The sequence below is a fragment of the Malus domestica genome, chromosome 05 (assembly GCF_042453785.1).
Source record: "Malus domestica chromosome 05, GDT2T_hap1".
Taxonomy (NCBI): domain Eukaryota; kingdom Viridiplantae; phylum Streptophyta; class Magnoliopsida; order Rosales; family Rosaceae; genus Malus; species Malus domestica.
The window spans coordinates 10,568,609-10,640,697 of NC_091665.1; the positions used below are offsets into that span (position 1 = coordinate 10,568,609).

Genomic DNA, 72,089 nt, shown 5'->3' on the forward strand with positions numbered 1-72,089 from the left:
AATAATAGGAGTACAATGATAACTCTCTCTATTATCTCCTCTCCTCTTTCTCTTGTTTCTCTCTTCCTCTCTTCCTTCCTATCTCTCCCATGAGTCTCTCACTTCTCTCTTAGTTTTGTTGTGTTCCATAAGACTTGCTTTTATAGAAGCAAGTCACAAGCAACATAGTGAAAAGCAAATTAGTGGCCAGCCATCTAGTCACCTTTACAACAAAAACCTAGCTTTCCAAAAATGAAACGTTTTAGGCTTTAGCCAAGGTTTTCTCTAATAGGTTGGAATTGGGTAACAAGTCAACTTGCGGGTCACTAACCAGACCTTGCCGTAAATTTTGATTCCTACCACCAACAACAATGAGGCTGTTGGCTTTGGATTCATATCATCGATCCCAGTTGATTCCCTTCACCCTATTACCACTGTAGATGACATAATTTAGCTCGTAAGCACTGGACACCCTAAAACATTATGTTACGTAATCGTCATTTCAGGCAAAGCACGTGGTGGCACACCACTTGTGTTGTGTAATCCTCGTCCCCGTGAGAAAAACCCATCTTTCATATCAATCATCGGACCTTTAACAATGGTGCGATAAGCCTCAGAAGTTTTGGGCACCGAGGCTTTGCCAGCCACTTCTTAAGGTCAGCACATGTATAATTTTTCTTCTCCATGTTGAGATGTGCCCATATGTAAAATTTGATAGGATTTGGAGTTGGACAGAAAACTGAGTTTTCGTTCATAAAAAAATCACCGCACGAGACGATGCGTGGGAAAAGTTCAAATGATATGGATTTTAGATAGGGAGATATTGTCGATGCCTTGAGCCCATATCCAATATCGGTTTATTGAAACTCAATGCGATGGTTCAATTATTTAAATTTTGAGTTAATTGTACCGTCATTCGATTTTAGTAATTAACGACAATCCGAATGTTGGATTTTTGTGAAATTGGAATAGGCTATTCTTGAGGCTTGATGGAGCTTAGCTAGCTCATCACCCTGATGTGTCTTTCTTAGTTGACGTTTGTCTCCTTTACATACAAGTAGCATTGTGCCTTATTTTGCGTGTCAATCTTGATAAGATTCAAGTGGAGTTTCATGTACAATATTAGGTTCTATCAGAGCATTGTCGGCTCATCACGAACACGTGATGTCTTAGTGACGTGCACATCATTTTGCATGACGATTCAATTGTTGATTCTGGAAGTGCATAAGACTCAAGGTGTGTGATTTTAATATTATGTGATAAACTATTTTGCATATTAAAATTCTTGTGTTATATACTTTGTGGATGTAGCATGGATTTATAATTGTTTTGTTACACAATCATCGATCTACTTTGTGAAATGTATATTTATATGCATGTTTGAAAGACTTGTGAACTGAGAAGGCTAGTAGAGGACTAGTATCCTAAAATACTTTCTCTTTGATTTCATGTGTGGATCTTAAATCTCTAGGGACTTACCTTTCTTTTTTATTCATTGAGTGCGTCTGGCATCTTGCTAATACTCTATGTATGAATGCCATTAAGTGCGTTAGGATCCCAACATTCTATTCGGTTCCATTGAGTGTGTCTAGAACCGTTCATCACATGGTTCTATAGAGTGCATCTGGAAGCCTATTTCTTATCTTGTGTGCCCTTTCTATCCAACTCCATGAGTACGTCTAGAATGTGGAACGTTGTGCTTTGTTATACAAAGGATTTGTGAAATATACGAGATAGGAAATAGAATTTGTGAGTGAGGTTACCTTTTATATACAAAGGATTTGTGAAATATTTTACACCTGGATTGACTTTTTAATCACATATGTCGTTTTACTGTCACTCAAATAAGCCTTGCAGCTTATTCGGATTTTTGCTTTGCCTGGTGCACCGTTCCTACGATGTATGTAGGATTGTTTTCTTACACAGTACTAGTAGTGGTTAATGAAGAGGATTTCAAGAGGTGTAGTTGGTGTATGCAGTGCACTAGATAGTGGGGTTTGTTACCCTTCTTTTAATTCCGTTTCCACTAAATATTTGGTGTATATTATGTATGCGTCCCAGTTCACTCTATATGTTATTGTACCACTACTTTCTGCTGCCACATGTCGATCCTGAAAGTATCTTCGGGTGTGACACCCAAGCTATCACCATCCCTGCTTCTATGGAGCTTGAACTCTGGGGAAGCATGCAAGCTTTCGCGGCTATGGAGCTTTGCATGGAGAGAAAGGGTATGGAAGGGAGGAGAATCTAATGAAATCTTTGGGAGAGGGTGGATTGTTCATAGCGTTCAACATGTATATTTTCTATTATAAAATCCACCAAAATCTACAATTTCATAATATCCTATCAAATTGTAACTTTCTACTACACCTAGATTTGATACACTTACTTAAGCCCCATTAAAATTCTAATTGCCTACTCTAGAATTTTAAAATCCTAATCGCAAATATTTTTGTAAAGAGGTTTGTTTTTTTTTATGCCAACAATTGATTATGACAAAAATCGTTTACATCTGTGATTAAATTACGTTTGCGAGACGTACAATAATAAATTTGCGCACATCAACGATGGATGATGAATTGTTTACATAATGTTCTTCTAATTTTTTTTTTGTTTGAGTACTTATTTTGAATTTAACCAAACTATATGGATACAACTAAATTGCAATTTTTTTGTTTTGACAAATGATAGAATAACTTCCTTTCTCTCTCCGTGAGAGACCTTCCCTCTGTGTGAGGTTTATTCTCACCGATCTGTGTGAGTATTTCTCCATCGCGTTCAATTCCGGCGCCGCCGGTCCTAGCTACGGCTGGGATCGGTGGGTTTTCTTTTGTTTCTTTCTCCTTCTCTTTCTCCTCTTCCTTTCGCCGTTTTCTTCCCTGGGTTTATTGGCCGATTTGCCTTCTTCTCTCCCCTTTACTGTCTCTCCTCTGACTTCCTCCAACTTCCAAGCTTCAGTCTCCCTTTGTAGCACTTTGTTGCGATGTTTTGAGTTGGTGTGCTTTGATCTGGTGCTTGCTGATGTGAAAATTACTTGACACACAAATTAAACCCTATTGATGACAATTGTAGTAATGATGTAAGTAGGGATCGTTCTAGACCGGGGATTAACTAGGGATGCTAATCAACAAATATAAGACTCAAAAACACTAAACTAGACTCTATAAACTCAAAACTAACTTAAAACACTCAAAACAACAAATAACAATAAAAAAGATTCAATTCTAGACCTAACAAGTGATTTGGACGAAAATATAACTTTAAAAGACTCAAAAGATTTAAAGGAAACAAGTTTTGACTCTAAAAGCAAGACTTAAAAGCAAGGGGTTTTGTTTTGACGAAAATTGAACTTTAAAACTTTAAACTTTGAAAATAAACTTAAAACAAAACAGATTGTGATGAAATAGAATGATGAGAAACTAGTTAGAGGGTTCCTTATCCACACATGAACATATGCATATAATTTGATTCCCAGTTATGACTTCAACAAACGATGAATGACAATGTTCCAAGTTAATTAGGTCCGCTTAAATTAACTCTTAGATTTCCCTAGATTCATTGGATTGAATGGAATACGCATTACAACCAAATTATTCCTTATCAAAGTCCCTAACTATGGAATACGCATGATAGAGACATTCAACAAAGATCATTAAGTTCAACGGAAATCATAAACATTGACTAGGCATTCATAACTATGGAATACGCATGTTAATCTAGCCTAGGGTTTACTTAAACACAATCGTGAATAGCGATCTTTACTACTCATGAATATAAGTTCATAACGATTAGGTGAAATTCCCTTATATCCTAGCATCAAGTTTAGGCATGCAAATTAAGTGTCGACCCTCAACCCACATACATAAACAAGTTCTTAATCAAAACAGAAAAGTAAACCACATCTAAAGTTCATGAATTCATAACTGGAGTAAAACAAATCATAACCAACATATGTCCATGGCTTCAAATTTGCCTCTAACTAAAAAGAAATTAGTTCCACATGTTTAACATAATTGAACAGCAAGTTAAATTAAACATGAACATAGAATTAAAAGAAGAAAGAATTCCAAACACTCTAATAGTTGCAGATTGCATAAGCACGGCACTACTCCTCCTCTCCTTCAATGGTGGCGGCACAAGGTGGTTATGGTGGTTGAATGGTTGGTTATATGGAGGAATGGATGGGGAAGGTTTAGATATGTAGGGAGAGGCAAGGGAAGGCTTGGAGAATGGTTAATTTCTGGATGATTTGAATGAGGTTGCTGCCATGGTATTTATAGGAAAAGGATGGACTTGTTTAACACAAAATTCTGGTGGAATTGAGTAGGTGAGCAAGGCAAAGAGTGGGAATTGTTGGTGGGTTAGGTATTGAGTCATCCATGAATACATGTCATGGTGAGTTAAGCATTGCATCATCCACTCACATGTCATGGTGATTTAAGCATTGCATCATCACTCAAATTTCTGGTGAAAGTGAATCAATGCCCACGGCATTGAAGAATTTCTTGGTTTTGAGTGAAGTTTTGGTCAATCCTTCTAGAAATTTATCCCTTCTTGCAACTTGTATTTGTTTCACCAGATTTTTAGCATGTTCATAGTCTCTTTTGTCTTCAAATTCGTCCATCCTCATGCCTCCATGCTTGCACAATCCAATCTTGGCCCAAAAATGCTCTAGAATGTTCCAAATTGCTTCTTTTTGCATACTTTGACACTAAAACCTGAAATTGCACGAAAATAACTTTAAACACTATAATTATCATAGTTTAGCTAATTAAAAGCAAGAAAACAAGCTAACTAAGTCGTATAAATATGCTCCTATCAATTTCCCCCACACTTAGCTTTTGCTAGTCCTCAAGCAAAATAAAACAAACAAAACATAACCTAACCTTCCAACATTTGCTACAGGGATTTCCAACGATACATAACATGCCAAAGATCATTATTCCCACAGATTTTAGTCATCCCTACTCTTGAGCATATACTTAATCATAGTTACCATTCACTAGCTCACATTTAATCGTTTAAAACAACATTATGGACGTAGTAACATGCCTTAGAGAATCCACTCAATTCCTTACTGGATACACTCTTATTTTCACACAGATTTTCTAACTACACTCCCTATACTAAGTATATGTGAGAAGATTGATGTAAACATGGAAACGAACACTCACACATGTTATAAAAGAAGCACTTTTCTGGAATGATTAAGCATTTATAGATATGATCTCATGAATGGAACGCTACTACTTAGATGCGAGAACCTGGGACACCATATGCTCAAACCAATCCCAAACTCCACATATTCAAATACATAACACTCAAGATAGAAGTTAAGGATTGTAACGGGGCTAAGGGGTATTGGCTAACAAAGAAAGGTTAAGGATAAACAAAAGTTCTTAAAGCGATAGCAAACAAGTAATGAATTTGACACTTAGAATTCACTTTTGTGTGCAGAAAATCACTTAGACACACAAGGGGGTGAAATACACAATATTTAGGGTCTAATTTAACTTTTTGGACCCTTTCTTCAACAACCAACACTTGTGAGTTCTTTCTTATTTTGACCTCTTTGCCATAATTTTTTTTTTTTTCGTACCCAATTCTTGCTTTTGGCACAAATTCCCACACATAAATTCTTTCCCCCACACTTGTTTTTCTGCACAAGAATAATCAAAAGGAATTCATTCTAAGTCATGTTCACTATGCTTTAAGAACAAAGGCATGGATGGTCCTATTCTAGGCTAGGTAAGGATAACGTGGGTTAACAAAGAACAAAGGCTAAACAAGGCTCAACGGGGCTTAAACCTACAAAACAAATGAACATGGGGTGCGGCTATTTGGTTCTTGGTTTACTAACAACTTCATCTTGTTATGTGTTATGCGAATCAATTTTATGCTTTGAATGAAACGGGCATGAGTTCTAGTATTTGGAACTAAATGATGAAACGCCTTCTAAGTAGTAACCAAGCAAAGAATAATGAGATCATGCAACGACTTTAGAAGACAACAAATGCACAGATTATTAACTCTCCAAAGAACGTTAAAAGCTCAAGTCTCTCAGGGTTGTAGCGTTAGTTTGAGTTTCTTCCTTCAAGCATGTTACAAAAACTAATTTTTCTTTTGATTACATGTGAATTCATGAATCACAACTAAGCATAAACCAAAGAGCATATCAAACTTTCATCCATGATTGTAACTTACTTCAACAGTTATGCAATTAAAAACCAAATCCTCATCATTGTGTTGGAAGGTACCCTAAAACACAAAAATGACTCAAAAACGACTCTTTTTGGTATTTTTCAAACTTTTTCGAATTTTTCTAGGGTTTTCTGTTATATAACACTAAAACACATTAAAACACTAAAAACACTTTAAAACAGTGAGAAACAACATGTGAAGTGATAGGTGATAAAATCCCACGAATTTCATGCAAAAATAGCTTGTTTACCCCCCCCCACACTTAAACCAAACATTGTCCTCAATGTTTTAAACATAGATTAACACAAAAACAATCAACTAACACAACTAGCAAACATAACACAAATGGCAAAGTAATAGCAATAAAGAGATAGGTTAGGGACGCAAATCTGGGTTTGGAGTGAAAGTTCCTTCTTCTCGTGTTTCAACACATGGGTTGCCTCCCAAGAAGCGCTTGCTTTAACGTCTTTCAGCCGGACGGTACCTCCGTTTAAGCTTGACTAGGTTCCACGGCATGGAGGGGTACCTCCTCCACGACATGCTCCTCAAACATCTCGTAATAGGGCTTCAATCGATGCCCATTCACTTTGAATTCTTGCTGCGTCCTTGAACTTTTGATTTGCACTGCACCATGAGGGAAAACATTAGTGACAATAAAAGGACCAACCCATTTGGAACGCAACTTACCCGGAAACAACCGAAGGCGAGAATTGAACAACAACACTTTCTGCCCAATAGAGAACGTCTTGGCACGAATAATCTTGTCATGGAATGCCTTCGTTTTCTCCTTGTAAATCCGGGCATTCTCATATGCTTCATTTCAGATTTCATCAAGTTCACACAATTGAAGCTTTCTATGTAAACATGCGGCATTAAGGTCCAAATTGAACGTTTTGACGGCCCAATGTGCATGATGCTCTAACTCGACAGGAAGATGGCATGGCTTCCCATAGATGAGTCGAAAAGGTGACATCCCAATGGGGGTTTTGTAGGCAGTGCGATACGCCCACAATGCATCGTTTAAGCGCAAATTCCAATCCTTCCTTGTAGGCCCCACGGTCTTCTCAAGAATCTGCTTGATTTCCCTATTTGAAACCTCGGCTTGCCCGCTCGTTTGAGGATGATAAGGTGTGGCCACCTTATGCGTGACATTGTATTTCTTGAGCAACGCCTCGATGGTTCGATTACAAAAATGGGAACCTCCATCACTGATTAGCACTCGTGGCATTCCAAACCTTGCAAAAATGTTAGTTTTCACAAAATCTGCAACCACTCGAGAATCATTAGTTCGGGTGGCTTTTGCTTCCACCCATTTCGACACATAGTCCACAGCAAGAAATATATAAAATCAATACCCCAAACATCAAAGATTTCAACACTAAAAATGGGGGTTTGCGGCATTTGTTGTTTAGGACCAATATTGCCCGTTCTTTGGCATCTATCACAAGACATGCAAAATGTTCTAGCATCCCTAAAGATGGTAGGCCAATAGAAACCACATTCTAACACCTTAAGTGCTGTTCTTTGAGTGCCAAAGTGTCCCCCACAAGCATAAGTGTGACAAAAGGTTAGAATAGCATTAAACTCAGAATCGTGCACACACCTACGTATAACTTGGTCAGGGCAATATTTCCATAAATACGGGTCATCCCACACATAAAACCGTGCCTCTTTCTTCAATTTATCACATTGGTGTTTAAGTAATTCACTAGGAACATGTTTAGACACCAAATAATTCACCAAATCAGCATACCACGGTTCACTTACCTTGACGGACATCAGTTGCTCATCTGGGAATGTCTCTATGATAGGCACGGCATCCTCCTCATGCACCATACGGCTCAAGTGGTCAGCCACCACGTTTTCACTTCCCTTCTTATCCCGGATTTCGATATCGAACTCTTGGAGAAGAAGCATCCAACGAATGAGTCGTGGTTTGGCTTCCTTCTTGGTGAACAAATACTTCAATGCTGCATGGTCAGTATAAATAATAACTTTAGTACCAAGCAAATAAGAACGGAATTTATCTAAAGCAAATACAACAACAAGAAGTTCTTTTTCAGTGGTAGAATAATTCAATTGTGCATCATTTAAAGTCCGAGAGGCATAATAGATAACATGCGGCCTCTTTTCCTTCATTTGCCCCAAAACAGCTCCTAATGCATAATCGGAAGCATCACACATAAGCTCAAAAGGAAAGCTCCAATCCGGTGGAACTATGATAGGGGCCGAAGTTAGCATTTCTTTGAGGTGATTGAACGCCTTCTCACACTCCTCGTTGAAGTCAAACGCCACATCTTTCTGGAGGAGACGGCAAAGAGGGTTTGAGATCTTGGAGAAGTCCTTGATAAATCGCCTATAAAATCCTGCATGACCAAGAAACGAACGAATCTCTCGAACCGAAGTAGGAGAGGGTAAGTAGCGTATAAGATCTATTTTCGATTTATCCACTTCAATTCCTCTTTCTGAAACAATATGCCCTAGAACTATGCCTTGTCTAACCATAAAGTGACATTTTTCCCAATTAAGCACAAGGTTAGTTTCTACACATCGTTTCAAAATTATTGTGAGATTTTCCAAACAACCATCAAATGAATCACCAAACACACTGAAATCATCCATAAATACCTCAATAATCTTTTCCACAAAATCTGAAAAGATACTTACCATACACCTTTGAAACGTGGCCGGAGCATTGCATAAACCAAAAGGCATGCGACGATAAGCAAAAGTACCAAAAGGGCATGTGAAAGTTGTCTTTTCTTGGTCATCCGGCGCTATGACAATCTGATTATATCCAGAATAACCATCAAGGAAACAATAAAAAGAATGACCGGCTAACCTTTCAAGCATTTGATCAATGAACGGCAAAGGGAAGTGGTCCTTCCTTGTGGTGGCGTTGAGCTTCCTATAATCAATGCACACTCTCCAACCTGTTTGGATACGGGTTGGCACAAGCTCATTCTCGGCATTTTTCACCACTGTCACTCCGGACTTCTTTGGAACACATTGCACCGGTGATACCCAACGACTATCAGAGATTGGATAAATCACTCCACAATCAAGAAGTTTGATAATCTCCTTTTTCACAACTTCCATCATTGGAGGGTTGAGACGGCGCTGAGCCTCTCGAGTTGGTTTAGCCCCCTCCTCTAGAAGTATGCGATGCATGCACGTAGTCGGGCTAATTCCCCTAATATCGGCCAAAGTCCACCCAATGGCCGTCTTATGCTCTTTCAACACTCGGATCAACTTCTCCTCCTCTATGGCCGTGAGTGATGAGGAGACAATGACGGGCAATGTCTCGTTATCTCCCAGAAAGACGTACTTTAAATGATCGGGCAACGGTTTAAGCTCAAGTACGGGTGCCTGAGTTACTGAGGGTAACAACTTATTAGTGGAGACTGAAATTGAAATTGGGTTAGAAGGCTTACCATGATATTGAGGTAGTGACTCAAGGGCAGCCACTATCTCGGCCTCCTCCACACTTCTAGGCACGGCAAAACCAGATTTTTGCCCAATTCCTTGTGCAATTGTTGTTTCAAGTGTATCCCTCTCCAAACAATAGAGAAAATCCTGCGCCAAATCATCAATTATATCAATAGAAAAGCAAGAATGATCGTCCTTAGGAAATTTAATACTTTCAGAAAGATTGAAATCAATGACTTCCCCATCAAATTCCATCGTTAAAGTTCCTTTAAACACATCTATCTTGGTGCGGGCTGTTTTCATAAAGGGCCTCCCTAATAGAATCGGCAATGGGGTGGAATGGGGTGAATCTTCTGTGTTAAGCACGTAGAAATCCGCTGGAAAAATCAAGTTACCAACCTGCACCAAAACATCTTCCAAAACACCCTTTGGATATGCATTAGAACGATCGGCTAATTGAATTATCACACCATCATTTTTAAGCTCACCTAAGTTCATAGATGCATAAATAGAGTATGGCATAACATTAATTGAAGCCCCTAAGTCTAACATGCATTGTTCAAACTTAGTATTACCAATAACGCACGGAATTGTAAAACTACCCGGATCTTTGCATTTAGGGGGTAATTTCCTTGTAACACAGCAGAGACATTTTCACTTACTTGAACCACCTCTTTGTTCGAAATCCTTCTCCTTGTTGTACAAAGTTCTTTTAAAAACTTAGCATACCTCGGGACTTGCTTAATCGCATCAAGGAGCGGGATATTGACTTGAACTTTCCGAAAGGTCTCTAGAATGTCCTTCTCGGCTTCTTCCTTCTTTGATTGCTTAAACCTACCAGGAAAGGGCACATTTAGTGGAATAGAACTAGAAAAAGTTGAATTGGGACTTACCTTGGTGGTTTGGGACGGTTTAGGAGGACTAGATGAATTCGGCAAGGTTTGGTCATCCTTGGCCTTGGGCTTTGCTCCATGTGCTTCTTCTTGCAGCAACTTGTCCTCCTCGTCTTGACTTGATTTGGATGTATTTGAGTCCGTTCCAACCTGTTTACCACTTTTTAACATGATGGCCTTAGCGGTTTCAAATCCTCCCTTCGGGTTCATAACGGTTGAACTAGGCAATCTGCCTTGTTCTCTAATTTGCCCCATAAATTCGGCAATTTGACCCATTTGCTTCTCCAAATTGTCCACCCGTTTGTCTTGGATTTGTCTCTCCTTATTTTGAGTTTGTACTTCCTGCGTCAAAGTAGTAAGTAACTTAACAACTTGATCATTATCCAAAGACATACCTGAGGTTGTTGGGGTAGATTGCACTTGGTTTTGATTGGGGACGAATGGCTTTGTATAAAAGCCCGGTGGTTACTGCCTAAATCCTCCTTGTTGTTGGGGTTGTTGAGGATCCCGCCATTTGAAATTTGGATGGTCCCTCCACCCCGGATTGTAGGTATTAGAGTATGGATCATGGCGTGGTTGATTTTGGTTCCCAAAACCCACGGCATTGGCAGATTCCCAACCCCCATTCTCAATCAATTGAGGGCATTGATCATTGGCATGTCCTTGCATAGAGCACACGCCACACACACTTGGTTCATGAATCTTCATTCCCTCGGCCAACTGAGAAACAATAGAAGTAAGGTTAGCTAATTGGGATTGAATTTCGGGCATAGAACTTACCTCATTCACTTGTGGCCGTGGGTGATCTCTTTGTCCAACACCTTCGTATTGTTGTGCATTATGTGCTCGGTTGGCAATTAGAACTTTTGCAGCCCCCGGAGTTTTATCCACCAACGCACCTCCCGCCGAGGCATCAAGCATTTGGCGTTCCATGGGAAGGAGTCCTTCGTAGAAGTATTGAATGAGTAGCTCCTCCTTCATTTGATGCTGTGGACAAGAAGCAACAAGTGATTTAAAACGTTCATAATAAGAAGGAAACGATTCACCTTGATCTTGTTGGATGCCACTAATCCGTTTCCTCAAGAGAATGACTCTTGAAGTTGGGAAAAACTTCTCCAAGAAAGCTCTTTTCATACTATCCCAAGATGTAACCGTTCCGGGTGCTAACTCGTAAAGCCAATCCTTCGCCTTTTCCAAAAGTGAGAATGGAAAAGCCTTCATCATCAGAATGTTCCCGTCGACATTTATGGGTGTCATGCTCGAACAAACAACCTCGAATTCCTTGAGATGCTTGTTGGGCTCTTCCATGGAAAGCCCATGGTATTTCGGAATGTGGTGCAACAAGCTTGACTTCAACTCGAATTCATCGGTCTTGCCTTGGGCAGCCGCGGGGTATTGAATGCATAATGGTGCGGCATTGGTCAACCCCCAGGTCGAAAGCTCTTTAATGGTCCGATTGTCCGCTGCCATAACTTCTTCTTTCACTTCTTCAAACTCAGATTCGGCCTCTGAACTTGAACTAGGTTCACTAGGTTCGGGATGCCTCCTCTTTCTTCTCAAATCACGTTCAAAATCGTCGTTAAAGTCCAAGATATGCACAGTTTGAGAACTCCACGTCATGCATTAGTACCTAAACCAAGAAAACAAAACAAAATAAGAAAACTAGGTAAATTACACTAAAAACACACGGCAAAAACACAAGGGATTAGCAATTTTTGCCAATCCCCGGCAACGGCGCCAAAATTTGATGTGAAAATTACTTGACACACAAATTAAACCCTATTGATGACAATTGTAGTAATGATGTAAGTAGGGATCGTTCTAGACTGGGGATTAACTAGGGATGCTAATCAACAAATATAAGACTCAAAAACACTAAACTAGACTCTATAAACTCAAAACTAACTTAAAACACTCAAAACAGCAAATAACAATAAAAAAGATTCAATTCTAGACCTAACAAGTGATTTGGACGAAAATATAACTTTAAAAGACTCAAAGGATTTAAAGGAAACAAGTTTTGACTCTAAAAGCAAGACTTAAAAGCAAGGGGTTTTGTTTTGACGAAAATTGAACTTTAAAACTTTAAACTTTGAAAATAAACTTAAAACAAAACAGATTGTGATGAAATAGAATGATGAGAAACTAGTTAGAGGGTTCCTTATCCACACATGAACATATGCATATAATTTGATTCCCAGTTATGACTTCAACAAACGATGAATGACAATGTTCCAAGTTAATTAGGTCCGCTTAAATTAACTCTTAGATTTCCCTAGATTCATTGGATTGAATGGAATACGCATTACAACCAAATTATTCCTCATCAAAGTCCCTAACTATGGAATACGCATGATAGAGACATTCAACAAAGATCATTAAGTTCAACGGAAATCATAAACATTGACTAGGCATTCATAACTATGGAATACGCATGTTAATCTAGCCTAGGGTTTACTTAAACACAATCGTGACTAGCGATCTTTACTACTCATGAATATAAGTTCATAACGATTAGGTGAAATTCCCTTATATCCTAGCATCAAGTTTAGGCATGCAAATTAAGTGTCGACCCTCAACCCACATACATAAACAAGTTCTTAATCAAAACAGAAAAGTAAACCACATCTAAAGTTCATGAATTCATAACTGGAGTAAAACAAATCATAACCAACATATGTCCATGGCTTCAAATTTGCCTCTAACTAAAAAGAAATTAGTTCCACATATTTAACATAATTGAACAGCAAGTTAAATTAAACATGAACATAGAATTAAAAGAAGAAAGAATTCCAAACACTCTAATAGTTGCAGATTGCATAAGCACGGCACTACTCATCATCTCCTTCAATGGTGGCGGCACAAGGTGGTTATGGTGGTTGAATGGTTGGTTATATGGAGGAATGGATGGGGAAGGTTTAGATATGTAGGGAGAGGCAAGGGAAGGCTTGGAGAATGGTTAATTTCTGGATGATTTGAATGAGGTTGCTGCCATGGTATTTATAGGAAAAGGATGGACTTGTTTAACACAAAATTCTGGTGGAATTGAGTAGGTGAGCAAGGCAAAGAGTGGGAATTGTTGGTGGGTTAGGTATTGAGTCATCCATGAATACATGTCATGGTGAGTTAAGCATTGCATCATCCACTCACATGTCATGGTGATTTAAGCATTGCATCATCACTCAAATTTCTGGTGAAAGTGAATCAATGCCCACGGCATTGAAGAATTTCTTGGTTTTGAGTGAAGTTTTGGTCAATCCTTCTAGAAATTTATCCCTTCCTGCAACTTGTATTTGTTTCACCAGATTTTTAGCATGTTCATAGCCTCTTTTGTCTTCAAATTCGTCCATCCTCATGCCTCCATGCTTGCACAATCCAATCTTGGCCCAAAAATGCTCTAGAATGTTCCAAATTGCTTCTTTTTGCATACTTTGACACTAAAACCTGAAATTGCACGAAAATAACTTTAAACACTATAATTATCATAGTTTAGCTAATTAAAAGCAAGAAAACAAGCTAACTAAGTCGTATAAATATGCTCCTATCACTTGCACTGGGTCGGGTGTTCCTTGCACCCCCACCTTCTCTTTGTTGTCTGCCCTTGTTGGTAGTGTTGCTCATGGTCTGCCATGAGCTTCTTTCCCTTGGCTGCCGATTCTCTGGTGTCTGTAGCTGGCCTTGGAGTGAAGCTTGGCGTTGGTTGCTGATTTTGGTGAGGCGCGACGTTGTTTGTGGTGCGACTTTGGCTGAATCGACATGCACTGCTGCGGTTTTGGTGGTTGCCGCGGCGGCTATGGCAGAAAACGCGTCGGCTCCGGTTGTTTCTATGTTTCTTTGCTTTCGTCTCACCTTTTGGTTGGGCTTCTGTTGTTTGTTTGTGTTTTTTGTTTTTGGACCTCTGCATTGTACATTTTGGGCCCTTGTGTTGTAATGCTGATTGTGGTTCATATTATGGGCAACTTTGCCCGAATTTCCAAAAAAAAAAAAAAATGATAGAATAACTTATATTAAATTCATCTAAACTAAAGGAAGGACGATTTGAACACGTGACTTCGAGTATATGAGAAGATGTTCTTAAAGAACTGAGCTATAAGCCACCTGCAATTACAATTTTTAAGTTAAAGTACTTAAGTGAAAATTGAGCTAAACCATAATAATTGACATGTGTAGGCGAGCGACTGATGGAAATGGATTGGGATTTCTATGTGTAGTACATCTGCATAACATGTTTATTTTGGTACAGAATCTGCTTAACATGCTTAAGCTGTAGTTTTACGATGTTGAGTTCTGGAACAGTTAGGCTTGTTTGTTTGCACAATCCTCAGGTGTGAGGTTTTATCACAAAAGGTATCGATGTTAGTTAGAGTAGGATAATTCTATTTAAAGTACTCTCTCTCTTCCCTCTTGGAAGATGTGGGACAACTAGAGGTTCCAACACTTGAAATCCACATCAGCTACCATGTGGAGCTAGTGGGGGCTCACCCATGGCGTGGGGCCAAACGGGGACCCACCCAAACACATGGCGGTACGGGCATGTGCCTTGGCTCTGATACGATGTGGAATTTTTCAGGTCGACAGGCCGATAACCCACTCCAACAACACTGATACTGTCTCCACTTAACCACCTGCACAATCTTTAGGTGTGAGGTTTTATCACAAAAGATCTCGATGTTAGTTAGAGTAGGGTAATTCTATTTAAAGTGTTTTCTCTCTTCCCTCCTGGCCAATGTGGGACAACTAGAGTTTCCAACAAGTGGGCTATCAAGAATGGCAAAACATAGTCTGTATATTGCTTGCAATCCAACAGGTTTTTGGTGTGCAAGTTACATATATATTTATTGTTACACAACAAACATTTTCTAGTTGTCATTCTACATTTTTGGACTTTTTATAAAATAAGTTTGGAAGCATTCAAAGCTAATTATTTTGTTATCTGGGAAAAGATAATGATAACTTACCTTTTTAGATCTTGTGACTTGAGGGGAGAGAGAGAGAACGATAAAAACATTACACCTATTTATGTTAAGGAGGCCTTACTACAATGGAACTGCTTTAAGTGCTAATATGGCTGGAAATGGCTACGTGACAAAGCTGTCAGACATGAGGCACAAATGGATCACTATTTGTGCTGCCTCTTTGAGCACGAAACATCCGATTGTGCTCTTTCAGCAAAGGACATGTCCATAGAGGACACACATGCAATTTTAGTTAGGGGATCTTTTAATATGGGTCTATAGTAACTAAAAATTAGACTTATTTCAAATGTAAAAAGTCACTAAAAATTGGACTCATTTCAAAAGTAGACCTATAAAATTGAACTTATTTAAAATTTTTCCTTCTAGTTAATAAACTATTGCTATTGTTCTATGGGCACATATATCGGTGTCCTTAAATCTTATATGTATGAAAGTTTGTGGTCATCAAATAAGTCATAGATTTATGCGGAGGACACTCTCATACTAAAGCTTCTGTCGCGTCGCCCCCAAATTAATATGCTATATATATAGCTCAAGACTTGTTTTTGCTTTTGCTTGTCCAGTGTTTGGTTTTTTTGGGTCAAATCCATTGTTTGTTTTTTTTTTTACTTTGGTCAAATCCAATGTTTGTTTGTTTTTTTTTATTTATTCAAGTCCAATGTTTGTTTTTGACATGCATAACATGTAAATATATAACCAATCAAAGAAGCTGGTTTATGGGACGAAGTAAAACTTGGCCCTTGTTGATGTCAATTTTTGAGCTAAACTTAAATGAGAGGGTATATCATACAAACACAAGAACAATTTTTGGAGAGTAAAAATGTCTTAGGATGAGAGGGTGAGCTATAGGGTCATGCATGATTCTTCCTTGCACATTATTTTTTTATGAGTGAGCGGTTGAAATTTAACTAAATGTTAGATTTTAACGGTTATTTATCCATTTTTGGGTTTTCTAGATGGGTTAAGTGAAGCCAAATTGTAACACAACATATAATAAGGACAAATTTCTATCTCTTCCTAAGAACACTTCTTGCCATGCAAAAGCAAATTACTGTTCAAGATCCATTAGTATGTCGTGACTTTAAAAGGCACCTGGAAAAACATGATAAAACCTTAGTTGTTTAATCTTGACTCAATTAAATTAAAATTTCTTTAAATTCTATCAAACTTTAAAGTTCCTCGTTCAAACTCATGCAACCCTTTGGAGACGAAATCATCGGAATGGCTGTGGTCCAATCTCCAGATTTAAACTTACGTCATCCTCTCGAGTCACATTTCACTCCTTGCAATAAACAAGGAGTCGGACTCCATAGATTCGAAAGATATTTTAATAAGCCTGAAACAGAGAGTGGCACACCAACATATTATTATACATATGGAGGAATACTTAAAAAATAAAAATAAAAATTTAACCACTCCAAATAAGGATATGAATCCTAATGTACATCCACTTGCATGCAGTAAAATGTCGGAACCTAAATTTCTAATTTGTGTTTTCAATAAACCAAAGATTAATACCAATTTATAAACATAATAGTGATTAGGAAGAATTTGTTATGAGTAGTGAGCGGTTGTTGGATTTAGTCCAATTTCTTTATTTTTCAACTTTAATTAATTATTTTATTTATGCATTTTTACTGAAATTTTTAATTCGAAAATCTAACAACTTTCATGAAAAATAGTTAAAAGAAAATTTATATATCATTATATATGATATCTATACCATAGGTTGTTAAATAACTTTTAATATGTGATAGAGTTATCTTCAAAAATAAATAAAAACTAATCTACCTCTACGAAAAGTTCAAATTTTTTATGTTCCGTACATTTAACAATCCATACTAGTATCTATGATGATATAAATATATAATACAACATATATTAGTTAACATGTGATGGAGTTGGAAGAAAAAGTTGATACAAATGAGAAACAATATTTAATTCTAAAATCAAGTAAAAGATAAACCTATAATAAGGGATAACACATTTATCACAATCTAATAAAAGGATAAAAAAAATTATGTAGATATTCAGTGAATGGATCTGACTCAACAAAGTGGATTGAATCCATAGTGACTCACAAAATTGAACTTATATCAAGTTTACCCTTATGGTTTTTAACCCAATCACTTCAACCATTAGCTCAACTGTCCTAAACCTAATTTATGTTTTTATATCCCTTTTATTAGACAATTTAAGAATACTGAATTATGCTAGTGGTGGATTGTCATGGTAATTAGTATCTTTCTCTTCAACATGTTGTGTCTTGGGATTAGACATTTGCTCCCCTTAATGTAATATTAAAAAAAAATACAATACAAAATTTGAGCACATCACTACTCTTTTTTCTTGAAAAATATTATTTTCAGGCGTTAATTAATGCTAAAAATTTCCTGAGGAAAAAAACCCATGGTAATATTTAATAGATCCGTTGTTTTTTGTCCCAAATAAATATGACAAGAATTGTTTGCATTACGTTCTAAAACGTAGCACACCTTTGAAGAGGAGCCCACGTTATATTTTGATTACTCTAAGAATAAGATATTAAGATCGATTGTGTTTCTTCACACTGGACTCTCCTGAATGCGATCAACTTGATAAGAACTTTATTTCCCTAGAAGGATAAGAACACCTGTCGAAAAAGATACACACTGTACAGCTAAAAACCTTTCAGCATTAAACACGTGATCAATCAGAATAAAACTTTGAATATTCTTTATTTTTGTAAATTAATTAGTTTTTCATGTCTATATATAGAAGAGGAGGAGTCTGCCGTTCTTATATGTTTCTGAGTTTGTTTTATATATGTTTGTGAGTTTGGTTTAGAGTTTTGAGGTGCTCTGAATAATATAACGATGTGGAAGATGGCGGTTCTTGTAGTATTTGGTCTGCTATTGAGCTTGGCAATGGTGTGTAATGGAGGTATTACAAGCACTTTTGTGAGGAAAACTGAGAGTACTGTCGATATGCCTTATGAAAGTGATGCCTTCCAAATTCCTCCAGGCCACAATGCACCTCAACAGGTAAAATTTCCTTCCCTCTCTCTCTCTTGAACCCTTTTACGAACCTTAATTTTTTTCTTGAGTACAAGCGATATTCTACACTAATCTACACTAAAAGAAGGGAGGTTTGAACCCCAGAAGCAATGGGTTAAAGAGGAAGGCCCTAACCATAAGGACAATCCACCACACGAACATTATAATTTTGTTTTTGAATATTTATGTCCTTGTTTCATAAATTTGATGAAATTGATTAAATAGGTTCACTCTCCATATTTTTAATTTTGTCTAATTGTATGATTTTTGTGTGGTTTTGAATATTAAAGGTTCATATAACACAAGGAGATCAAGAAGGGACGGCAATGATTGTGTCATGGATCACTCCGGATGAACCAGGTTCTAGCGTAGTGCTTTTTTGGAGCGATAAGCATAAGACAAAGAAGGCAGAGGGCAAAGCCAAACAATATAAATACCATGATTATACTTCTGGTTACATTCACCACTGCACCATCAGAAAATTAGAGGTAAAATTTTCACTAACCTGTTATGTATTTTCTTTTATTTTATTTTTCAACCTTGCAGTTAAGTTCTTTTGCATTCAAATTTGGATCAATTTTCTCGTTTTTTTTTAATTTTCTGAAATATTATTGTTACAAGCAGTGTAAATATTAATTTTATAAAGTTATATTTTCATCTCATTATATTTTCTTTTTGCAGCACAATACCAAATATTACTACAAGATTGGAATTGGCCAAGCTGAGAGGACATTTTGGTTTGTAACTCCTCCTGCAGTTGGGCCAGATGCCCCTTACACATTTGGTCTTCTTGGTAAGTAATGTTTTTTACCACAACAGATGGTTTACGTTTTTGCTTTGTGATGTAAATTGTGGGACTGACTACAATCACCATCTGCCAAATGTGGAAATTGTTGTTTAATTCTGAAACTCACTAATTAATTAAAATTGGGTTTAATTATTTGCAGGGGATTTAGGTCAAACCTTTGATTCAAACAAGACACTTGCTCATTACGAATCAAACCCATTGAAAGGCCAAACAGTTTTGTGTCTTGGTGACCTATCTTATGCTGATAACCATCCAAATCATGACCAAGTTAAGTGGGATACGTTTGGAAGGTTCATTGAGAGAAGTGCTGCTTATCAACCTTGGATTCATACTGCAGGAAATCATGAGATTGATTATGCACCAGAAATTGTAAGCATCTCATATAATTCGCCTTTTCATAATGCACATATTTTTGTTATGATGAATGGATTTAATTGAACATCTCGTACTTGTACGAGAAATTGCAAGGGTTAGGGTTTGGGGTTAGGGAGTGCTCAATTTTTCTGACAGAAGATTGCAATTTCTGTTGCAGGGTGAAACAAAACCTTTCAAGCCTTACAAGCACCGGTATACCACTCCGTTTAAAGCATCGGGGAGTACTGCTCCTTTCTGGTACTCAGTCAAGATAGCTTCAGCACACATCATAGTCTTGTCTTCATACTCATCATACGGTATGGAATTCTAAATTATTTTTTACATTAGTACTGGTTGCTTGAATTTGCAATGATATCCTTGTTATATTTTTTAGTCAATTATAACTTCGTAGTGAAATCTTCTGAATAATTTCTCTTTATCAAATTGGGTGCTTCAACAATTTAGTTTAACACAAATTATAATTTACTTTTTTTTTTCCTTAAGGTAAATACACTCCTCAGTATAAATGGCTGGAGCAGGAGCTACCAAAAGTTAACCGGGATGAGACACCATGGCTGATTGTTTTAGTGCATTCCCCATGGTACAATAGCTACAACTATCACTATATGGAAGGGGAAACCATGAGAGTCCAATTCGAGTCCTGGTTTGTTCAGCACAAGGTCGATGTGGTATTTGCTGGACATGTCCATGCCTACGAACGATCTGTAAGTTCTCGATACACAGAGTCTGGCGGTGCTATCTACATAAATAAAATTTAAACCACTCGTATTTATCTTCCTTTTTACAAGTGATGTGTATGTGCTATGTAATGCAGGAGCGTGTATCAAATATTGCAAATAACCTCGAAAATGGTAAATGTTCCCCGGTGAAAGATCAATCTGCACCTGTCTACATTACAATTGGCGATGGAGGAAACATTGAAGGCTTAGCAACCAAGTAAGTATGCATGCATTTGTAGTCTTTTTAAGATATATTCAACGGCTTCCTATTTGGTTTGCTCTATGAACTCCATGTTTTTTTTATTATTGTCGTGCAGTATGAGAGACCCACAACCAGATTACTCAGCTTACAGAGAGGCCAGTTTTGGTCATGCCATTTTTGACATCAAGAACCGAACTCATGCCTACTATAGCTGGCACCGGAATGATGATGGAGCTGCAGTCAAAGCAGATTCTATGTGGTTTTTCAACAGATATCATCATCCTGTTGATGACTCCACAAGTTCCCAATCTTGATCGATCATGCAATGTTAGAGAACTTTTAGATTGTCGATGTTGAATAGTTTCAATATTTTCTTCATGTACTTTTTACATCATTTCCTCCTTCTCCTTCGGATTTAGGCAGGCTTAAGGTTGATAAATATAAATGTTTATGGTTTGTTTTTTTTTTTTTTTTTTTGCTCACTTTACGATTCAGATTTTGTGTTATGAATTGAATTAGACATCTGCAAAGCGGTATATGTGCTCTAAGACCATCTCCAAAAGAGATGTCAAATTTTAAAAATAAAATTTGAATTTGACAGCCTATGTTGTACTTTGACATAAAAAATTTTAAACTTGCAATATTGCTACATAAAAAGTTCCACTTACAATAATATTGATGCATACAACCTTCCTTCTATTCACAATTTCGTGTCAATAAAAAAAAAAAAAGAGGATATAAAATTTGAGACTTCTTTCAACATTGGATTGAGTGAAGTATGACTCAATCGTTAGTCAACAGATAACTTGAAGCCTACCTCTATTGATCTTGCCATGTAGGCTTAAGGTTAGTTCACATAATGTTTTTGTAAATATGTTTACATAATTTTAATTTTGAGGTGACAGTTTAAATTTTGGTGCAGGAGCACATCCGTTTTAATCACAACATGATTGTGCCCGCACTTGCGATTCGTAGAAAATGTTACAGGGGTCAAAAGCATCGAAACAACTGAGAAAATAAGTTGCAATTTGACCTTCAGCTTAATTACGAGAAACTAATACTACAGAATATGTAGTAAACTTTTGCATGTTGTGCAATTAGGTGTGAACTGTGGCGAAGCCATGATTTGCCGAGAGGAGGGGCAAAATTCAAAAGAGTGCAAGGTTCAATCGAAGCAGTTGCTTTCATATTGGAGAGTGCAAAGTTTTGAGTTAATATTCATAACAGAATACAGTCTCTTTACCAAAGCAGTTGTAAGCGGTAATTAATATACAAGCCATGTAAGAAGCTTAAATTGGTTATGATTAGATTCTAAAAAACGTTAGACGCTAATCAAGCAATGGACTAGGGCCTAGCAACTAGGCGCCTAGGCAAGATTTAGGCAGGAGCTTAGATGAATTTAAATGAATTTCTTTTATCGTAAAACATACATTAAACAATATTTACATTATTTTTTAAAAATTAATACAATATTTATAGATAATGTGAAAATTTAAGATAAATAAGGGTCTTAAAAAGAGGGAAAAAAATACGTACAAGAATAATAAATAAATAAAAGAGAGAAATGGGTTAACTAGGGGTGGGCACGGGCCGGGCCGGGCCCAAATTTATAGGAACCGGACCGTATCCGTTGTAAATAGTAACGGGATGGGTCGAACCGGGTCCACAGGTCCCCGTCTCTCTTGCTCATCTCTCCCAATCCCAAATCAAGGTCTCTATCTCTCGACTCCGATCAACAACGATATTGTCAAACACCACCTAGATGCTCCAAAGTCTAAACTCCACAACAAATTCAGAAAAAAAAGAAAAAAAACCTCATCTCAGATTTCCCACCATACTTGTAGGTTAATGAAAACCCATAGGCTAGGCTAGTAGGAAGAACTAGTTGCTGCATGTACTCCTTCCATCCAAGTTTAATAGCTGCTACACCTTTATCCACTGATTAAACATAACCAGAGTAAGGAATGGAAATTCCTAGTCAATAATAAAAGAGACATTTTTCAAGCAAAACATTGAAACAAAGTACGGAGAAGAGAAATTACAGCAAAAGGCAACAATACCTGCAGATTAATGAAAACCCAGCAAAATCTATAATTAATACAAAGTTATTAATCTCCTCAAACCATACTTGCAGATTAATGAAAACCCAGATGGTCCTGGGTTTCCTGAACTTCTTCCAGGAAACGACGTCATCAGAGTACAAGACACCAACGTGGATCTTCCCAAATTCGACCTGGAACTTGTACCACTGGGTGCTCCCAAATTGAACCCTGCCCATACCAATACATTGGAGTTGATGCAATTGGTTTCTATTCCCAACCAGAGTCGTCCTAGCCTTATCAATCAAATCCTTCAAAACCCAAAACCCAAAAATCAAAATTAAAAACTAAGGGCCTATTTGGTATCCTACTAAAAAAAATTATAATTCTTAAAACCAACTTGGATGAACTTCTCTCAAGAACAATTTTTTTTACAACCTAAAAACTTGTTTGGTATCTAACCTGGAAACTATTTTAAATCTTCAAGGATTTAGGCTATATAACCTAAAAACTTGTATGTATAAAACCATTATGTGGCAGTGGCTGAGGGAGGATATTAAGGTCGGGTCGAAATTCGAGAAGCGACCCGAAAAATACTCACCAAGACCCAATATCTTGACGACTTGATTTGGAACTCTCAATTTCACACTTCATACTATGAGGTCATGTTGTCTTCAGATGGGTTTTGTTCACATATATGGTGGTGGGTTGCTAATTTCAAATGTTGCCATTGAAATTAAGCAAATTGAGTTTGAAATAAAGCTTTGGTAATGGTGGAGAGGTGAGGTTGGGACTTGCGGGTGATTAGAGTGAGAGGACGGTAGGTTAGGGATGGTAGGAAGAAAATATCTAAGTCGCCGGAAAGATCCATGTCATGGTCTCCGGAACATCTCTCTCAGTCGTTGGAAACATATCTCTCATCACCGCCAATTACTCTCAGTTGATGTTTGGTGTCCCTGGCCTCGACGCCAAGGTCCTGCAGATGTCGCGAAGAAGGAAAAAAAAAGTAAAAACAAACTTTTGTTGTTCTCAGATTTTAGGCTAGTTTTTGAGTTATTTTTTAGTTCAAGTTTTGCAAAATAGGCTTACCAAACAAATTTTTGTGAATTGAGAAACTATTTTTGAGTTAAAAACCTTGAACTCAAATAGAATACCAAACAAGCTCTAAAGTTTCCCAATTTTATCTGAAAAAAAATTGAAAATTACCTGTTTGGCCGAAAGAAGTTCGTGGCACTGATATTCCAAAGTCGACAATTCTTGTTGAATCTTCTCTATCCTCGAAACCAGCTTCATCAGGTTCACATTATTTGGGTAGATTTGCTGGAACTCCCTCTCAAGCCGGTGCTGGACCACCATTAGAGGAGGGTTTTGGGGACGACTGACGGAGAGTGACGGAGGGGAGGGGACGACGCACGCTTGACAACGAGAGAGAATGAGTTCGAGGTCCAGTCTCCAGTGACAAAGTTGAGGACTTGAGACGAGAGAGAGAACCTAAGGTAAAACTAACGGTTCAGATTGAATGGTAGTTTACTCTTCAATCTCGTTCATCCATTGCAATTACAAATAGGTCGGTCAGGGTACCTGTTTTTCTATACTTCTGGAACCAGCCCGCCCTTAAATTTTCAAAGGCCAGCCCCACCCAACCCCTCACCACCTCGTTTCTCTTTTTAAAAATTAGGAATTGGCCCATACCACCCCGACCCACGGTTCCTATACTCGTTTGGCCACCCCTAGGGTTAACAAACCACAAAAAAAAGGTGGGGTCATAAGAGAAAAAAAAAAGGAGAATACTTGGGTACTCACTGGGAGTGCCCAATATACTGATTTTTTATTATGTAGAACAATTAAATAATGATACATGTCCATTTAACATATAACCACTCATCTTTTATTCTTCTAGCCAAACATGTGTTATTCTGCTATCCAAACACATGTATTCTTCCTTAGTGAAACACTACCCAGCCGTCCATCCCAATCCACCATCTTTTCCCACCACCACTAACGAGAGTAGCCCAATTTACCATCCTTTAAACACATTGATCCATCTCATTCCTTCCTCCCTTGATTTGGTGCTACCATCACAAATCTACCATGGTTGTTGTCAGACCCATCCCTGTCCTTTCTCCACCCACTCGCCTCTCCTCATTGGAGAGTGCTCCTAGGCATGTTTTCCGACGAAGGGAGGGGCGGCCGCCACTCCTCGCCCTAACGTAGCTTCGCCACTAGGTGTGAATACCATAAACATAGTACGCCAATAGTCGTTCAGTCTCTTGACATTAGAAAGATCTATTTCACCCAAAAGAAGATGATGACATGGTCCTTGGTTCAGAAGTATCATATCTTAGTGCAATAAGTCGTTTATTGTATTTAGCAAAATGTACTAGACATGATATAGTTTTTTTTAGCCAACTTGGTAGCAAAATATAGCTATCCTCCAACAATTCAACATTGGAAGGGCATAAAAGATGTTTTAAAATGTCTTCGTGAGACAAGGGCCTACTTTGCTTCAAGAAACTACAAATGACTAGAATCTTGTTGGATATAAAGATGTTGATTTTCTCTCCGATTTACATAAAGCCCGCTCACAAACTGTATATGTGTTCACTTATAAGAATACTGCAATCTCATGGCCTTAGTGCGTTGTATATGATTACACCAACTTACAAATAAGTCCGATTGAAGATTGCAGAAATCAGGGGGAGTTACTCATGCATGTTGTACTTTTTTTTACCTTCGACTTGGATTTTTTTCATTGGTTTTTTTAACAAGATTTTAACGAGGCAACAAAACGGCACTCAACACTATATAATGATCCAAGCAAAGTTGTGCCATTTTTCCTTTGCCATGATATTTCCCTCTGAATATTTTCCTGGCAAGGTTTTAAGAATACAACTGATATGGATATGTGTGCATCCAAGGTGGAGAATGGTGAAATTTGGTGTGAATGCCACACATAGAAATGCATAAAGAAGCAAAGATGCATGCAACCACAATTGACTTTGGTGAACGAATTAAAGACTTTAGGTAGAAAAGTTTTAGGAAGATGAAATAGTAAATTGGATGAGGAATTTTATCATTCCACATTTACTCCTTACCGATGTAAGACATCCCTATATAAAGGGACCCTTGCAAATGTAAAGACTCCCATTTTCTCTAATTCGTACCAAGAAATCTATATTCTTGCACTTATTGAAAATTCTTAGCAAGTGCTCTCTTTTCTGCCTATTTATAACATTGCATCCAATGTACATTGTATTAATGACGTTCTTTCTTAGAATAATTGGTCAACACTCATGACACAAGTACAAAGTTTAATTTTCAACTTTAGCGTTGTCGTACAGTATACATGACTTTTTAGTGTTCAGATTTACCCGTTAAATTCCCTGGCCCTTCAGTCGACATCCAACAGCTATATTCAACTATTTCCATCGTATGAACGGTAGTGTGTACATGGCTCTATTATCCGCATAGAGCTATGGATATTCCCCTCATTTTATGATAATAACTTTTCTTTTAGTAAATAATTATTGTATTGTGTATATATAGATCAAATGCTTGTCCTATGCTCAAAAGATACATGTGGGTTTGTGGGGTTAGGGGGTCCTCTGCTAATCTGAGCAAGATAGGTGTGCTGGATTTAGCTTCTTCAAGGGCAGCAGCAGCCACTGTTGTTAGTGCTGGGTTTGGTCTTGAGCTTTGGAATGGTGTGCAATGGAGGCAAAATAAGTAATTTTTTTAGGAAAGTTGAGAAGAGTCGACATGCCTTTTGACAGTGATGTCTTCAAATTCCCTCCAAGCTATAATGCACCTCAAGAAGTATGATCTCTCTCTCTCTCTCTCTAGAATTATGTTAGTTTGTGTCATTCATTAATTTATACAATGCTTATTTACATGGACTTTTTTGTTTTAAGACATGATAATTAACCTTTTTGTCTCCCCTACACACCCTTTTTTTAATCATGTATGTTTCTATTTGATTTATTTAATTTGATGACTAGAAACAAAGAGTAGCATGTAAGAGAAAAAAAAAGGTGTAATCATCATTTCTCTTATGTTTTTATATCGGGGACGCAACTATTACTGCACTGACTGTTATTTCACTACAAATAGAGGGGGGTGTCATTTCTATGGATGAGTTTTCAAAGTGTTTATGTAGAATTATAATTGTATTGATTTCATTGATCTCACAAAGGTACTTACATATACAAGTCAAGTGACTTGGAGTACAAGTAATCCTAGGTCCACTGGAATTTACAAAACCTAGCCTATTAGAATCCATCTGGATTCTCCTACACTGACATTGTAAGTAGTTGTTAGTAGACTAAACTTTTAAGTAGTTGTGTGAAATGTGTGCCTTTTTTATTTAAGGTTCATATAACACAAGGAGACCAACTGGGAAAGGCTGCGATTGTGTCATGGGTTACTGTGGATGAACCCGATTCCAGTACTGTGCTTTACTGGAGTGCAAACAGCAAGAAAAAGAAGGCTGACGACAAAGTTACAACCTATAAATTCTACAATTACACTTCCTGTTACTTTCAAATTTATAGGATGTGGATATTGAGAGATCTAAACCAGTCACAAGTTAGTTACAACAGTAAATAGTTAATTGTGGTATTTGTGTAATTAGGTGTAGAAGATAAAGGTACTGATGTAATGAGCCTCTGTGGCTATATATATTCTGGTGTACTGACAATTAAAGTTAATCAATGAAAATATCCCTTTCAACATTTTCTACTTGGTTTCATCGCCAACCGCCTCCCGGCATTCCTCGATCCTTCATTTCTTCCACTCAGTTTCTCTGATTTCTGTTCAATTTGATCGGAGTTCTTCGTTGATTTGGTTTTCTGATCACTGTTCTTGATCGGAACTGGCATCTTTGAGTCGGTGATATCTGAATTTTCCTCTTCTCACCGTTTTCATTTCTCGATCGATCTCTCATGTCTTGATTGATTTTCTGCTCTATGTCTTGATCGATTTTCTGCTCTCTGTCTTGATCAATTTTCTGCTCTCTATCTTGCTGTTGTTTATCATGGCTTCCCCCTCTCACTCGTCATCTCCGATTAACTCACTGCCATTACCAAACCCTAATTTTTCTACAAATTCTCAACCTCAGAACTCGTATATGTCTCTTACGATTCAAAATATTGGTAGCATGGTGCCAATCAAACTCAAATGCACCAATTATCTCCCATGGCGTGCGTTATTTGCTCTAATTTTGCGCCAGTACAAACTTCTTGGTCTCATCGACGGTACTGAGCCATGTTCAGCTCCACTTCTTCCTGATTGATCTCTGAATCCAGCTTTTGAGTAGTGGTTTGAAAAAGATCAAAATCTCTTGATCTGGCTTAACTCGACCCTATCTGAAGATCTCATTCCTTTCACTGTAGCTATTTCTACATCTCGAGAGCTTTGGCAGAAGCTTAAACAACGTTTTGGTGAAGTTTCTGAAGCTCATGTCCACCAGCTTCGCTCTCGTCTTCAGTCAATCCAAAAAGGCTCTCAATCGATCTCGGAATATCTACAACAAATCAAGGAAATTTCAGATTCTCTCAATGAGGCCGGCACCCCTATATCTGATCGTGATCTAATTGCTGCAATGCTTCACGGTCTTCCTGATGAATTCGAGTCCTTTATTGACTCTATCATGCTGCGTTTGTCTTCTACTTCTCTTGATGAATTACATGGTCTGTTGCTGACAAAAGAGATTTCCATGGCTCGTCGCAAGCAACCTCTATCCACCGCTGCAACTGAGCCCTTTCAGGCGTTCTCTGTCCAATCTCAAGCACCTTTACTGCCGACGCCTTCTTCACAGGCCTTTGCTGCATATAGTCAGCCTCTTCAATCTTCTTTTCGTTACAATTCTAATCGAGGCAGAAACAATCGTAATGTTTTCAGAGGCAATCGTTTTTTTCGTCCTCATCGTGGACACCACACTGGCTCTTATCGTGATGGTCCATCTCGTGCCCCTGCTTCAACCTCTCGGTCCACCACTCAAGGCTATTCATCTACTCATAAGAATACATGTCAAATCTGTGGCTCCACCAGTCACGAAGCTATTGATTGTTTTGACATAATGAATCCTAAGATCTTTGGACGCGTGCCACTAGCCAAACTTGCAGCTCTTTGTGCTCACTACTCGTCAAAACCATCCCCATCTTGGTTGTTAGACTCTGGGGCCACATCCCATATTACTAATGACATTGCCAATCTCTCAGTTGCCTCTCCCTACACTGGTGAAGACAAAGTATATATAGAAGATGGTAAAGGTCTGTCTATTCACAATATTGGTACCTCTTCTTTAATTACATCTCATACTTCCTTTAAGTTGAGTAATGTATTACATGTACCTGCTATGAAACACAACTTATTATTTGCCTACCAATTTTTAAAAGATAATAATTGTGCCTTGACTCTTGACCCTGATGGATCTACTGTAAAGGATCGTGTTTCAGGGAAGACGCTTTTGCGAGGACAAGTTAAAGATGGTTTTTATCCTCTTCAAGGCTCTGGTCATCCCCCTTTTTCATCACCCTCGGCCTTCATCAGTGTCAAAGCTCCTGTACAGATTTGGCATCGAAGATTGGGTCATTCATCTTCTTTTATCTTTCGCAAGGTTCTTTCAAGCAATAAACTTGTGGTGCAAGGCAAGACTACTGTTAATCTCTTCTATTCCGATTGTGCTTTAGCTAAAGATCACAAGCTTCCTTTTGGATCTACTCATTCTACAACTACTCAAAGCCTCAAATTGTTACACTGTGATCTTTGGGGTCCTGCCCCCATCACTTCACCTAGTGGTTTTAAGTACTACTTGTTACTAGTGGATGATTACAGTCGATATAGTTGGTTCCTTCCATTAAAGGCTAAATCTGATGCTTATTCTACTTTCATTGTATTCAAACAATATGTGGAAAATCTTCTTGGCAATAAAATCAAAGTTGTGCATTCAGATTCTGGTGGTGAATTCATTGGTGCAATGTTTCGGTCTTTTCTTCATACTTATGGTATTGTTCATCAATTAACATACCCTCACACCCTTGAACAAAATGGCTGTGCTGAAAGAAAGCACTGACACATTGTGGAAACTGCCAGAACATTACTTGTTGCCTCTAATACTCCCCAACTTTATTGGGTAGAAGCTTTCTCCACGGCTGTGTACCTTAGTAATAGATTACCAATCTCTGGACTTTCTAAATCTCCTTGGGAATTGCTCTTTTACAGGCCACCCGATTACTTCCGTCTTAAAGTTTTTGGCTGTAGATGTTTCCCGTGACTCAAACCTTATACTCATTCCAAGCTGGATGCTAAAAGCAAAAGCTGTGTTTTTCTGGGTTACAGTTTACCACACAAGGGATATCGATGCCTTGACCCAGTCACTAGTCGTATCTACATTTCTCGACATGTCCAGTTTGATGAAGCCACATATCATTTTCAGTCTCCTCCCACCAGTCCAGCTATTTCTTCGAAATCTGTTTCAACTCCCAAGGATCTGCAATTCACTGTTCCTCACAGCATTGGTGTTTCTTCTGGCTTTTCAGTTCCAGATTTGAGTTCCCACTTTGGTTTTTCTCAAGGTCCCATTCCTGCAACTACTGCCTCCCTTATAGAATCTCCACATCCACCATCTTCACAGTCTGCACCAATTATTTCTCTGCCCCCTACCAACACTCATCCTATGATCACTCATTCTAAAACTGGTATCTTCAAGCCCAAAGTATATGCAACTACAAAACATCATTTTCCATCTGATCTTGATTTTGTTCCAAATACATATTTGCAAGCCTCTAAACATGCTCACTGGAGATCTACCATGCAAGATGAGTTCAATGCCTTACAATTAACAGGGACGTGGACACTTGTTCCTCCATCTTCATCCTACAATGTTGTTGGTTGCAAGTGGGTTTTCCGCATAAAGAAGAAACCTGATGGTACTGTTGAACGATTTAAAGCTCGTTTGGTTGCCAAGGGGTATCATCAGCAAGAAGGAATTGATTTTCAAGAAACCTTCAATCCTATAGCTAAATCAGTCATAATTCGTGTCATTTTATCACTGGCTGTGCATTTCAATTGGTTTTTAAATCAATTAGACATCAGTAATGCCTTTCTTCATGGCGATTTAAAGGAGGATGTATACATGCAGCAGCCTCCAGGTTTCACTGATCTCAGTATGCCCCATCATGTCTGCAAATTACGGAAATCCCTTTATGGTCTCAAACAAGCACCTCGTGCTTGGTTTGACAAACTATTTCAAGCTCTTCTTCAGCTTGGTTTTAGGTAATCTTCCTCCGATGCTTCCTTATTTTTTCTTCACAGTATCACTCATGTCCTGGTACTTGTGTATGTCGATGACATATTAATCACTGGACCTGACCCTTCCCTCTGAACTCTATTCATTAAAAAACTAAGTGTTATTTTTCCTGTCAAAGACTTGGGTCCCTTGCACTATTTCCTGGGATTAGAGGTTCAGCGATCATCCATAAGTCTCTTCCTTCATCAAACCAAGTATTTACTGGATCTTCTCAGCAAAACCAATATGGCTGGTGCAAAGCCTTGCTACACTCCACTTGGATCTAATAAATTGGATCACACTGGTCCTCTTTTGTCCAATCCAACTGAGTATCGTTCTATTGTAGGTGGTTTACAATATTTGACATGGACACGTCCTAATATTTCCTTTTATGTGAATCAAATATGTCAGTTCATGCAATCTCCTGGAGACCAACACATGCAAGCTGCAAAACGTGTTCTTCGTTATCTCAAGGGTTCTGTGTCTGAAGGACTATGGTTTAAAAAGGGTGCCACTACTCTCACAACCTTCTCAGATGCAGACTGGGCTGGCTGTCCTTTTTATAGGCGTTCCACCAGTGGTTACACTGTCTTTCTGGGATCCAATCTTATCAGTTGGAGTGCCAAGAAACAAGCTACTGTGGCACGATCATCAACGGAAGCCGAATATCGTTCTCTTGCCCACACTGTCGCTGAACTGACTTAGATATGCAAAATCTTCCGTGACATTGGTTTCCCCCTTTCTCAGGTTCCTACCCTTTGGTGTGACAATATTTCAGCCATCTCCCTTGCTTCTAATCTGGTATTCCATGCCCGAACTAAACATGTGGAGATCGACTATCATTATATTCGCGAGTTGGTTTTGGCTAATCTCATCAAGGTCCATTTTGTTTGCAGTCAGGATCAGTTAGCCGACATTCACACCAAATCTCTTTCCAAAAGTCGATTTCAGTTTCTTAAATCCAAGCTTCCTCTTTGTTCCTCAGTTGATCCCAAGCTCAGCTTGAGGGGGTGTATTGAGAGATCTAAACCAGTCACAAGTTAGTTACAACAGTAAATAGTTAATTGTGGTATTTGTGTAATTAGGTGTAGAAGATAAGGGTACTGATGTAATGAGCCTCTGTGGCTATATATATTCTGGTGTACTAACAATTAAAGTTAATCAATGAAAATATCCCTTTCAACATTTTCTACAGTGGACTCCATGTAAGATATACTCGGGTTTTGGAACTTGCCGATTGAATTGACTAGTATAACTTGCAACTTATATTATGATCTGATAATATGTAGTCTTGTGCAGTTCAATACCAAATACTACTATGTGGTTCGAATTGACCATATCGAGCGGCAGTTCTGGTTTATAACTCCTCCTGAAGTTGGTCCGGACACCTCTTACACATTTCGACTCATAGGTGAGTGTTTCGTATTAGAATAGGATGCATCATAGAGTGACGTGGCTACTTAGATTTGGTTCAACTTTTGGAATTGGGATTGAAAGAAAATTGTATGCTATTGACTAGCTAGAGGTTGTTGCAATGAGCCACCATTCATCTCGAAAGATGGGAAACCAAATTGTAGTTCTTTATCCTATGAAACTTGTACTCCTGTTTATATGCAACTCCGTAAATTGAAAAAGAGTGCCTTAACTCGGGAACTGAATAATGACGAGGCTCAACTGTGAGTGTTTTGCAATGTAAATTGTTGGGCTCTGGTGTATTTGCTTACATCTAATATCATTTGCAGGGGATCTGGGATAGAGCTATGATTCAAATAAGATGCTTATTCATTACGAGTTCAACCCGCAGAAAGGGCAAGCAGTATTGTTTGTTGGGGACCTCTCTTATGCAGATAACTACCCAAATCATGACAATGTCAGGTGGGATACTTGGGGAAAATTCGCCGAGAGAATAGTTGCTTATCAACCTTGGATATGGACTGCAGGAAACCATGAAATCGATTTTGCCCCAGAAATCGTAAGTCTCTCGTAACGCATTAGGTTTCTCTGGAAATTGATCTTATTATTTGTCATTTATCATGCTTAGATAAGATCATCTGTTTTTGCAAGTTTGTTATTTAGTGTAATGATCCTTTGCTGCTCATGTTATTTATAAATTATACAACTCCGAAAAAAAACTCATTGAGTGAAGTAATTTTCTTAAGAAGATTGCACTTTTGTTGCAGGGTGAAACCAAACCTTTTAAGCCTTATAGTCACCGGTATCATGTCCCATATGAAGTATCTGGGAGTACTTCCCCCTTTTGGTATTAGATCAAGAGAGCTTCGGCATACATCATGGTCTTGTCTTCTTATTCGAACTATGGTAAGAATGGGCATACACACACGCACGTAGGTTTTTCTCTTAATATATTTAAAACACGCACAAGGTTTATGCACATATGTAGCAGAAAAATGAAAAGCTATAGCAGTTTCAAAATTCTCTCTCTGGATGTGAAACGAATAACTATGGCATCTGTATAGTTTTTATAATTGTCACAATGATATAAGTAGATGAAGTCATATGCCTCCTCTTTTGCACCATGTTACATGTACCGCAAATCATAGTTATTCATCTCTGCAAAGGACACCACGTAAATTGTTTTGAATAACCTAGTGATATATTGTAGTTTATTTTCAAACGATAGAATTATGCTTACGAAACTATACTTTATAATAAGTAGATGTCTCCATAGATCTAGGTGTCTCCACAGATCTAGATGTCTCCATAGAGCTAGAGAGACCATCTGTACGAGTTCTAGAGCAATTTCATTTAAAACGTATTATACGCCCCTCAGTACGAATGGCTCAAGGAGGAACTACCGAAGGTTATAATAGGAGTGAGACACCATGGTTGATTGGTTTAATGCATTCCCCATGGTATAACAGCTACAACTATCACTATATGGAAGGAGAAACCATGAGTGATGTATGGCCATGGTTTGTGACGTACAAAGTCGACGTGTACGGTATTTGCTGGAACTAGTACAAAAAACACTTTGCGCGACGCAGGTCATTCGTCGCGCAAAGTCAAAAAACGTCGCGTAAAACTTTGCCCAACGAACCTTCGTCGCGCAAAAACCGTCGCGGCAAGGCAGTGACAGAAGGCTTTGCGCGACGAAGGGGTTACATGCGTCGCGCAAAGCCACTTTGCGCGACGCATCATACGTCGCGCAAATCCACTTTGCGCGACGCAGCCTACGTTGCGCAAAGTGGCTTTGCGCGACGCATGTAACCCCTTCGTCGCGCAAAGTGGCTTTGCGCGACGCATCTTACATCTCGCAAAGGGACTTTGAGCGACGCAACGTACGTCGCGCAAAGCCACTTTGCGCGACGTATGTAACCTCTTCGTCGCGCAAAGTGAATTAGATCACTTTTTGGTTTTGGTCAAAAATATTATTTTTTTAATAATATTGTAATTAAATTCTAAACAATAATTAATTAACCAAAGAAAAGTATTTAATCATAAAATATATGAAAATGTACATACAAGATGTCCGAATAAAAAAACAAAAAAACTACAAATAGTCTTCTAGGTGAAGTGGCTACTGGGTATCGGCAGGATGAAGTAGCTCGGAGGTCGAAGGTGTAGTAGCAAGATCAGGTACTGGTAGTGAGATTTGGAGGCCGGTCATCTATATGGCTCATACTAGACCTCTCATATGCCCGGCATAGGCCTGCAGTTGCTCGCCCTGGGCCCTTATCTGTTCCCTCATCTACTCGCCCTGGACCTCATGATGACCCTTTAGGGTTGTCACTTCCTCATTCAATGAATCGACCTCTGCAGTGATCTGACGGAAACATCTAAGTAATCAATTGATTCAATGATCTGACGGAAACAATATGTGGTAGGTATCAGTTAAGTGAAGAGAAAACATCTAAGTAATCAATTGCTTTAGTGAATCTTCTATAGTATGGTTGCAATAATAAGAACTTTGATATAGTTAAGTCTAATCAAACTATTATAAGTAATCAAATTCAAGTCTTATTTTCGGTGATCTAGTTATGTAGTTAAGAACTTTGATATCAAGCAAAGTAGGAAACCCATTAATCCATTTAAAAAGCATAACTTAAATTACTGATATAGTTAAACTAATCAAACTATTATAAAAATTAAAACAGAATAAGAAATGGAAATTCAAACTTTGATATCTATTATCTAGATGCAGAGATAGACGGAGTTGGACGGAGTTGGAGATGGAGATAGCTTTGACCAAAGTTTTGCTGAGAGTTTATTCGGAGTTGGAGATAGCTTTGACCAAAGTTTTGCATTTGAAGCCCAATACCCTGAGCGATGGCAATAAACCAAATTAAAGCCACTAAGACATGAAGACCTAACCCAAATCTTCTTCTCTTTGACCAATGAATAAAAATGGTAACAACATTACTTTTACATTGGCAGCCAATGAATCATAACTTACCTTACATTTCAAGTTATTGAATTAAACAGTAAGCTCTATTTTATTTAAAAAACCTACAGGGCGTGTTCGCTTGGGTTAGTTCTAGTTCAAGCCCTCATTTAACAAGGTTAAAATAAGGAGACTAGTGAGGCAGTAGTCCCACTTAGTGAGATTGCTAAATAGCACCCTGTTTGATACAACTTAGACTAACTCATACTAGCTCAATCCAGCAAAGCAATGCGGTGTAGCAAACACAGCCATAAATGTAATTGGTTTTCTCAAATCATCTTAAACACAAAATACTGAATGTACAATTACAAGGGTTGTCGTACCTATGGACTCCTGCAGATGGGTAAGAATGACTTGCAGCAGGACGAGCTCTTTCAAATGCCAAATGAGGTGAATGCAGCTGCCCTGGAGCTTCAGGTCCCCTATGTTAAAATAAAAATCAATATGTTTTTAATACATAACGAAACCCAAATGCTCAATGGCTATTCAATTACTTTTAGCCATTTTCTTCTACGCACAATCAATATATATAACTAAAACCATTAAGTTATTATCCATACCATTAGCTATTCCTTTAGTCTTCATGTGCTTCCAAGTGCAAAGTTATAATCAATCACAAAATCATTAAGCAGGTCAAGGTAATTATAAATTTCGAAGCTCGTAACAAGGAAGATTTAGAACTTGATACAAAGCCAACCAAACAAGCAGGGAACAACAAATGCAGCTACAAAGTCAACCAAAATACATAAATATAAATAAAATTATTCCAAATCGTGAAAAAAAAAAAGCTAATCAGTTAACAAAAACCTAAATCCATAAAATCACCATATAAACTCCAAAAATCAAAGATCTAGAACAAGCATTCATATGAAAACAAGAAACAGAGCAGAGCAACATAAATTAAAGAGAAGGAGATGCAATAAGCGAAATGTAGCAAATAATTACCAACCAAACTGAGATTAAGCAAATAAAGCTTTGAGAGATTTGTTACGTGTCCCAAACGGTCCGATTGGAGTCTGGACTCTCTCTGCGCCTGCGAAGAAGCTGACTTCTCCAGCAAACCTAGTATCAAATCTCTACAAACACACAGATTCCAAATCCAAAACCCTAATTGCGATTATTCGGATCAATTTCTAGGAGGAAAAAAGGGGGAAAGGGAAATTTGTTTGCAGATGGGCGAGAGGGAAGAGCAAGAGACTGAGTGGAATAAGAGCAAAAGGGAAATTTGTTTGCAGATGGGCGAGACTCGAGAGGGAAATTTGTTAGGAGGAAAAAAAATTATTTGGGAAAATTTAAAAATAGCGCCTATTATTAACAATTGTACCGCCAAAATTTTAACACTTTGCGCGACGGAGGTTTCGATTATGACGTCGCGCAAAACAGCTTTGCGCGACGCAGGTGCACCTACGTCACGCAAAGTGTTTTTTTTTTTCTTTTTTTCCTTTTGCTTTTTTTTTGCCCTTTTGCTTATAAGTACAAAATAAATAAATTAAAATCTACTTACTAAATATATATACCATTGAACTTGATGGGAAATGTATTGTACGAAATTAGTTTCAACGATCAAACCATCAAACTTGTTTGTATATACTGTGAGATCACATACGCCAAAAATATCAAAAAACAAACATTCAGAGAACAAGTAACGAGACAAAACTTTTTTACGGTTATAAACGAAAAATCACGATTTAACGGTAGTTTTAACTCCGATTTTGATAATTTTTTAGAGCTACACTCCTTGACCCTATATAAATACAATGAATTAATTCGATCTTCAATTTAAATATTTACACTAGTGGATACCACAAAATCTTATGGTATACTTGATGAAAGTATTAAATAAACTCTAAGTGTTAGTGAATGTATCATTTTGATGGGAAACGCATTGTACGAAACTAGTTTCAACAATCCAACCGTCAAACTTGTTTGTATATGCTACGAGATCACATACGCCAAAAATATCAAAAAACAAACATTCAGAGATCAAGTAACGAGACAAAACGTTTCGACGATTATAAACGAAAAATCACGATTTAACGGTAGTTTTAACTCCGATTTTGATGATTTTTTAGAGCTACACTCCTTGACCCTATATGAATACAATGAACTAATTCGATCTTCAATTTAAATATTTACACTAGTGGATACCACAAAATCTTATGGTATACTTGATGAAAGTATTAAATAAACTCTAAGTGTTAGTGAATGTATCATTTTGATGGGAAACGCATTGTACGAAACTAGTTTCAACGATCCAACCGTCAAACTTGTTTGTATATGCTTCGAGATCGCGTACGCCAAAAATGGCAAAACACAAACATTCAAAGACTAAGTAACGAGACAAAACTTTTCGACGGTTATAAACGAAAAATCACGATTTAACGGTAGTTTTAACTCCGATTTTGATGATTTTTTAGAGCTACACTCCTTGACCCTATATAAATACAATGAACTAATTCGATCTTCAATTTAAAATATTTACACTAGTGGATACCACAAAATCTTATGGTATATTTGATGAAAGTATTAAATAAACTCTAAGTGTTAGTGAATGTATCATTTTGATGGGAAACGCATTGTACGAAACTAGTTTCAACGATCCAACCGTCAAACTTGTTTGTATATGCTACGAGATCGCGTACGCCAAAAATGGCAAAAAACAAACATTCAGAAATCAAGTAACGAGACAAAACTTTTCGACGATTATAAACGAAAAATCACGATTTAACGGTAGTTTTAACTCTGATTTTGATGATTTTTTAGATCTACACTCCTTGACCCTATATGAATACAATGAACTAATTCAATCTTCAATTTAAATATTTACACTAGTGGATACCACAAAATCTTATGGTATACTTGATGAAAGTATTAAATAAACTCTAAGTGTTAGTGAATGTATCATTTTGACGGGAAACGCATTGTACGAAACTAGTTTCAACGATCCAACCGTCAAACTTGTTTGTATATGCTACGAGATCGCGTACGCCAAAAATGGCAAAAAACAAACATTCAGAGATCAAGTAACGAGACAAAACTTTTCGACGGTTATAAACGAAAAAGCACAATTTAACGATAGTTTTAACTTCGATTTTGTTGATTTTTTAGAGCTACACTCTTTAACCCTATATGAATACAATGAACCAATTTGATCGTCAATTTAAAACATTTACACAAGTAGATACCACAAGAAAAAGCAAAGGGAGGAAGAAAAAAAAAAAAAAGAACTTTGCGTGACGTAGGTGCACCTGCGTCGCGCAAAACAGCTTTGCGCGACGTCGTTGCACCTACGTCGCGCAAAGTGCTTTTTTTTGTTGTTGTTGTCCTTTTGCTTATAACTACAAAATAAATAAATTAAAATCTACTTACTAAATATATATACCATTGAACTTGATGGGAAATGTATTGTACGAAATTAGTTTCAACGATCAAATCGTCAAACTTGTTTGTACATACTTTGAGATCACATATGCCAAAAATATCAAAAAAACAAACATTCAGAGATCAAGTAACGGGACAAAACTTTTCGACGGTTATAAACGAAAAAGCACGATTTAACGGTAGTTTTAACTCCGATTTTGATGATTTGACCCTATATGAATACAACGAAATGATTTGATCGTCAATTTAAAATATTTACACAAGTGGATATCACAAAATCTAATATTTAGAGCTGTAAACTGGCTTCTGCTCTAAATCTCTAACATTCTAGTTTCCTCCTCCCAATTTGGTGAGAAATGAAATCTATCCATTTTTTAACACACATCAATCTATCCCTAAATTAGATCAAGTTAACTGAGCAGCTTTCAGTTTCTTAGCTTTTGTTTCCCTAAACCTATCAAAATCCTTCATACTTCTAGTTATTCATTCTACTAATTCAATTGTTCAAAACCAAAACTCAACTTGTTAAAAATAAACATTGACAAAGATAATTAAAGAAAAACATAAATACACAAAAAATAAAAAAATCCAAACATAAATGTAATCAATAAATAGTTAATTAATTAATCAAATAAATACAAACCTGAAGGTGAAGATGGTGAGGGTTGAGAGAGATAGAGAGTGAAAGAGAGAGGTTGAGTGTGAAGAAAAAGGCCCCTGTGTGTGGTTATTTTAGAGGAAAAAGTCGTCGACTTTGCGCGACGCCACCTACGTCGCGCAAAGTAGGGAAAAAAGCTTGGTTTTGCTTCAAAATCTTGTGCGACGCAGCCAACGTCGCGCAAAGCTATTTTGTGCAACGTAGATGTACCTTCGTCGCGCAAAACAGCTTTGCGCGACGTATTCCTTCGTCGCGCAAAGTGTCGTCGCGCAAAATAGCTTTGCGCGACGTTTTGTGTTTGGCGTCGCGCAAACATACTTTGCGCAACGAAATTTTCTACGTCGCGCAAGTTTCCGTCGCGCAAACATGTTTTTCTACTAGTCCATATCTATTACAGAGTTTAGTTTCTCAGTTATTTGATGTGGTGATATCTATTTTTAGTTGTACAACAAAGTATTAAATTCAATTAAACGACCAGCTTTATCAAACATTTTAATCTTTTGATAGAATATAGGAAATCCATTTAACGACAAGTATACTGCTGAAATTTCTGTCTCTAATACAACTTTCCGTCTACCAACCTCCATTCACAGTGGTGATTCCAATATGCTAGCACTTGATAAGTGATTTCTGTACAACACAGGAACGTGTATCCAATGTTGCATACAACATCGTAAATGGCATTTGCAAACCTGTGAAAGATCAGTATGCACCAGTGTACACTACCATTGGTGATGGAGGAAATCTTGAAGGCTTAGCGACCAAGTAAGTGTATCAGTATGCTTGATATATTGGTGTTTATGTTAGTGTAATGATATTTTTGATAAGCTTCTATGAAAACTTGATGATGATTTGGGAATTTCGGCAATGGTAGAGATAGAGAGAATTGGAGAGAGTGATGTATTGTTTGCAATATTCCTTACAACAAACATGTGAGATTGTTACCGTTAGAATAGGAAGAGGAAGGGAGATCTTTCACTTAACTACAACAAAACAAATGTCAGCCCTTAATTGCTATCACTCTATGAGATGATGCCACTTGTTCTAATCTATCACTTAAGCTAGACACAAGCAAGTGCAGCCATATGGACTATGATCTAACTGCTCTAATTTAAACTAAGAACAAATATTAAAATACTCTTTCGATCTTGTTTCTTTGCCTCCAAGTATCGGCTGGAGGGTTATACTCCAACACTTCCTTGTAACCCTTTAGTCGATTTGACTCCAAGTAATTCTCTCAGATAAACAAATCGATCTTTAGGTAAAGCTTTAGTAAGAATGTTAGCAATCTGGTCCTCTATCTTGTAGTACACCAACTCAATCTCTTTAGCTTGAATTGCTTCCCTAATGAAACGAAACTTCTTGTTGATATGCCTTGTCTTTTGGTGAAAGACAAGATTCTTTGCCATAGAAATGGCTGATGTATTGTCACACATGATTTGAGTTCCTTCCACTTGTTTTTCTCCAAAATCTTCGAGAACAAATCTCAGCCATTTTACTTGAGATGTAGCTTCAGCAGCATTTACATATTTTGTTTCAGCTGTAGATAATGCCCTTGTCCTTTGCTTAATTAATGCCCATGAAAATACTTCTAATCACAACGTGAATGCATAGCCTGAAGTACACGTCATCCTCACTTCTAGCCGAGTCACTATCACAGCATCCAATCAAAGTAGTGGCTTTTCACTTTTCAAAAACAATTCCAAAATCAATTATTCCCTGAATATATCTCAACACTCTCTTTGTTGTTCCCATGTGTTTCTTTGTGGGATTATGCATGAATCTTGCTAGCAAGCTTGCATCAAACATTATGTCAGGTCTGGTTGCTGTTAAATATAATAAGCTTCTAACAAGTTTTCTGTATTCTCCCTCATCTGCAGCTTTACTGTCATCAACCTTACTCAGTTTCTCAATCATTACAAGTGTAGTAGCTACAATTTTGCAATCTTTCAACCCAAACTTTTCAATCAACTTCATTGCATACTTCTTTTGATGTATGAAAATATTTCCTTTAGTTTGTACTACACCCACTCCAAGAAAGTGATGTAACAGACCCGCGTTAGTCATCTCATAGTGCTTAATCATGTCACTTTTGAACTCTTCAAGCATTTGTGGACAGCTACTAGTATATACAATATCATCTACATATAAGGAGACAATAATGATACCTAAGTTTTCACTTGTTTTAACATACAGAGTTGCTTCACTTGAACTTTTCTTAAATCCAGCATTGTTGAAGTAAGCATAAATCTCATCATACCAGGCCTTTGGTGCTTGCTTCAAACCATATAGTTGTGAGAGTTTAGAGAGAGGTTTAGTAAGAAAGTTAGAAAGAGAGAAGAAATAAAATTGTGAATTGTATTACTCTGAATAATATTACACTTGGTATATATATACCATCATTTACATATATGCTCACTACCTATCTTACTAGCTAAGTAAAGTATAACAAACTTCTCACAACTCTAGCAACTTTACTTAAACATCATTTTACACTACTACCCTTAATATCCCCCCTCAAACTAAGCTGAGGCAATCGAAGTGAGAGTTTGTCACGGAGAAGAAGAAACCGATCCTTGGATAAAGCTTTAGTACATATATCTGCAGTTTGATCCTGTGTACAGACAAAATGCACAGTGATGGAATTGGCCAAAACTTTCACTCTAATAAAGTGATAGTCAATCTCCACATGCTTGGTTCGAGCATGAAATAGAGGATTCTTAGCAAGAGATATAGCAGATATGTTATCACACCAAAGTTTAGGAGGGCACGGAATTGGAAGACCAATATCAACTAATAGCTTGCAGATCCAAGTTAACTCAGCAGCAGTATTAGCTAAAGAACGATAATCCGCTTCAGTTGAGGATCGAGCAATAGTGGGTTTCTTCTTAGTACTCCAACTGATAAGAGAATTACCCAGAAAAATACATAAACCACATGTGGATCGTCGATCAATAGTGCAACCAACCCAATCGGCATCTGAGAAACTATTAATACTGAGAGGTGCATAGCATTTTTTAAACCAAAGACCAAGAGTAATAAAGCCCTTCAAATATATAAGAATACGCTTGACAGCCTGAAGATGTGATTCTCGGGGAGTTTGCATGAACTGACAGACGAGATTGACTGCAAAGGACAAATCTGGTCGAGACCAGGTTAAGTATTGAAGGCCTCAAACTAAGGATTTGTATTCTTCAGGATTGGACAGTAAGGGAGAAGAATGATCCAATTTAGAAGTAGGTTTAGCACCATCCATATGTGCCTTCTTGAGAAGATCCAGAATGGATTTAGTTTGATTGATAAAGATTCCCTTGGATGATTGCTTGACTTCAATACCAAGAAAATAATGTAGGAATCCCAATTCCTTGACAGGAAATAAACCACAGAGTTGAGAAATCACAGATTGACAAGCTGCAGAATCAGGTCCAGTGACAAGAATATCATCCACATATACCAAGACATAGACCACTGAATCACTGTTCTTAACAAATAAAGAGTGATCATTGTTGGATCCAGAGAATCCAAGAGACTGTAATGCAGTTGTTAACTTGGCATACCAGGCTCGAGGAGCTTGTTTGAGACTATACAGTGACTTATGCAATTGACAGACATGATGGGGTTGAGTAGGAACCTCAAACCCTAGAGGTTGACTTATGAAGACAGACTCAGTGAGTGTGCCATGCAAAAAGGCATTACTCACATCCAATTGATTTATAGACCAATCAAATGTAGCTGTAAGGGTTAAGAGAATGCAGATGGTGACTGGTTTAGCAACCGGACTGAATGTTTCATTGTAATCCAAGCCCTGTTGTTGATGAAAGCCTTTGGCAACCAGATAGACTTTGTACCTGTCCACTGAGCCATCAGGTTTCCGTTTAATACGAAAAACCCATTTACAACCTACTAAATTCTGAGAGGAAGTAGGAGGAACCAAAGACCAGGTACCAGTTTGAAGAAGAACATTGAACTCTTCCTGCATAGCTTGTCTCCAGTGTAAGTGTTTAGAGGCTTAAAGATATGTGGAAGGTGTGTAATCAAGAGATATATGGAAGGAAATTGGATGCTTGGTTGCTAGAAGAGCGTTCGGTTTAAAAATACCAGATTTTGATCTAGTGGTCATAGGATGAATATTAGGTAGAGGAGGAGGAGAATGGGGAGGTAAGGAATCTGAAGGAAAAGAAAGAGATGAAGGAGATAAGGGAATGGAAGTAGAGATAAGTAAAGAGGGTGAAGAAGAAGGATGAGATGAATGAGTAAATGTTAATAAGGTTGGGATGGAGGGGGGAATTGAGAAGAGATTGAACTGGAGAAGAATGACTGACAGGAGATGGAGAAGAATGAAATGGAAATGTGGTTTCATCAAAGATAACATGACGAGAAATATAACATGATTAAGGCTATATCCCAAAAATTCACAAGCTTTGCTTCTCGGATCAAGTTTAGAGGAAGTATAAGGTTGGAGCCAAGGAAAACACCTACAACCGAAAATTTCAGAGTTGTGTAATCTGGTGGTTTATGAAACAATATTTCCCAATGAGAGAGTTTACTACCACTAGGCATGCGATTGATGAGATAAAGAGTTGTGGATAAGGATTCAACCTAATAAGAATGAGGGACTTGAGATACTGTAAGAAGAGTCTGAGCAGTTTCGACTAAATGCCGGTGCTTTCTTTCAGCAAATCCGTTTTGTTCTGGAGTATGAGGGCAGCTCAGTTGATGAGAGATCCCATGTGTCTTCAAGAAATCAGAAAAGTGGTGATTAACAAATTCTCCACCAGAATCAGATCGCAGAGTAATAACCTTGAAGCCCAAGAGATTTTCAACCACAAATTTGAAGTTAACAAAAGTACTGAAAACTTCAGACTTATACTTCAATGGAAAGAACCAAGAATACTTGGAAAAATCATCAACCAATAGAAGATAATACCGAAATCCATTAACAGAAGAAATGGGCGCAGGACCCCATACATCAGTATGCAATAACTCAAGAGGCTTAGTTGTTGTACAAGGAACATAGGTAAATGGTTTTCGAGAACATTTGCCTAAAGCACAACTAGAGCATACAAATTTATTAATGTTATCTGAATAAGAGATACGAGACTGAGAGCCTAGTTTATTTAAAATCTTGAATGAGGGATGGCCTAAGCGTTGATGCCAGATTCCCTGAAAAGCTTTAGTACTGGTCACATAAGCTTGATGATTATCTGCAACAGAAGGTGCAAGAAAACGATAGAAGCCAGCTTTGACAGAGCCCTTAAAAAGCTCATTCCCCGAAATAAGATCCTTCACAAGGAAGTGAAAAGGATATAGATGAATGGAGCACCAGTTATCAACGATAAAGCGATTTGCAGAAATCAAATCTTGTTTCAGATCAGGAACATGCAACACATTGTGCAAATCAAATGTATGAGTAGAAGTAGGAAGATAAGAAGAACCAAAATGAATGATAGGCAAACCTTTGCCATCGCCAATATAAACTTGATCAGGACCACTGTAGGGTTCAGGACTTTGAAGATTTGTATACGAGTTGGTCATATGAGAACTGGCACCGGTATCAAGAAGCCATGTTGGAGCAGTGGAAGCAGTATTAGCATGAAACGCTGTCTGTGAAGGCTTGGTACCATAGTTAGGATTCAGACGATGCGGACAATCAATGGCCTCATGATCAGAGTGATGGCAAATTTGACAGGAATTTCTTCTGTTGAAATTGTGGAAATTTGGTCTTGAGCCACGATTATTCTTCTGTTGACCTTAGCGAGAGAAATTTTGACCTTGGCGAGAGAAATTATGAGAATTTCTAGGACTAGAAAAATTCTGATCGATGCCACGGCCATGGGAAGAAACATAGTACGCCTGAGAGGTAGAATCACCAGGTGGTGTAGGAAGAATGCCAACAGAGGAATGATACGCTTAAAATGGCACCGATGAAGAAACCTTATTGCGATTTGCCAATAAAATCTCCTTACTAAGCAATAAGCCATGTAACTCATCAACAGTAGTGGAACCAAGACGAAATTGAATAGTGTTAATAAAGGCATCATATTCAGGCGGTAATCCATGAAGAATAACATAGATGAGTTCCGAATCATCAATCGAAGCACCAGCAGTCGCAAGAGCATCCGTAATTTCTTCAATTTGTTGAAGATAAGCAGCCGCAGTGGAGTCACCTTTGGTAATCGTGCAAAGATGGGAGCGCAGTTCATGAATGTGTAATTGCGACGCTGTAGCAAGACGAGACTCCAGTTTTGCCCACAGATCTCGAGCAAAGGTAACACCAACAGTGTAGGGAATCAGAGAATCCGAGAGTGTCGAGTTGATCCAGATTAGAATGTTTTGATCGTTCTCAAACCATGTGACATATTGAGGTTTACGGTCGACGTGCAATTTCCTGAAGAATCCAAAAGATGTGTGGGCGGCGCCACCATAGATCTATCAATGAGGCCAGTAAGATTATACCAGCAAAAAATCGGTGCAAATAAAGCACTCCAGGTGATCCAATTTGTAGTTGTCAGTTTAATCGGAACCAGCGAACCAATATTCTGAATTGTGATCGAAGAACTGACCGAATTAGGGCATGAATTTGGGGCCGAAAAATCTGCAGGAGATAGCTGTGAGGTAGAATCAGATGGAGACGAAGAAGATACCGCCATTGTTGTTAGCGACAAGAAGCAAAAGGAGAGAACACAGAGGACACAGAGAGACGAATGATCATCGGAGGTCGTTAAACACCGGCGAGTGATACCATGTGAGAGTTTAGAGAAAGGTTTAGTAAGAAAGTTAGAGAGAGAGAGAGAGAATAAATAAAATTGTGAATTGTATTACTCTGAATAATATTACACTTGGTATATATATACCATCATTTACATATATGTTCACTACCTATCTTACTAGCTAAGTAAAGTATAACAAACTTCTCACAACTCTAGCAACTTTACTTAAACATCATTTTACACTACTACCCTTAATAATAGTATCTTATTCAACTTATACACCTTGGTTTCTTCAATTTCCTTCACAAAACCTTGTGGTTGCTGATGCGAAAATTAACTTAACACACAAATTTAACCCTCTTTTGACAACTGTAGTATAATTATAAGTAGGGATCGTTCTGGACCGGGGATTAGGAGGGCTTGCTAATAACCTCTAAACTGACTCAAAAATATAAAACTAAACTTAAAAATACCTCACAAGACTCACAAGACTCAAAGCAAACTTAAAATACTCAAAACAGCTTAAAACAACTAAATAAACTTAAACTAGACACTAGGAATGACTTTGGACGAAAATTGACTTTTACTTGAATCAAAACATTTAAAAACACAAATTAAAACAGATTCTAACTAACTAGACACACTAAAGTAAAGGGGGATTGAGTTTTGGACGAAGTTGAAACAAACAAACAAGTATGAAAAACTAGACAGATTGTAAAACAAATTTGAGAAATAAGATGATGGATGGGATAGCTAGAGGCTTTTTCTCCACACATGACATGTATGCAAATAATTCGATTTCCAGTTACTACTTCATTAAATTATGAATGACAATGCCCCAAATTAACCGTGACATCACTAGTTAACTCTCAGATTTTCCTTGTTTTATTGGATTGGATGACATCATTCAACAACCCGAAACATTCTTCAAAAGTTCCCTACATGACATCATAATAGAGATACTATCAAAGATCATTACGTTTAATGAAAATCATAAGCATTGACAAAGCACTTGCAACTATGACATCATGTCACTCATGCTAGGAATTGAACTTAACGCGATCGTTTATAAGCGACCTTCACTACATGTGAATATAAGTTTGTAACAATTATGTGAAACTTCCTTATATTCTAGCAATGGATTTATTCATGCCAATTAAGTGTCGACCCTTAATTAACAAATACAAATAAGTTATCAATCAAATAGTTAAGCCAATTGCATTCACAATTTAAGAGTTCATAACTGGAATTTATCAAATTATATTGCACACATAATCATGGCTTTGAAATCACCCCTAGCCAAGAGGGGTTTAGCCACTCATATTTACAACAAAATGAAAGGAAATGAATTTAAACATTAGAAACAAAAGAAAGAAAACACCTAAACGCTCAAACGATCCAAGTTGGACAGCAAGCACATCCAAGCACTTTCCTTCCCTTCCTTTGCTACGGCACAAGGTGTTGGTGAGTGTTTGAAGGTTTGTTTGTATGGAGGAATGGATGTGAAGATAAATGGATGTGTAAAATGGGGTAATGATGCAAAGCATGGGTAAAATGGAGTGGTGTTGAAATGATTCAAAGGTGAAAGTGAATTGATGATTGATGCAAGAATTAAACATGGATGGAGTGCATGGTAAAGGTTTGTTATGGTACAAGGAACCCTTAATTTGTGTCCTAAAATGCATGTGAAACCTTCAATGTTGCTGGAACTTAGGGACATTTAGGATTTAGGAAAGATCAAACCAAAATAGGAAATCTTGGCTTAACTTTCCTACTTCAAGTAGGAATCCTCATCTTTAGGTCTTCAATTTCATCCATTCCTTTAGTTCCAAGCATGTGATATTTATTCCAAGCCCAAAATTGCTCCAAAAGGCTCCAAAATGCACATTTTTGCATACTTTGTCCTTAGAACCTGAAATTGCACAAAAATGACTTTAAACACTAAGGAATAATAACATAAATGCATGAGAACAAGCTAACTCAGTTGCATAAATATACTCCTATCAGTTGCTCAACATAGACTTCTTCCTTCAAGACCCCACTTAGAAAGGTTGACTTAACATCCAGTTGATATTGATTCCATTTCTTATGTGTAGCAAGTGCATCAAGGTTCTTATAGTATCCAATCTTGCCACAGGAGCAAAAATCTCATTGTAGTCAATTCCAGGTTTCAGTGAGTAACATTTGGCTACTAATTTGGCTATATTTTTCTGTATTAAGTCATCCAGATTAAGTTTGGTTTAGTAAAAGGTTAGAAGTGAGTGTAGGATTATAACCCTCCAGCCGATGCTTGGAGGCAAAAAACAAGTTTAAAAGAGATTTTAATATTTGTTCTTAGTTTAAATTAAAGTCGTTGGATCATAGTCCATATGGATGCAGTTGCTTGTATCTAGCTTAAGTGATAGATTATGACAAGTGGCATCATCTCATAGGGTGATAGCAACTAAGGGATGAGATTTGTTTTGTTGTAGTTTAGTGAAGGATCTCCCTTGCTCTTCCTATTCTAATTGTAACAACCTTACATGTTTGTTGTGAGGAATATTGCAATCAATACATCACTCTCTCCAATTCTATCTCAATCTCTCCCATTGCGGAAATTCCATGATCATCATCAAGCTTTCATAGAAGCTTATAAAAAATATCATTACACCAACATGGTATCAAAGCCAAGGTTACGGCCTGTGCAAGCCAAAGTGCTTGTCACCAGGAAGTGTGGAATTGGAAACAAGCCTGGACTCTTAAAATAGAGTCGGCCTCTGAGTTCTTAAGAAGCACTTTCAGTAAAGATTGAAAACAAGTCTAAACTCCATTGGAGCCAACCTCTAAGTTCAATTGCGGATGCGTAGATCTCCACGTGTGAACCACTAAATAGAGTTCCACGTGTAGGGGCATGTTGGCAATCCCACATTGGTGGGTGCGAAGAAAAAGAATGAGTTTAAATATGATTACTCTATTCTAACTAATACCGATACCTTTTGTGATAATACCCCACATCTGGCGGATTGGGTAAGTGGTAATTACCAAGTTGGGGACAATATCAGTGTTGTTAGATTGAACCCCCAGGCCCGTCGATCCAAAAATTCCAACAATTTATGACTCATCATCTTTCTATTTATTAACACCATCATTAATCTGTGAACCTTTACTTTTTGTATTGCAGCATGAAAGAACCACAGCCAGATTACTCAGCTTATAAAGAGGCTAGTTTTGGTCATGCTACTTTTGACATCAAAAATCGAACCCATGCCTACTATAGTTGGCTCCGTAGTCAAGATGGATATGTAGTAAAAGCCGATTCTATGTGGTTTTTCAATAAATTCTAACACCCTGTAGATGATTCCACAACTGCCGAATAATGACAGAGAAGCAAATAAAAATTATGTTATTGTTCTTTTGAATAAACTCCAAAATGTATTAGCAAATAAAAGATCAATACTTTCTTCAGCCTTATGTTTTGTATAAATGCTTAAAGTTGAAATTTGAATCTCATAATTCTGTGTCGTTTTGATAGGCTTTTGAACAATAACAAAATATAAATTTTGCTACATTATTGAAAGAGAAGGTTCTAAACCCATCAGAACAGCAAGACAAAAAGTTAGTATGATTTACAATCTTAAATGAAAGAGGGTTATTTGACAAAAGTGAAAAACAAACACTACTATAAACGAAGAACGATTTTAGATTCTGATTTTATTCATTCTTTTAGTTTCATTCTCCCCTTATTCATTCCTCTTTTTCCTCATATAGTTTTCTCATATCTCAAATACAAAAATTAAAAATTAAAACAAAATGATTGTTAAACAGGCCTAAACATCTTTAGACTCGACTAGTAATTTTTCCCTTAAAAACGTATTATTTTTCAAAACCCTTTTACAACATTTACATATCGGTTGAAAGAGAAATTTTTTATGTTACAACTTACAAGCCACATAAACATGTGATGTTATTAATTAAATATTTTACTACATTCTAATTACCCAGATCCGTTTCAAATTGTCTCTAATTATATATCTAGCATTCCACTTAGTACTACAATCTAGTGGTATTCCTCTTCACTAGTAAGTGAGAGGTATTGGGTTATCTTCTAAAAGATGAATTTGAACCACATTATTGTAGCTCACTGTGATAATATCGTTTATTCAAATAAAAAAAACATAATAATAATAATAATAATTGTAGCTCCAGCCTAGCATAGGGAAAGATGCTAAATTACTAGCGGCAACAAGCACCCTTAGTGTTTAGATACAGAAACAAATGTAAACGACGAACTATAAATGGATTAATAACATCATGCGACAATGTGATATTCACACTACATAAGATTACACATGGCAAAGTTAGAGAAAAATAAACAAACAACATTATTCCTATTCCTACGTGGAGAGAAAAAGAAGACCACAAAAAAAAAAAACTAGTAAACTAATTTTTTAGATAAATCTTGATTCATTATTATAAGCTCCTCTTGGTTAATGACTACAGAAAAGATAAAAGTAGCATCCATCCATCGAAGGATAACTAGTAATTATTTAAAATGCAAAACAAAACAAGTTAAGACTCCTAATCTCTGCATTAATCTTTACTACTTTGTTCTCTTAGCAATTGTTGAAAGCTTCCTCCAAATCAACTACCTAGGGAAAGCCAATTCCATTAATATATGCTGTTTTTGAAGGTCGAGACTTTTGTGGGGTTATAATGTCTATGGTGGCTCATTTTGATTTGATTTTACATCAAATGGACGTAAAAACAACGTTCTTGAATGGGGACTTGGAAGAGTGTATTTACGTGCGACAACCAGAAAGTTTCAAGAAGGGAGAAGGAAGAAACCTAGTGTGCAAACTTAACAAATCTTTATATGATTTGAAGCAAGCATCACGACAATGGTACTTGAAATTTCATAGAATTGTGAAAAAACATGGCTTCACCGAGAACCCTTTAGACAATTGCATCTATCTAAGGTTCAGTAGGAGCAATTTTATCATCCTAGTTCTCTATGTGGATGATATATTGCTTGCCACGAATAGTCATAGTTTGTTGGATGACACAAAAACCTTTTTGCAAAAGCACTTTGAAATGAAGGACTTAGGCGAAACGACTTATGTTTTGGGCATTGAGATCAAAAGGGATAGAAGGAGAGGCTTGCTGGGATTGTCACAAAGAGCATATATAGAGAAAGTGTTAAAAAGGTTTAACATGTCATCGTGTGGAACTACTGAAATACCTATATCAAAGGGTGATAAATTGAGTAAACTGCAATGCCCACAAACAGATTTAGAGATGAAGGTTATGGAAGACAAATTATACGCATCTTTGGTGGGAAGTTTAATGTATGCACAGGTGTGCACGAGGCCTGACTTGGCCTTTACCATTTCTGTGCTCGGGAAGTTTCAATTCAATGCTGGAGAAGCTCATTGGAATGCTACCAAAAGGGTTTTGAGATACCTTCAGAGAACCAAGGATCATATGTTGGTGTATAGAAGAATCGAGAGTTTGGTTTTGGAAGGATACAGTGATTTAGATTTTGCAGGTTGTCCAAATGATATGAAATCGACTACAAGTTATGTTTTCTTAATGGCATGTGGTGTAATTCCCTGGAAAAGTGTGAAATAAGGAATTGCGGCAGCATCAACAATGGTTGCAGAATATTTATCAGTCTGTGAAACAGTGAATCAAGCTATTTGGTTGAAGAATTCATACTTGGACTTTAAGTCATCGATTCTATATTAAGACCTATACAGATTTTCTGTGATAATAATGCAGCTATATTCTTTACTAAGAATAACAAGAGGTCTAATGCAACAAGGAACTTGGATATAAAGTATCTCATTGCTTGAGATAAGGTGATGACTGGTATTTGGAGACTGGATTCATGATTGTTGATCCGTTAAATAAAGTAGTTCCCACCATTGTTTTCAAGAAGCATGTCACTGGCATGGAAGTCTTGGCTGATTTTGATGCAGCGAATTAGTGGGAGCCATGCAACATGTTTAATTTTTATGTTATTTTCATATTTACTAGTAGTTTTTGAAGGATAAGTTTTGAGTATTAATGGTGAAGTTAGTTTTGAGTATTAATGATGAAGTTTTCTTAGCTAATAAAGAACAATGTTGAAAGGTTGTTCAGGTTCCCTTAAAGAGTTCAGCAGCTAGCTATGATAATGCATGAATGTGTTTTTGCATGCTGTTTTATGTTTTTATTCATTATAAAGTGTTAGACAACCTGAGGGCTTCATATAGAAACACATGAATCGTTTTCGATTCTAAATGGGACCAAATGTTTGACATATTTAATACATGTTCAGTTGTGTCTTACATGTCATATATCTTGTTGGAGTTTTATGTGTTGATAAGCTTTACTGTAAGTAATTATGGGGACGGTAATCTTTAGTGTAATGAAATGCTTAACAATGACAAAGACTAGTAAACTAAGAAGTGTCGAATAATCTCATGGCCAATACAGATTCTTTCCAACTCAAGTATTATTATACAACTTTACAAAGTATTTGCTCTAGTGGGACAATGTAAGTCTATTTGAGAGCAAACACTTTTATGATTTGTATAAAGACTTTTGGAACGACAATGAGATTGGGATTGACACATGTGGTAGACTTTTCAGGAGTTGTATTACTTTGATATTCAAGTCATAAACATTCTTTGATAAACTAGAACGCTTCTAGCTGATTTATGCATAAGTGATTTTCGATGATAAGGTTTATCTTTGATAAGGTTTTCTTGATGGGAGGACTCCTAATCGAAGACCATCGCATACAGTATATAATTGAGGTCCCTGCACTCTCTTTAAATATGCAAGTTTACAGAAATACTTAGCCACATTGAGTGAGCCTTGTTTTCGGTTAATGCAAAGTTGCAGAAGAACTTTAGTTCATTCCCTTAGTTCCTGAGACGATGTCTTCTACAGGTTAGTGGTTAGATTGATATTGAGTCAGTCCTTGTATATAACTTAAGGGTACATCTAACACCTATTAGAGCAGCAAGCTACAATTCCACTTATCAATCATCAACCACAAAACCCTTCCCACCCACAGTGACTCCCTCTGCAACCTTCAACCCAAAATCATAGCAAGCCTTGAACTTACTGCATCTTGGAAGGCAAAGCAGCCTTCCCTGCTGTTTTTGCAACAGTTTTCCCTGCCCCTTTCAGGCTAGTGTCCTTTGAACCTCAAACAAAAAACAAACAAACAAAAAACAAAAACAAAAACAAAAATGCAAAAAATGTAGCATGAAAGCTAGGCCCAAGAAACAAATATGAAATAACAGCCTAAAGCATGTCCATAGTCAATTAATCTGGGCCCAAGTGTTAGGCTACTCATTTTCAACCAGCAACAAAGGCATGTGGGCATAATAACAAAGGTACTTGGGTTGCAATGTACAAGAGGAGGAGAAAAGAATTTGCGAAATCTTTTATTCAACAACTCAAGAAGATTGAGGCACCTCATCCGGCAACTCTCCTCGTCCGGAGATTTAGGGGACTCCTATTATATGCTACTACACTTTGGTACTTAGAAATTTTATGATTACTCAGTGACTTGGATTTTGCAAAGCCCCAACCGAGAAGTTTTCCTCACTCGGGAACTTAGGGAGCACTGTTTGTACCATACTTGACCAAAGGACCCACTGACGGGTTCATGTTGAGGCACCCATGTCAAAACGCAAGAGTTTCCCTCCAACCAGGAAGTCAATCACAGCACGACACATGTCAGCGCCATAATAAAGCTTATAGAGTCCCACATCAACCACGGACAAAAGCTAGAGACTCTCCTCAACTATAAAAAAAGATCATTCTCCTACAATTAATCCATAATTCGTTATTGTACTTAAACTAGTCATTAGAACCCACTAATGATGATTATGCTTAAACTTATGTATTTGTGTAAACCCTTCATTATTAATGAGAACTCATCTACTTTGTGGACGTAGCCATACGTAGGGTGAACCACATACATCTTGTATTTGCTTCACTATCTCTATCTCTTTATATATTATCATCACTAAGTGATCGAAGTAACCGAGCAAAGGTCACGAACTTGACACTTTACGTTAGTCTCATCGATTTTGTGCATCAACAAGTTGTTTATTGTATTTAGCACAATGTATTAGACCAGATATAGTTTTTTCAGTCAACTCGTTAACAAGACATAGCTATGCTCCCAACAATTCAACATTGGAAGGAAATCCAAGATGTTCTACGATATCTTTGGGGGACATAGGCCTACTCTACTTCGAAAAACTCATACATAACCAGACTTTGGTTGGATGTGCAAATCTTGGTTTTCTCTCTGATCCGTATAAAGCCCGCTCATAAACTAGATTTGTTCACTTATGAGAATATTGCAATCTCATGGCCCTAGTGCATTCTAGAAGCTAGTACACTGTATCAAATTATGCCAACTTAGCAATCAATCAAATTGAAGATTGTAGACATCAAGGGGAGATACTCATCAAAATGAGCATCCATAACACATGCGTGTTGTTTTTTTTTTTTTTTCCATCTACTAGGATTTTTCCCACTGGGGTTTTTTTAGCAAGATTTTAATGAGATAACAAAAGCGCACTCAACACTATATCAATGATCCAAGCAAAGTTGTACCCCTTCTTCTTTACTTCGATTTTCTCATTGGTTTTTTTCGTAACAAGGTTTTAAAAAGACAACCAATATTGATATGTGGCCATCTATGGAGGAGTGGTGAAATCTGGTGTGAATGCCACATACAGAAGTGCATGAAGAAGCAAAGAAGCATACAACCATAATTGACTTTGGCATCATCAATTAAAGACTTTAATGGGATAGTTTTAGGATGATGAAATAGTAAATTGGATGACGACTGTAACTCATACCATTTACTCCCTACAGGTGTAAGACATCCCAATATAAGGGGACCTTTTTGCAAATGTAAAGATTCCCATGTTCTACCATCTCAATAAACAATTTGTATCGAGAAATCCATGTTTTTGCACTCATTGAATATTCTTAGCAAAAGGTTCTCTCCTTTCTGCCTATTTAATACATAGATGGGAATTCTCTCCCCTCCATTTTTCCCTCCTCTCCTCTCACTGTTTTTTTTTTTCCTTCTTCTCTCTCTACAAGATGAAATCTTGAGCATTCAAATAGGAGAAGGGATGGAAGGGAATAGAAGAAAAGAGGGGAGAGAACCTTTTCTTAATAACATTGCATCTAATGCGTATTAGTGACGTTTTTTCTTAGAATGATTGTTCTATACTCATGAGACAAGTGAAAAGTTTAATTGTCAACTTTGGTATGAGATGTAATAACGTATAGTATGCATGACTTTCTAGTGTTCAGATCTACCGATTTAATTCCTGGGCCCTTCAGTAAACATCCAACAGCTATATTTTACTAGTTCCGCCGTGTGAACGGTAGTGTGTACATGACTCACTTGTCCAGATTCTTTTGCGTACTTGTCCAACAATGACAAAGAACTTGTCTGTGAAGGACTTGAATTGTCTGCCCTCCTAGTTGTGGTGTCCTTCCATGCCTTCTTATTTTGTGCGGTCACGGTTAAGCCACGTTAATATTTTATATTTTTATTATTTTTTATCTTATTATCTCTTTAAAAAATTAATATAAAATATTGACGTGGCTTAAACATGACGGCACAAAATAGGAGGGCATGGAAGGGCACCACAGCTAGGAGGGCAGACAATCCTTGTCCGTCTGTGAAACCAAGCACATAGTATTTTATCTTTGTTTTTTACCTCCTCTCTTCTCTCTCCGTATTCTCCCTAGTCAACGTTTTATTTCCCCCAAAAATTGATTTTCCATAAATTCCCCGGAGCAACACGCAATTGCTAGAAGTGAAATCCAGGGAAAACCCAACTTGCCTTAAGCTTTCAACAGTTGACCTGCAATCTTTGTTATCCGCATAGAGCTATGGATATTCCCCTCATTTTATGATAATAATGTTTTCTATATTAGCAAATAATTATTGAATTGTATATATATATATATATATAGACCAAATGTCGGTCGTATGCTCAAAAGGGTACATGTGGGTTTGTGGGGTTTGAGGGTCCTCTGCTAATCTGAGCAAGATGGGTGTGCTGGATTTAGCTTCTTCAAGGGCAGCAGCAGCCGCTGTTGTAGTGCTGGGTTTGGTCTTGAGCTTTGGAGTGGTGTGCAATGGAGGCAAAACAAGTAGTTTTGTGAGGAAAGTTGAGAAGACTATGGACATGCCTCTTGACAGTGATGTCTTCAAAGTCCCTCCTGGCTATAATGCACCGCAACAAGTATGATCTCTCTCTCTCTCTCTCTCTCTCTCTCTCTCTCTCTCTAGAATTATGAGGCTTTTAGTCAATGGTAGCTCAATTTAAAATACCTGCCATGGAAGAGCTTTGTTAAATTTAGTTATTTCTTTATGCCTTTCTTGTTTAATTTGTGTCTTTCATTAATTTATACATTGTTTATGTACTTGGACTTACTAAACTTTAAGTAGTTGTATGAAATGTGTGCCCTTTTGACTTAAGGTTCATATAACACAAGGAGACCAACTGGGAAAGGCAGTGATCGTTTCATGGGTTACTGTGGATGAACCCGGTTCCAGTAGTGTGCTTTACTGGAGTGCAAACAGCAAGAAAAACAAGGCCGAGGGCAAAATTACAACCTATAAATTCTACAATTACACTTCCGGTTACATTCACCACACCACTGTCAGAAATTTAATGGTAAGTTTTGATATGCCTTGAGGTTTCTTTTTACTTCAAATTCTATAGGATGTGGACACTCCATGTAAGATATACCCAGGTTTCGGAATTTGCCGATTGAATTGATAAGTATAACTTGCAACTTGTATTATGATCTGATGATATATATTCTTGTGCAGTTCAATACCAAATACTACTATGTGATTGGAATTGGCCATACCGAGCGGCAGTTCTGGTTTATAACTCCTCCTGAAGTTGGTCCGGACACCTCTTACACATTTGGACTCATAGGTGAGTGTTTCCTATCAGAATAGGATGCATCATAAAGTGACGTAGCTACTTAGATTTGGTTCAGATTTTGGGAGTGTGATTGAAAGAAAATTGTATGCTATTGACTAGCTAGGGGTTGTTGCAATGAGCCACCATACATCTCGAAAGATGGGAAACCAAATTATAATTCTTTATCTTATAAAACTTGTACTCCTGTTTATGTGCAACTTCGTAAATTGAAAGAGAGTGCCTTAACTCGGGAACTGAATAATGACGAGGCTCAACTGTCAGTGTTTTGCGATGTAAATTCCTGGGCTCTGGTCTATTTGCTTATATCTAATATCATTTGCAGGGGATCTGGGACAGAGCTATGATTCAAATAAGACGCTTACTCATTACGAGTTAAACCCGCAGAAAGGACAAGCAGTATTGTTTGTTGGGGACCTCTCTTATGCAGATAACTACCCAAATCATGACAATGTCAGGTGGGATACTTGGGGAAGATTCGTCGAGAGAAGTGTTGCTTATCAACCTTGGATATGGACTGCAGGAAACCATGAAATCGATTTTGCCCCAGAAATCGTAAGCCTCTCATAACTCGTTAGGTTTCTCTGGAAATTGATTGTATTATTTGTCATTTCTCGCGCTTAGATAAGATCATCTGTTTTTGCCAGTTTGTTATTTAGTGTATTGATACTTTGCTGTCATGTTGTTTATAAATTATACAAGTCCCAAAAATAGTCATCGCGTGAAGTAATTTTCTAAAGATGATTGGCACTTTTGTTGCAGGGTGAAACCAAACCTTTTAAGCCTTACAGTCACCGGTATCATGTCCCCTATAAAGCATCTGGGAGTACTTCCCCCTTTTGGTATTCGATCAAGAGAGCTTCGGCATACATCATAGTCTTGTCTTCTTATTCGGCATATGGTAAGAATGGGCATACACACACACACACATAGGGTTTTCTCTCAATACATTTAAAAGACACTGCACATATGTCGCAGAAAAATGAAAAGCTTGAAAAGTTAGCTGTATAGTTTTTATAATTGTCGTAATGAGATAAATAGATGAACTCATAAGACTCCTCTTTTGCACCATGTTATATGTCCCGTAAATCAAAGTTAATTCATCTCTAAAAAGGACACCATGTAAATCGTTTTGAATATCAGTACTGTTGCTCAAATTTGCAAATATAACCTAGTGATAAATTGTAGTGACTCGCTGTATTTCAAACGATAGAATTATGCTTCCAAAACCATCCGTTACACTAAATAGATGATCTCCAGAGAGCTAGTGAGGCCATCTGTACAAAGTTTGTTAAATTGAGTTCTAGAACAATTTCATTTAACGCATCATTCTCTTATTTTAAGGTAAATACACCCCTCAGTACAAATGGCTCGAGGAGGAACTACCGAAGGTTAATAGGAGTGAAACACCATGGTTGATTGTTTTAATGCATTCTCCATGGTACAACAGCTACAACTATCACTATATGGAAGGAGAAACCATGAGAGTGATGTATGAGCCATGGTTTGTGAAGTACAAAGTCGACGTGGTATTTGCTGGTCATGTCCATGCATATGAACGATCTGTAAGTTCTTGATATACATGTCTGTATTAACGAGTTTAGTTTCTCAATTACTTGACGTGGTGATATCTGCATAGAACTGGAGATTATACCTAAAACATTTGTCACTACTCTCTATTTTTAGTTTGTACAACGAAGTTTTAAATTCAATGAAACATCATCTTTATCAAACATTTTAATCTTTCGATAAAATATAGGAAATCCATTTAAGGACAAGTATACTGCAGAAATTTCTGTCACTAATACAACCTTCTACTAACCTCCGTTCACAGTGATGATTCAATATGTCAGTACTAAATAACTGATTTCTGTACAACACAGGAACGTGTATCCAATGTTGCATACAACATCGTAAATGGCATTTGCAAACCTGTGAAAGATCAATATGCACCAGTGTACATTACGATTGGTGATGGAGGAAATCTTGAAGGCTTAGCGACAAAGTAAGTATATCAGTATGCTTGATATATTGTTGCATGACAATCGTCTTTCTATTTGTGAACATGCTTAATCTGCGAACCATTTCTTTTTGTGTTGCAGTATGACAGAACCACAGCCAGATTACTCAGCTTATAGAGAGGCCAGTTTTGGTCATGCTACTTTAGACATCAAGAATCGAACCCATGCCTACTATAGTTGGCACCGTAATCAAGATGGATATGCAGTAAAAGCAGATTCTATGTGGTTTTTCAATAGATTCTATCACCCTGTAGATGATTCCACAACTGCTGAATAATAACAGAGAAGCAAATAAACATTCTCTTATTGTTCTTTTGAATAAATTCCCAAATGTATTATCAAATAGAAGATTCAATACTTTCTTCAACCTTATGTTTTGGATACATGCTTGAAGTTGAAATTTGAATCTCATAATTCTGTGTCATTTTGATAGGCTTTTGAACAATAACAGCATACAAATTTTGCTACATTATTAGAAAGAGAAGGTTCTAAACCCATCAGAACAGCACAAGACAAAAAGCTAGTGTGATTTACAACCTTAAATGAAAGAAAGTAATTTCACAAAGGTGAAAAAACAAAGACTACTAAAAACCAAAAACTATTTTAGATTCTGTTTTCAATCGTTCTCTTAGTTTAATTCATCCCCTTATTCATTCCTCTTTTCCTCGTAGTTTTCTCATATCTCAAACATAAAAACTAAAAACTAAAAATGACATGATTGTTAAACGAACCTAGATATTTCAAACTCAACTAGTAAAACTTTTTCCCTTAAAAAAACGTATTATTATATTTCAAGCCCCTTTTACACCATTTACATATCGGTTGAAAGAGAAATTTTTTTATGTTACAACTTACAAGCCACATAAATACATGATGGTACTAATTTATATATTATACTATATTCTAATTACTCAGGTCAGTTTCAAACTATACTCTAATAGCTCTTGCTTGGCGTAGGAAAAGACGCTAAATTACTAGCGGCAACAAGCACCCTTAACATTTAGGCATGGAAGTAAATGTAAGCGATGAAATATAAATGGATTAATAACATCACATGATGGTGTGATGTTCACACTATATAAGATTACATATGAAAAAAGTTGAGATAAATAAACGAACAAGGTCATTCATATTCATGGAGAAAAAAAGATGACCATAAAAATAGTTTGCTATACCAAGTATGACTATTTCTTAGATTTACCAAACTAATATGGGAAACAATAAAGGAATTGATCTCCGACAATGCCATACCTCTGTCAACATGGCGAGCGTCATCCTGGCGAAGGTCATCGAGTACTGCAGGAAGCAACGTGAAGACGAGGGGGCTGCTGCTGATGGAGATCGATGAGTTCATGATGAAGATCGACCAGAACACTCTCTTTGACTTAATATTGGCTGCAAACTATCTCAACATGAAGGGCCGGCTTGATCTGAGGTGTCAGACAGTGGCAGACATGATCAAGGGGAAGACACCTGAAAAGATGTTAGGACCACATTGTTGGAGGGCCTATTAGCTCTTCGTTCAGCCCATACTTGTAGCCCACAACTATGTTTGCTCAAGCCCAGCCTGCTTTGGAGATAGGGTTTCCCTTTCAGTTGAGATATAAATAAATGTAATGTACCCAGTGAAGGCATGATGAATGAAATATGTCTCCTTCTTTTTCGAATTCCTTTACTCTTTCATTTTCTTTCTCCTGCATTGTTCCTTTGATTTTTAGTTTTATGTGTCTGAGACCGATTGGCCGTACCAATTGGTATCAGAGCCCTTCGATGGGCAAAACCACCCCTTCCCCCAGTTCTGATCCTGACGCCGTTGCAGCGGCGTATGACGTTCGCAATGACCACCTCCGCACCCAGGTCGACAACATCTCTGATTCCGTCTCAGCTTTGGAAAACCAGCAAACATCCTTCCAACAATCTCTCGACCAAATGAAAGATTCAAATGTAGCTTTTCAACACACCATCACCTCCCAGTTCACAGCTTTCCAATCCTTGCTGTTGGACAAACTACGCTCCCTTAAATCCGCCCTCCCAGTACCTCCAACCACCACAACACCATTGACAACCACCCTACCCTTTCCCGCACCATCTTTTAAACCCATCTTTCCGATCCCTCTTTCCTCCACCGACTATATCCTACATGGATTTAGGGTTTTCCCACCCACTCGTTTTGACCCCACTTCCCTCTTCCATCCCTTTAACCCGGCCCATTACATCCCCTCATACCATCACACCGAGGCCCATTTCCTCTCACCCGTACCAGGCTTCTTCAAATTTTTCTCCACACCCATCCACCCCAATTTCATCATTTTCCCACTCCTTCAATGTCGCACCCACCCCTCCTTCTACTATCCCCACCCTTCTACCCCATTCTTTCTAACACCCACATTCATCTTTCATTTCCCCCAACCCTCTTTCTCCTCTTACCTATCCACCCCACCCCTTGCCCTCATCCGCTCCATTTTCTCCCCACACTCAACTACACATCACACCCAACCCCCATCCCCAACCCTCTCACTTTAGAACAATCAAAATGGAGTTACCACGTTTTAATGGAGATGACCCTTATGGGTGGCTGGCCATGGCCGAGCGATACTTGGATTATTATAAGGTTCCCCCAAATCAATGGGTTTTGGTGGCAGCCTGTAACTTTGGGGTCGATTCATCGATTTGGATGCAAGGGTTTGAACAACGGTATGGTCGAGATAATTGGAGTCTCTTTGTTGACCTTTTGCTTCAACGTTTTGGGGGTGACGATCAAGCAAACATTGAATCTCAGCTTACTCACATTCAACAAAAAGGCACCGTAGATGACTACATCGTGGAATTCACCAAACTGTCCTGTAGGGTGATTGATTGGACAGAAAATCAATTGAAACATGTGTTCCTTGAGGGATTACGAGACAACATCTGTCACGATGTCCTAGCTCTCGAACCCGACTCTTTCCACCAAGCCCAAAAGCCAGCCAAAATATTTGAGACCAAAAACCAATCCAAACGTTATATACGTCCTCCTTTCTCTCGTTCTTTCCAATCCCCATCCTTCTCGAGACCACCCATTTCTACCACGACACCTCTTACCACAACCCCTCCCCAACACCCCCACCACCCCACACAACCTTTCAAACGTTTAAACCCAATAGAAGTCAAAGATAAAATTCGAAAGAAAGAATGCTTTCACTACTCCGAGCCTTATGCCCCTGGCCACAAATGCAAACATCCAATGATAGTCTTGTTAGACATTGACACCCCCAAGGATGATTCCCCTGAATTTCATGATTGTAATCCCGAGGAGGATAACCCCATTGATCCCTCTTGTCATATGCTCGAGCTTTTCTCAATCCCGAACCTTGGATTTGGTCAGCCTATGTGCCTACATAGCTCTATCGACTCCAAACAAATCACAGTTCTCATTAACTCAGGGTCTGCCTGCAACCTTTTAAGCATCGATATTGCATAGCAATTAGGGTTGGAAATTAAACATATTAACCCCATACCTTTCACCACGGCTTCTCACAAAAAGGTCACCACCACCATGCGAGTTCACAATATGGTCGTAACCTTGCAGGATTATACTCTCGTGAGTTCCTTTCTCTACTCACAATCCCGGGATACGATTTAGTGTTGGGAGCCGAGTGGCTAGAATCCCTAGGCTTTATCGGTTGGCATTTTAAGAACAAAACAATGCTTTTCACAACACAAGGCCACACTTACACCCTCCATATAGCCCAACAAACTTTTCACCCGTGCCACTCCACCCAACTCCCTCATCCGATAATAATCCACCCCCCCAACCCAATTTCCCCACCGACACACCGTTTTCCCCACCTCTAATACCCACCCTGCAATTCTTTCCCTCTTATCTCAATACAAACACCTTTTTTCCCTCCCTCACGATCTCTCACCACCCAAACAAGTCAACCACAAGATCCCATTGTTCCCAGATACACCACCTATCAATGTACGACCATATCGATACCCTCATTCACAGAAGGCAAAAATTGAAAGGCAAGTGCAAGAACTCCTCTCCTCCAGTGTCATTCACAACAGCAACAGCCTATTTTCTTCCCCATTCCTCTTGGTAAAAAAGAAAGATGAGTTTGAAAGATGAGTCATGGCGCCTTTGCATCAATTATAGAGATCTTAACGCTGCTACCATCAAGGATCGTTTCCCAATTCCGGTAGTGGATGAACTCTTGGATGAATTACACGGTGCTTGCATTTTCTCCAAACTCGACCTCCGTTCCAGTTACCACCAAATCCGCATGTGCATAGAGGACATAGCTAAGACTGCCTTTCGTACACATGACGGTCACTTCGAATTCTTGGTAATGCCTTTTGGTTTGTCTAATGCTCCTTTTACTTTTCAAGCTCTTATGAACTCCATTTTTCGTCCGTACTTGCGTAAGTTTGTCTTAGTATTTTTTGATGATATATTGGTATATAGCCCATCTTTGAATACTCACCTCTACCATTTAGAGACTGTTTTTCAAGTTCTTTCCACCAACAACCTAAAAGTGAAGCTCAGCAAATTCTCTTTTGGCCAACACCAAATAGATTATTTGGGACATTCCATTTCGGGCAATGGTGTATCAGTTGATGCTTCAAAAATCCAGGCAATCAATGACTGGCCCCAACTGACATCAATCAAAAGCCTTCAGGGATTCTTGGGATTCACAGGTTATTATCGAAAGTTTGTCAAGCACTACGGTTTGATAGCTAAACCAATTACCACCATGCTCCAGCACGGCAACTTTGAATGGACTCCCGACTTTATTGCATCCTTCACCAAGCTCAAGCAGGCTTTGGCATCCACTCCAATTCTTGCCCTTCCTGACTTCAACAAATAGTTCGTAGTCGAAACAGATGCTTCAGGTGTGGGCCTCGGCACCGTGTTAACCCAGGACGGACATCTCATTGCTTACCTTAGCAAGGCTTTATCAGGCCGCAACCTTGCTTTTTCCACATACGACAAAGAGATGTTAGCCATTGTTTTTGCAGTTCAGCATTGGAGACCATATCTATTGGGACACCACTTTCGAATCGTCACAGACCACAAACCAATCAAATATTTTCTTGAGTAGCGTATCACTACACCTCAACAACAAAAATGGCTGGTCAAACTCCTTGGCTACAATTATTTAGTGGAATTTCGGCAAGGCTCTCAAAATACAATTCCATATGCTCTTTCACGCAAAGAATAGTTGTGCCACTTATGGGCATTTCTTCTCGTATTTTTTATTGCATCCCTGAGTTCAAGCAATTTTATACCACAGATTCCCAAGTCATACGTATATGGCCTGCGTTACTTAAATCACCAGACACAACTATCAGCGGCATCTTCATTCTTAATGACATCCTCCACTACAAAGGTTGAGTCTTCGTGCCCTCATCTTCACAGTGGCGTCCCAAATTACTGGAGGAGTTTCACTCCACTTTAAACAGAGGCCAGTCTGGTTTTCTTCGGACTTACAACAGAATCTCAAGAAACTTCATTTGGCCCGGCATCCGCAAAGACGTCAAAACCTTTGTCACCCATTGCCAAGAATGTCAACGCCAAAAATATGAGACAATACATCCATCGGGTCTCTTACAACCACTTCCTATCCCAAATGGCATCTGGCAAGACATTGTCATGGATTTTGTTAAAGGGCTGCCATCTTCAAATGGGTACACGGCAATATCGGTGGTCGTCGATCATTTCACCAAATACAGTCATTTTGTCCCACTCAAACATCCATATACCTCAGCTTCCATTGCCAAAATATTTATCAAGGAGATCTTCCGTCTACATGGCATGCCCAAGTCCATCGTGTCCGACCAAGACCCAACATTTCTCAGTCACTTTTGGCAAGAATTCTTCAAGCACCAAGGTAACAAACTATGTCATAGCTCTGCATATCACCCCCAATCGGATGGTCAATCGAAAGCTCTCAATAAAACTCTCGAACATTACCTCCGTTGTTTTTCGACAGATAAACCATCCAAGTGGTCATCTCTTCTTCCCTGGGCCGAATGGTGGTACAACACCACTTTACAGGCAGCCATCAAGATGTCCCCCTTCCAAGCCCTGTACGGGGTTCCCCCTCCGACCATTCACACTTACCTCTCAGGAACCATTGCCGTGCACTCTGTTGATGTGGCTTTACAGGACCGCGATGGATTACTCCACCTTTTACGGGCTAACTTACACCTTGCTCAGAATCGCATGAAACAAATCTATGACAAGGGCCTAACAGAGCGTGAATTCATGGTGGGTGATTGGGTCTTCCTCAAGCTGCAACCATATCGCCAACAATCGGTTTCCCAGCGCCAATCCAACAAGCTTGCACCTAAGTTCTATGGCCTATTCCAAATACAGGAGCGTATCAACACTGTGGCGTACAAACTCAACCTCCACAGCACTTCCAAGATACATCCGATTTTCCACATCTCCTTTCTCAAGAAAAAGATTGGTGACAACATTCACCCAAACCTGACTCTTCCGCCGATTAATTCTACTAGGCTTCTCTAATGGCAACCTGACCAAATACTCGATAGAGGCATGTTCAAGAGAAAGAATGCAGCAGTTACCAAATGGCTCATCAAATGGACCGGACTTCCCATCGAAGATGCTACCTGGGAAGTCGCCAACGACATCATCACTCATTATCCTAACTTCCAAGCCTGAGGACAGGCCTTTTTTTCTAGCGGGGGGGAGGAGTTGTTAGGACCACATTGTTGGAGGGCCTATTAGCTCTTCGTTCAGCCCATACTTGTAGCCTACAACTATGTTTGCTCAGGCCCAGCCTGCTTTGGAGATAAGGTTTCCCTTTCAGTTGAGATATAAATAAATGTAATGTACCCAGTAAGGGCATGATGAATGAAATCTGTCTCCTTCTTTTTCGAATTCCTTTACTCTTTCCTTTTCTTTCTCCTGCACTGTTCCTTTGATTGTTAGTTTTCTGTGTCTGAGACCGATTGGCCGTACCAAAAGATCGCAAGACCTCCAACATCAAGAACGATTGCGCTCCTGAGGAAGAAAATGAGGTTCGTAGGTATTGGTGTATAAATGTATTTGTTGTGTTGGTTTATTATATGTAAGTTGTAAGATTGAATGTGAGCCTTTGGATCGTATTCCATATGGCATCTAGATTAGATTGTAATAAGTCATAGCTCATGACAAGTGTAAGCATCTTACATCATGACTTAAAAAAATGAATGGTTGTGATTGATTTGTAATGATGTGAGAGAGTGAGTGTGTTACTCACTCCTCTAACGGTTATATGCTCTCCGAGTTCTTTGCTTGGAAGAGTGAGTGGAATACAATATACCTTTGAAGCTTCCATGGCTCTCTAAATTCTTCCTCTCTATACATTTCTATTCTCATTGTTAAGAAGAAATCTCAATCCAGAAATCAAACACTAACATGGCCTCAGAACCAGGTTGGATCTTCATCTGGGCGTGAAATTGTGACGTGGTTGACAGTAACTGAACTCGGTGGAGAATCGGGTCTTACTACGACTAAAGAAAGCTCTGAAAATTTTTGGATTACTCGATAACAAGTCTAATATGGCTAAATCGAGTGGTGCTGACCTTCGAGCACCAGTTTTCAATGGTGAAAACTTTGATTTCAGGCAGATAAAGATGAAGACTATATTCAGATCTCACGATCTGTGGGATATGGTTGAGAAAGGGTACAGCCCTCCGACGAAGAGAGAAGAAGAGCTCACTGCAACTGAGCTTAACTATCTAAAGGAGAACATAGTCAAGGATGCTAAGGCTCTTGGGATTATTCAATGAGCTGTGTCAGATGAGATTTTCCCAAGGATCGCCATACTGGAGACGGCAAAGGAGGCCTGGGATATACTGAAGCAAGAGTTATTGGAGACAAACAAGTGCGATTTGTGAAACTTCAAAGTTTAAGGCTTGATTTTGAATATACTCGAATGGGTGAGCATGAAGCATTCTTTGTGTACCTTGTGCGATTATTTGATCTTATTACACAAATGAAAAGTTATGGTGAAGATATTGGAAATCAGAGAATTGTGCAGAAGTTCTTGATTAGTCTTCCTAGATCCTATGATAGTATTGTAGCTGTGATAGAAAATACTAGGGATTTGGAGACAGTTGATGTGCAGGATGTAGTTGTTACTCTAAAAGGGTATGAACAAAGAATTAAAAGGCATTCTGAAAGCAGTACTGAGAAAGCTTTTGCTAGCTTAAGTATAGCTCCTAGGAAGAACAATTATAATGCAAATCAAAACTTCAAACCCACAAAAAATTGGAAGACAAAGGGTAAGAAGTAGGATAACGAACCTATGCATTAGCAAGGGAAACTTGCACCTTTTGATAGAGCTAAGAATCCCTGTAAATATTGTGACAAATTACATTTTGGGGAGTGTTGGTTCAAGGGGAAACCACAGTGCCATAATTGTGATAAGCCAGGGTATTTTGCCAAGGATTGCAGATCTAAGAAAGCAACTCAACAGGCAAATTATGCTGGTCCAGTGGAGAATACTCCAACTATGTTCTATGTGTGTATGGCAGCCGCTATGAAGAAGAATGAAGACACTTGGTATATTGGCAGTAGTTGTAGTAACCACATAACAGGGAGAGAAGATCTACTAGTGAATATAGATAAGAATGTCACTGCCAAAGTTGAGATGGGCACAGGGCAATTGGTTAACATGGTTGGAAAGGGTGAATTACTGGTTGAAACTAAGTAAGGCAAAAGGAACATAAAGGAAATAATGTTAGTACCTGACTTGAAAGAAAAATTGTTAAGTGTAGGACAGATGATGGAGCATGGGTACTATCTTGTATTTGGAGGAATTGAGGTCAGAATCTATGATGATTTCACATGCTCAAATCTAGTTGTTAAGGTTCCGATGAAAGGAAATCGAAGCTTTCCCTTAAAGTTGTAACCAGGAATCCAAGTTGCCATGAGAGCTAATGTTGGACAATCTGCTGAGATATGGCATAGAAGATTAGGACACTTGAACATGAATGCTCTAATGCAGCTACAAGAGCATAAGATGGTAACTGGTCTGCCTGAGCTAAAAGTGAACACCACAGTGTGTGAGGGATGTGCACTTGGCAAGCATTCTAGAGATGTTTTTCCTAAAGAAACAAAGTGGAGAGCTGCCTTACCTCTGGAATTGATTCACACTGACATGTGTGGACCAATGCAAACACCTACCAAAGCTAGAAACAAGTACTTTATCACCTTCACAGACAATTGTACCAGAATGGGATGGGTCTATTTGCTGAGGAGTAAATCTGTAACATTTGGTGTGTTCAAGAAATTCAAAGTAACTGTTGAACTACAAAGTGGGTACAAATTGAAAAAATTAAGAAGTGACAGGGGAGGAGAGTACACTTCCCTTGAATTTTCTCAGTTTTGTGAAGATCTTGGTTTGGAAAGACAGCTCACAGTGGCCTATTCTCCTTAACATAATGGTGTAGCAAATAGGAGAAATAGGACCATTGTAGAAATGGCTAAATGCATGATGTTGGAAAAGGGTATTCCATTTGAGTTTTGGGCAGAAGCAGTTAACATTGCAGTCTATATTCTCAATAGATGCCCTACCAAAGCTCTGAATAAGAAGACTCTATTTGAAGCCTATAGGGGAAGGAAGCCTGGAGTGAAACACTTAAAAGTGTTTGGATCTCTATGCTACGCACAAGTTCCATCACAGTTGAGACAGAAACTGAATGTAACAAGTGTCCAATGCATTTTTCTTGGTTATGGAACCTGTGAGAAGGGTTACAAGTTGTTTAATCCTAAAACTAATAAGATTGTCATCTCTAGAGATGTAATCTTTAATGAGGATTCTTATTGGGACTGGAAATCATGTGCTAAGAAGAATCTGTCCAATTCAGTCTCAAATGAAGTATATGAAGATGAAGGGAGTGATGTTGAAAGTGCAAGGAATGATGAAGAATTGGAATGCATAGAATCATTACAGGAGCAACAAGAACTAGTTATTGCTTCGCCTCCAAGTCAAGGGGAACAAGTGAGTCACACTGGACCACAAGAGTATGATCACATACCTCTTAGGTTCAGAAGCTTGAGTGAAGTGTATGAGAGGTGCAATTTCTGTGTAATAGAACCTGAGTGTTTTGAAAAAGCATCAGGAGATGAAGCTTGGAGAAGAGCTATGTCCACAGAGATTGAAATGATAGAAAAGAATGGCACATGAGAGTTAGTTAATAAACCATTTGATAAACCAGTAATAGGTGTCAAATGGGTCTATAAGACAAAGCTTAATCTAGATGGCTCAGTGCAGAAGAACAAGGCAAGGTTAGTGGCAAAGGGCTACTCTCAGAAGCCTGGAAATTGTTCCAATTAGATGTCAAATCGGCATTTCTAAATGGTACACTACATGAGGAAGTATATGTTGATCAACCATAGGGATTTGAAGTCCAAGGGCAAGAAGACAAAGTTTACAGACTGAAAAAAGCCTTATATGGTCTGAAACAAGCTACCAAAGCTTGGTATGATGAGATAGATGCATACTTCAACAAGTCTGGCTTCAAGAAAAGTCAAAGTGAAGCTACATTGTATACAAAATTCAGTAATGCAGGTGTGCTTATTGTGTCTCTGTATGTAGATGATATTATCTACACAGGGAACTCTGATGAAATGATTTGAAAGTTTAAGATGGATATGATGAAACAGTATGAGATGTCAAATTTGGGAATGCTGCACCATTTCCTTGGTTTAGGCATAATTCAAACTAATAAGTGCATATTTATCCATCAGAAGAAATATGCCAAGTCATTACTTGAGAAGTTTGTTTTAAAAGACTGTAAAACTGTGAAGACTCCACTTGCAATTAATGAGAAGCTATCTAAGGTTGATGGAAGTGAGGATGTTGATGAAGACTTGTATAGAAAAATGGTTGGTAGTTTGTTATACCTAACAACTACTAGACCAGATTTAATGTATGCATCATGTTTATTGGTAAGATTTATGCATAAGCCCACTAGGAAGCACATTGGGACAGTTAAAAGAGTCTTGAGATATGTACAAGGAACATTGGATTTCGGAATTGAGTATGTGAAGTGTTGGAAAATATTAGGATTTTGGTTTAGTTGAATGTTTGGTTTTCTGGGCTTAGCCCGTTAGAATTAGTTTTTGTTAGATATTAGGGTTAGGTTATTATAAATAGGGTGCTTTGTTATTCATTAGAGATAAAATTATTCACAATGTAGTCTCTTAGGGTTTTGTAGCCGTTTCGGCATTCTCAATTAGTTTAATAATATTTCTATTATTTTGTTAGTCTTGTTCGTTGCGCACTCTGATATTCAACTTGGTAGGTAAAGAAGCTGTGTTAATAGGTTACTGTGACAGTGATTGGGCAGAAAGCTTGGATGATATGAAGAGTACCTCGGGCTATGCATTCAGCTTTGGCTCAAGGATATTTTCTTGGGCTTCTGTCAAGCAATGCAGTGTGGCTCTATCCACTGCAGAAGCTGAATATATAAGTGTTGCAGAAGCTACAACACAAGCAATGTGGCTAAGGTTTGTGTTATTTGATTTTGGAGATGAACAAGTGGAGGCTACACCTCTACTCTGTGACAACACTTCTACAATAGCCATGTCCAAGAATCCAGTGTTCCATCAGAAAACAAGGCATATCAACAGGAAATATCATTTCATAAGGGATGCTATTCAAGATGGCACCATTGAATTGAACTACTGCAGAACAGATGAGCAATTGGCAGACATTATTACCAAGGCTCTTCCTAAGGATCAGTTTGAGTAATTGAGAGCTGCATTTAGAGTAAAATCAGCAAAACATTTAGAAGGGAGTATTGGTGTATAAATGTATTTGTTGTGTTGGTTTATTATATGCATGTTGTAAGATTGAATGTAAGCCTTTGGATCATATTTCATATGGCATCTAGATTAGATTGTAATGAGTCATAGCTCATGACAAGTGTAAGCATCTTACATCATGACTTAAAAAAATGAATGGTTGTGATTGATTTGTAAAGATGTGAGAGAGTGAGTGTGTTACTCACTCCTCTAACGGTTATATGCTCTTCGAGTTCTTTGCTTGGAAGAATGAGTGGAATACAATATACCTTTGAAGCTTCTGTTTATACCATATTTAGGGCCTCGTATTTAGATCTCGTACAAATACTCGGAGGACTTAAATGTAATTATGTAATAAAGGAAGGGGCAAATATGTAATAAGTGAGGAGTCCTTATTCTATAAAAGGACCCCTCACCCTCGCAATTAGAGAGGCCATTTCTAAGGCCAATTCCTAGGCCCTTTCATCCCATCTCAACGCTCTCACTCTCAGAGCTCTCTCTCCCTCAGATAAATACATAATCAGTGTGGACGTAGCCCAAACCTTAGGGTGAACCATGATACATTCACGGTCGGATTTACGTTGTTCCAAGATCTCCGGTTTTGTGCATCAACATTTGGCGCCGTCTGTGGGAATCGACACAAAAAACTATGTCGGTTCTCTTTCATTTTTTCACCTCCGCCGTGAATCTGCAAAATCACAAAAACCCAAACAGAAAAGATCCAAATCTCAAACACTCATCAGCTCTTTCTCTCTTCTCTATCTCATCCGAAATCACAGAACAAAGGGTAAGAAGGAAAGATGGCTTCTTTTCCAAAATCCCTAAATTCTGAAATATGGATTTCGATCCTCTGCCTTGTTGTAGTGGCGTTCCTCCTCCCTCTCCCCTCCGGCGGAACTCCGTCGTCTAGCATTTACGACCAACTGCAGAAACAGGGCCTGCCGATTGGCCTCCTCCCCAAGGGCATCACCGACTATTCTCTCAAGGCCACCACCAAAGAATTCCGAGTGTTGCTGGAGAGAATTCTCTGATTTCGTGGAAAACGGGGATGGCGGCGCCGTTAACGGATGGAGGCAGAGGACTAGTGGTTCTGTCGAATTATGTCAACAAGGTGGAATCGTCATCGGTCAATGGCTGCTTGGCAATTCGGAAGGAGCTCGATGCGCTCCACCGACTGGCCATGACCTTCGCCACC

General features: G+C 38.1%; 4 protein-coding genes and 1 long non-coding RNA gene across 6 annotated transcripts; 4 read left to right on the top strand and 1 right to left on the bottom strand.

Annotated features, from left to right (window-relative positions):
- The first annotated feature begins 18,269 nt into the window (after positions 1 to 18,269).
- LOC114824781 (purple acid phosphatase 2-like) lies at positions 18,270 to 21,080 on the top strand. Its single transcript, XM_029102017.2, has 8 exons — positions 18,270 to 18,501; positions 18,804 to 19,001; positions 19,195 to 19,306; positions 19,461 to 19,690; positions 19,854 to 19,992; positions 20,180 to 20,400; positions 20,511 to 20,632; positions 20,733 to 21,080. Exons 1-8 carry the CDS (start codon positions 18,334 to 18,336, stop codon positions 20,929 to 20,931), a joined length of 1,389 nt encoding a protein of 462 aa, XP_028957850.1. The 5' UTR covers positions 18,270 to 18,333; the 3' UTR covers positions 20,932 to 21,080.
- Positions 21,081 to 31,189: 10,109 nt separating this feature from the next.
- On the top strand, positions 31,190 to 31,648 carry LOC139196049 (uncharacterized mitochondrial protein AtMg00810-like). Its single transcript, XM_070821713.1, has one exon. The coding sequence runs from the start codon at positions 31,190 to 31,192 to the stop codon at positions 31,646 to 31,648; it is 459 nt and encodes a 152-aa protein (XP_070677814.1).
- A 593-nt stretch (positions 31,649 to 32,241) lies between these two features.
- LOC139196634 (purple acid phosphatase 2-like) lies at positions 32,242 to 49,484 on the top strand. 2 transcript variants are annotated; one of them, XM_070823013.1, is made up of 5 exons: positions 32,242 to 32,354; positions 32,686 to 32,915; positions 33,124 to 33,262; positions 40,028 to 40,149; positions 49,255 to 49,484. In XM_070823013.1, the coding sequence occupies exons 2-5, from the start codon at positions 32,890 to 32,892 to the stop codon at positions 49,415 to 49,417; spliced, it is 450 nt and encodes a 149-aa protein (XP_070679114.1). In that variant the 5' UTR covers positions 32,242 to 32,354; positions 32,686 to 32,889; the 3' UTR covers positions 49,418 to 49,484. The 2 variants fall into 2 exon arrangements, with proteins under 2 accessions (XP_070679114.1, XP_070679113.1); XM_070823012.1 differs by lacking the exon at positions 49,255 to 49,484 and adding an exon at positions 41,265 to 41,796.
- On the bottom strand, positions 34,378 to 36,607 carry LOC139195889 (uncharacterized). The gene is made up of 3 exons (XR_011580959.1): positions 35,906 to 36,607; positions 35,669 to 35,767; positions 34,378 to 34,765 (listed from the first exon to the last, which is right to left on the bottom strand). It is a non-coding gene; the product is annotated as an uncharacterized lncRNA (long non-coding RNA).
- Positions 49,485 to 55,755: 6,271 nt separating the features above from the next.
- Positions 55,756 to 59,512, top strand: LOC103440369 (purple acid phosphatase-like). Its single transcript, XM_008379041.4, has 8 exons — positions 55,756 to 56,356; positions 56,594 to 56,791; positions 56,950 to 57,061; positions 57,393 to 57,622; positions 57,830 to 57,968; positions 58,412 to 58,632; positions 58,951 to 59,072; positions 59,170 to 59,512. Exons 1-8 carry the CDS (start codon positions 56,162 to 56,164, stop codon positions 59,363 to 59,365), a joined length of 1,413 nt encoding a protein of 470 aa, XP_008377263.3. The 5' UTR covers positions 55,756 to 56,161; the 3' UTR covers positions 59,366 to 59,512.
- Positions 59,513 to 72,089: the final 12,577 nt, after the last annotated feature.

Coding starts and splice junctions, on each gene's coding strand:
- LOC114824781 (XM_029102017.2), top strand. CDS start 18,334: ATGTGGAAGATGGCGGTTCTTGTAGTATTTGGTCTGCTATTGAGCTTG. Junction 19,691..19,853: donor TTGATTATGCACCAGAAATT/GTAAGCATCTCA, acceptor TTTCTGTTGCAG/GGTGAAACAAAACCTTTCAA. Junction 20,633..20,732: donor ATTGAAGGCTTAGCAACCAA/GTAAGTATGCAT, acceptor ATTGTCGTGCAG/TATGAGAGACCCACAACCAG.
- LOC139196049 (XM_070821713.1), top strand. CDS start 31,190: ATGGCTGGTGCAAAGCCTTGCTACACTCCACTTGGATCTAATAAATTG.
- LOC139196634 (XM_070823012.1), top strand. CDS start 32,890: ATGAAATCGATTTTGCCCCAGAAATC. Junction 32,916..33,123: donor TCGATTTTGCCCCAGAAATC/GTAAGTCTCTCG, acceptor CTTTTGTTGCAG/GGTGAAACCAAACCTTTTAA. Junction 33,263..40,027: donor GTCTTCTTATTCGAACTATG/GTAAGAATGGGC, acceptor TGTACAACACAG/GAACGTGTATCCAATGTTGC.
- LOC103440369 (XM_008379041.4), top strand. CDS start 56,162: ATGGGTGTGCTGGATTTAGCTTCTTCAAGGGCAGCAGCAGCCGCTGTT. Junction 56,792..56,949: donor CCACTGTCAGAAATTTAATG/GTAAGTTTTGAT, acceptor ATTCTTGTGCAG/TTCAATACCAAATACTACTA. Junction 58,633..58,950: donor TCCATGCATATGAACGATCT/GTAAGTTCTTGA, acceptor TGTACAACACAG/GAACGTGTATCCAATGTTGC.